Source organism: Hirundo rustica, chromosome W, assembly GCF_015227805.2.
Source record: "Hirundo rustica isolate bHirRus1 chromosome W, bHirRus1.pri.v3, whole genome shotgun sequence".
NCBI lineage: Eukaryota > Metazoa > Chordata > Aves > Passeriformes > Hirundinidae > Hirundo > Hirundo rustica.
Genome location: NC_053487.1, coordinates 31,626,052 through 31,697,207, shown reverse-complemented (window position 1 = coordinate 31,697,207; position 71,156 = coordinate 31,626,052). Strand labels below are relative to the sequence as shown.

General features: G+C 43.7%; 3 protein-coding genes across 15 annotated transcripts; 1 reads left to right on the top strand and 2 right to left on the bottom strand.

Annotated features, from left to right (window-relative positions):
• Positions 1-11,155: 11,155 nt before the first annotated feature.
• LOC120764915 (heterogeneous nuclear ribonucleoprotein K) lies at positions 11,156-32,559 on the bottom strand. Of its 13 annotated transcripts, none has more exons than XM_058423927.1 (16): positions 32,413-32,556; positions 29,683-29,754; positions 29,496-29,574; positions 28,547-28,657; positions 26,879-26,935; positions 25,392-25,435; positions 24,372-24,444; positions 23,668-23,781; positions 22,508-22,636; positions 21,699-22,006; positions 21,335-21,389; positions 15,701-15,751; positions 13,839-13,860; positions 13,682-13,764; positions 13,071-13,240; positions 11,156-12,296 (listed from the first exon to the last, which is right to left on the bottom strand). In XM_058423927.1, the coding sequence occupies exons 3-16, from the start codon at positions 29,541-29,543 to the stop codon at positions 12,263-12,265; spliced, it is 1,299 nt and encodes a 432-aa protein (XP_058279910.1). In that variant the 5' UTR covers positions 29,544-29,574; positions 29,683-29,754; positions 32,413-32,556; the 3' UTR covers positions 11,156-12,262. The 13 variants fall into 13 exon arrangements, with proteins under 13 accessions (XP_058279910.1, XP_039944993.1, XP_039944992.1 ...); XM_040089059.2 differs by having other exon boundaries at positions 28,547-28,644; positions 29,495-29,574; positions 32,413-32,555; XM_040089058.2 differs by lacking the exon at positions 32,413-32,556 and adding an exon at positions 32,133-32,217 and having other exon boundaries at positions 28,547-28,644; positions 29,495-29,574.
• Positions 32,560-47,688: 15,129 nt separating this feature from the next.
• On the bottom strand, positions 47,689-52,782 carry LOC120764867 (transcription initiation factor TFIID subunit 9-like). Its single transcript, XM_040088985.2, has 7 exons — positions 52,709-52,782; positions 52,550-52,631; positions 51,285-51,421; positions 51,036-51,170; positions 50,303-50,384; positions 49,613-49,726; positions 47,689-49,145 (listed from the first exon to the last, which is right to left on the bottom strand). The coding sequence occupies exons 2-7, from the start codon at positions 52,605-52,607 to the stop codon at positions 48,985-48,987; spliced, it is 687 nt and encodes a 228-aa protein (XP_039944919.1). The 5' UTR covers positions 52,608-52,631; positions 52,709-52,782; the 3' UTR covers positions 47,689-48,984.
• Positions 52,783-57,556: 4,774 nt separating this feature from the next.
• Positions 57,557-64,224, top strand: LOC131378746 (uncharacterized). Its single transcript, XM_058423917.1, has 2 exons — positions 57,557-57,839; positions 62,870-64,224. Exon 2 carries the CDS (start codon positions 63,103-63,105, stop codon positions 64,048-64,050), a length of 948 nt encoding a protein of 315 aa, XP_058279900.1. The 5' UTR covers positions 57,557-57,839; positions 62,870-63,102; the 3' UTR covers positions 64,051-64,224.
• The last annotated feature ends 6,932 nt before the right edge of the window (positions 64,225-71,156 follow it).

Sequence of the window (71,156 nt, the reverse complement as noted above, 5' to 3'; positions counted from 1 at the left end):
TTTGTTTTGAGAAAACTGCCCGACTCCTCCACATTCTTCTCCGGACGGGGTGTTCAGCGGAGGCTTGGAGAGACTGCAGGACAGAGATTTTTTTTCCTTTGCTTTTAGTTAGTTTCAGCTAGCTAGGGCAGAGAATTTCCCTGGACTGTTTTTTTTCCTTTTTCTGGGAACTGTTTAAACCTGCTCTGGACTGAAAACCCAGGGGAGCACTGGGGGCTGCACCTGCGGCCCACTGGGGCCTGGACCTCGGCATTTTCCAGCAGCGCCGGAGGGACTGGGACTGAGGAGACGCTGAGAGAGAGAGCTGAGCTACAGCCACAGCAAGGACTTTCTCAGTTTGCCATCTCACTTCAGAAGGAGAGGTTTTATTGTTTCATACTATTCATTCTTTATACTTGTATGCACTTCATTTGTTTAGTAAAATAGCTTTTTCCACTTTTCTCCAAAGAGGGTTTTGGTTTTTTTTCCGGACCGGTTGGAGGGAGGGGCCACGTGGGTTTGCTTCCTTGGAGGGATCCTATACAGGGGTTTTCTCCCAAATTTGTCCCAAACCAGGACATATTTCTAACTGGCGCCCACTGCGGGGCACGAGAGAGTGGAAAAAACTTGTATTGATTATTATTAACTGCATTTTTTGGTTGTCCTTTGGGTGGGGATTAAACAGTCAGTGGCCATGTTGCTTCTTGAATTCCTAATGTCTCTTAGAATGGAGTCTTTTCTGCATTTCTGTTCCCTAGGCTTTTTTGAGGTTTTAATACCTTTCTGGTCCCTAGGTTTGTTTTCTTACCCAGAAATAGCTCCAATATTGTCCCTAACATACAGCTTTTACACTAGGGATGCACAAATTAGAATAGTTATTTTGCTGGGTTCGGTGATTATGGTTTACAAGAAGCTTATAAAGATACTGGAGTTTGTTCTGGGTATGTTCAGTTTATGGTTTTTTCGTCCTACCCTGCGTCCTAGTTCCAGCAGCATGGTTTGGGGATTTATCAACAATTGCACCCAGTTTGTTAGAGGAGGAGTAGGGGATGAGGCTCTTCAGCCTCTTCTTTCCTTCTTCTCTTTTGAGTCAGTTACATCACTTTTGGAGAAGGTTCAGCATCTCCTGAACGTTAAAGACACCACCTTCCTGGTATTTCACCTGGTGACTTTCCTCTATATGGTTTATAGCTTTTCTAGAATGAGTCACACACCGCTAAACACTGTAGGGCAGCAGATAGAGGCAAGGGAGCAGGGAGATAAATCAGCTATTCAGGCTGCAGCTAAACCAGACAGTGAGGCTAAGACACCGGCAGTTGCTGCAGTAAAGAAGGGAAAGAAGCACACGGACAAAACCGATCGACCAGTAGACGATGATTCAGGTGAAGGATCCTCAATGCCTCCTGACACCCAGTCAGGAGTCAAACCACCTGACACACCATCAGAAGCTGAAGCAACTGATGATACACAGTCAGAAGCCGAACCAACTGATACAAAATCAGAAGCCAAATCAACTGGCACAAGATCGGGAGTCCAACCAACTAGCACACGATCAGGAGCCCAACCAGCTGCTACAACATCAGGAGCCCAACCAACTGCTGCAAGAGCAGGAGCCCGACCAACTGCTGCAAGAGCAGGAGATACTATTGAGTCCTTTTCCCTGAAGGACCTTCGTGGCCTAAGAAAGGATTATACTCAACGACCTGATGAATCTATAATTAGTTGGTTAGTCCGTCTCTGGGATGCTGCAGGCGAGGCTACAATACTGGATGGCACTGAAGCGAGACATCTGGGATCCCTGTCACATGATCCAGTTATTGACCAAGAAATGATGAGGGAGGCTAGTCCTTGCAGTCTCTGGGAACGGGTCCTAAGAAGTGTGGCACAAAGATATCTCTGTGCCGACGATCTCTATATGCAGCAAACCCAGTGGAAAACCATTGAACAAGGGATCCAGCGCTTGAGGGAAATGGCAGTGGCGGAGATTGTCTTCTCAGATGACATAAACACTAGGAACCCCGACTTGGTACCATGTACACCTGTGATGTGGCGAAAACTTGTACGACTTGGGCCACAAGAATACTCCTCTGCTTTAGCAATAATGAAGCGGGATGAGACAGAGGAGACCGTGCTTGATATGGCGAAGAAGCTACGAACATATGCAGATGCTGTGCATGGTCCAACACATGCAAGAATTGCAGCTCTGGAAACACAGGTGCGGGGATTAGCAGACAAGATGGAGGAGAATCACAAAGAACTCAAGCAGGACATTCTCCAGATCTCTGCAGTACAAGTTAGGGGCTCTGGCACCACACGCAAACGTTCCCTAGATAGAGAGGGAAAAGGCATCCCACGGGCTAAGCTGTGGTCCTTCCTGCGTGATTGTGGAGAAAACATGAAAAGATGGGATGGAGAATCTACTGATGCTATGACACAACGGCTGCATGAATTGTTGGATGGCAAAACTATGAGAGGAAGTTCCAGCAAGAAGGAAGCAGCTCCGGTTACCCAGGGAAAAAAGGATAACCAGGCTTAGAGGGGCCCTGCCTCTAGCCAGGTAGAGGCTAGGGAAAACCGTGTTTTTTGGACTGTGTGGATTCGTTGGCCTGGCACATCAGAACCACAAAAATATGAGGCCTTAGTTGACACTGGTGCACAGTGCACATTACTTCCATCAAGACATGTGGGGGAAGAATCTGTTTCCATTGCTGGGGTGACAGGGGGTTCACAAGATTTTACTTTGGTGGAGGCTGATGTGAGCCTGACTGGAAATGAGTGGAAGAGACACCCTATTGTGACTGGCCCAGAAGCTCCATGCATTTTGGGCATAGACTTCCTCCGAAATGGGTATTTCAAAGACCCAAAGGGATTTAGGTGGGCATTCGGGATAGCAGCTGTAGAGACAGAGGGTGTTAAGCAGTTGAATACCTTGCCTGGACTATCAGAGAACCCATCTGCTGTAGGTCTTCTAAGGGTGGAAGAGCAACAAGTGCCAATTGCCACTTCAACAGTGCATCGCCGACAGTACAGAACAACTCGAGATGCTGTGATCCCCATCCACAAGATGATCCGTGAGCTGGAGACACAAGGGGTGGTCAGCAAAACCCACTCACCCTTCAACAGCCCCATCTGGCCTGTGCGCAAGTCTGACGGAGAATGGAGATTGACTGTGGACTACCGTGCCTTGAACGAAGTGACTCCACCATTGAGCGCTGCTGTGCCGGACATGCTGGAACTCCAGTACGAGCTGGAGTCCAAGGCAGCAAAATGGTACGCCACAATTGACATTGCTAATGCCTTTTTCTCCATTCCTCTGGCTGCAGAATGCAGGCCTCAGTTTGCTTTCACCTGGAGGGGCGTGCAGTACACCTGGAACCGACTGCCCCAGGGGTGGAAACACAGCCCCATCTGCCATGGACTGATCCAGGCTGCACTGGAAAAGGGTGAGGCTCCGGAACATCTACAGTACATCGATGACATCATTGTGTGGGGAAACACAGCAATGGAAGTGTTTGAGAAAGGAGAGAAGATCATCCAGATTCTCCTGAAGGCTGGCTTTGCTATCAAGAAGAGCAAAGTTAAGGGACCTGCTCGAGAGATCCAGTTTCTGGGAGTAAAGTGGCACGATGGAAGGCGTCAGATTCCCACTGAAGTCATCAACAAGATCACAGCAATGTGCCCACCAACTAACAAAAAGGAAACACAAGCTTTCCTAGGCGCCATAGGTTTCTGGAGGATGCACATTCCTGAGTACAGCCAGATTGTGAGCCCTCTCTACCTAGTCACCCGCAAGAAGAACGATTTCCACTGGGGCCCTGAACAGCAACAAGCCTTTGCCCAGATCAAGCAGGAGATTGCTCATGCAGTGGCCCTTGGCCCAGTCAGGACAGGACCAGAGGTGAAGAACGTGCTCTACTCAGCAGCCGGGAACAATGGCCTGTCCTGGAGCCTTTGGCAGAAGGTGCCTGGGGAGACTCGAGGCCGACCACTGGGATTCTGGAGCCGAAGCTACAGAGGGTCCGAAGCCAACTACACTCCAACAGAGAAGGAAATCTTGGCTGCCTATGAAGGAGTTCAAGCTGCCTCAGAAGTAGTAGGGACTGAAACACAACTCCTGCTGGCACCTCGACTACCAGTGCTGGGATGGATGTTCAAAGCAGAAGTTCCCTCTACCCACCATGCCACCAATGCTACATGGAGCAAATGGATTGCCCTCATCACTCAGCGCGCCCGCATTGGAAACCCAAATCGCCCTGGGATTTTGGAGATAATTACAAACTGGCCGGAAGGTGAAAACTTTGGTCTCATGGATGAAGAGGAGCAGGAACAAGTGACACGTGCTGAAGAAGCTCCACCATACAACCAACTGCCAGCAGAAGAAACACGCTATGCTCTTTTCACTGACGGTTCCTGCCGCATCATTGGGATGAAACGAAAGTGGAAAGCAGCTGTATGGAGTCCCACAAGACAGGTTGCACAAGCCACTGAAGGAGAAGGTGGGTCAAGCCAACTCGCTGAGCTCAAAGCTGTTCAACTGGCTCTGGACATTGCTGAAAGAGAGAAATGGCCAAAGCTCTACCTCTACACTGATTTGTGGATGGTAGCCAATGCTCTGTGGGGATGGCTGGAGAAGTGGAAAAAGGCCAACTGGCAGCGTAGGGGAAAACCAATCTGGGCTGCAGATGAGTGGAAGGACATTGCCACTCGGGTAGAGAGGCTACCTGTCAAAGTCCGTCATGTAGATGCCCATGTCCCCAAGAGTCGGGCTAATGAGGAGCACCAAAACAACAAGCAGGTAGATCAGGCTGCAAAGGTAGAGGTGTCAAAGATAGACTTAGATTGGCAACACAAGGGAGAGTTGTTTCTAGCTCGATGGGCCCATGATGCCTCAGGCCATCAGGGCAGAGATGCCACCTATAAGTGGGCCCGAGACCGAGGGGTGGATCTAACCATGGACAGTATTTCTCAAGTTATCCATGACTGTGAGACGTGTGCTGCCATCAAGCAGGCCAAGCAGGTGAAGCCCCTGTGGTATGGCGGGCGATGGTCCAAGTATAAGTATGGGGAGGCCTGGCAGGTTGACTACATCACCCTTCCCCAAACCCGCCAGGGCAAGCGCTACGTGCTCACAATGGTAGAGGCCACCACAGGATGGTTGGAGACCTACCCTGTGCCTCACGCTACGGCCCGTAACACCATTCTAGGCCTTGAAAAACAAGTTCTTTGGAGGCATGGTACCCCTGAGAGGATTGAGTCAGACAATGGAACTCATTTCAAGAACAGCCTCATCAACAACTGGGCTAGGGAACATGGCATTGAGTGGGTGTACCATATCCCCTATCATGCACCAGCTTCAAGGAAAATAGAAAGATATAATGGACTGCTAAAAACCACCCTGAAAGCACTGGGTGGGGGATCATTCAAAAACTGGGAGCAGCATCTAGCAAAGGCCACCTGGTTAGTTAACACCCGAGGTTCCACCAACAGAGCAGGCCCTGCCCAATCTGAGTCCCTACATACAGTAGATGGAGAGAAAGTCCCAGTAGTACATGTAAGAGGTTTGTTAGGGAAGACAGTTTGGATCAATTCTGCTTCAAGTTCAGAGGATCCCATCCGTGGGATTGTCTTTGCTCAGGGACCAGGCTGCACATGGTGGGTAATGCAGAAAGATGGAACCACACGATGTGTACCCCAGGGAGATTTGATTGTTGGGTGAGAACCGTGTGTAATTATCACTGTGTGCTGAATGGTACTGCCACTGTATGTAGCTGTATATTGCATATTGTTTTTATATAGATGTATGTGTGTGTAGAGCTGGAATATATATTAGTTTTAGTAAATTGACGATATGGGGATACAAGGGGTGGAATGTCCTAGGGTAACTTTATGATGCCTGTATCCCCAATCGTCTGTTCTGTTTGTGCTGTATATTGAGTCCTGTGCCTTTAAGACTGGTTCTAAGAGCAAGGAGAAGCGCGGAGTTTGTTTTGAGAAAACTGCCCAACTCCTCCACATTCTTCTCCGGACGGGGTGTTCAGCGGAGGCTTGGAGAGACTGCAGGACAGAGATTTTTTTTCCTTTGCTTTTAGTTAGTTTCAGCTAGCTAGGGCAGAGAATTTCCCTGGACTGTTTTTTTTCCTTTTTCTGGGAACTGTTTAAACCTGCTCTGGACTGAAAACCCAGGGGAGCACTGGGGGCTGCACCTGCGGCCCACCGGGGCCTGGACCTCGGCATTTTCCAGCAGCGCCGGAGGGACTGGGACTGAGGAGACGCTGAGAGAGAGAGCTGAGCTACAGCCACGGCAAGGACTTTCTCAGTTTGCCATCTCACTTCAGAAGGAGAGGTTTTATTGTTTCATACTATTCATTCTTTATACTTGTATGCACTTCATTTGTTTAGTAAAATAGCTTTTTCCACTTTTCTCCAAAGAGGGTTTTGGTTTTTTTCCGGACCGGTTGGAGGGAGGGGCCACGTGGGTTTGCTTCCTTGGAGGGATCCTATACAGGGGTTTTCTCCCAAATTTGTCCCAAACCAGGACCAGGACCAGGAAAGACCCATCGGGCTGGATTGCTAATTGAATTGGCAGATTCTTATTATCAACAGCCGTTTCAGGATTTTGCCAAAGCTCCAGAAGCAAATCTTTTGGAAGGTCAAAGGGAACTGTAGTATTCCTTGCTAAATTTGCTTTTAAACGGTTGCAAAAGTATTCTCTTTCATATCCAAATTTGGCCTGAGCTTTGCATAAACTCTGAATCGCTTGTTGGGGGAAGGGGTCCCAATTACTGTGGACAGCACCCCCTCTTTTTGACTGTTGATATGCGAAAGGGGTGGCAGAAAAGCCGGGATCAATTCCTGCTTCCTGGTTCCCAGCTCCGCCCCCTCCCTCTGGGGCGTGGGAACTGGAACTGTGGGTGGGGAACCTGTGGGAACCAGGGGCAGGGAGGGGCTGGTGGCTTGAGTCACACGGGGAGGAGTCGGAGGGTGGAGGTTTGAGGGTAGGGGGCAGAGTCAGAGGAGAGGGCGGTGCCGGGGGCAGCACCGAAGGGAAGGAGGTGTCTGGGGAGAAGAAGGGATTGTGGGAAGGAGGGACAGACAAAGGGAGAGACTCCTCGTGGCTCGGGAGCACATGGCTTTGGCCATTTTCCACAAAGGATTCCCCTCCATCTTGTGACCCCCACACCTGGGGTCCACTGAGATGGGCGGTTTGAGCACTCAGACTGCCTGCAAAGGTACAAGCTGGGGAAAATTCACAAAGAACTGGCTTTTTTTCCTTTTTATTTTGCTTTTGCAATGCAAACTTAATTTTTAAGCTACAAAAGGCAAAATTTGCATCTTCTTTATTATTAGAGGAGCCAGATTCAGCTATATTTTTGTTATAGCCTCCCAAAATTCTGGGGAGCTTATTCGCTCTAATGATAAATGTGGAAACTGAGAAAACAACCAGAGAGTTATTTTTTTCAGCTGTTTCTTTGAACAAGGGGTCTCCCCATCATCCAAGGCACTTAAAATGTGGTAATAGACTCTTTTTTGAGACACAGACAGCCTAGCACCCATTTTTGGCTCAGATTTTGAGTTTCTGTGTCCTCTTTATTGTGACTGAGAAACTGAAAGGAAAAAAAACTTCGCTGGAGAGAAAAAAAAGCCAAAAGGGGAAACAGTTTCCTTTTCCACCCCCCCAGGCTGCTGAAAGAAGCGTGCTATTAAAGCACTTTGAAGGTTCACTCTGAAAGCAAAAACCTTCCCCAAAAGAGAAAAAAACCTTTTCCCTGAGGACCCCCGCCTCTGAAAAAGATTTTCTCTTAGAAAACCGAAAGTGGTACTCACCAAAATTCCAGCGTTCCTTTCCTTTCTTTCCCAATCACTCCTTTTGCCTGAGACTGACCCTTTTTGGTGCAAAAAGAGCTTCCAGTCTCAGTTCCCAGGGTCAGCTTTCCACGAACATGTGGTCACCTTCCCTGGGAGCAGCCTGCCAGTTGGAGGCTTCTTCGCAGCACTCCAATGGGTTCTTTAAGTCCAAAGGAGAAAACTGCAGCCCTGGCCTGTAGAATCCTGTGTTTCGGAGACTCCACAGTGAACGCCAAGCCTGATGGGTCTGTGTCTCTGCGTGGGTGGGCTATGTTTCGTGACTCACGTACCTGCGTGAGATTCTTCGGCCATGTGCTCCCCAAGTGGTTCTTCCAGCTTTTTGGGAACTGTTGGGGGTTAAGTTTTCCTGTGGAATTTTTCCCCCCATAAGTTGCTAGGAGACTAAATACTGATAGTTAAAGGGTGCTCAACCCAGACAAAGGGAGTTGATCACTTAGTTTTTGGGGGAGGGAAAAGGCTCTCGGGAGCTGAGGGTGGTGGGCTTGCTGCTCTCGGGTTTTTTTTTCTGGGGAGGACGGTCGGGTGACTGGTAGCTGTGTGGAATCCACGGTTAACGGAGGAGTCTGGTCCTGGGAATTCTATCATCTGTTAGAGCGCCCAGGAATTCAGAGTTTCTTCGCTGCCCTGCTGGATTTTGGGGCAGCCCGGGTCCAGCCGCTGCGGGTTCTCTGGCACTGCCCACTTTGCCTGCCAGGACACCCCCTGCCTGCCAAGGACAATCCACCGCTTCCAGCCATCAGCGCCGGAGCTTCCACCGTTCACCCTCGGGGTTCTTGGTTCTGTTTTACTATTATTATAATTGCTGTTGTTGTTTGTCTGTCCTGTTATATTTACTAGTAAAGGACTGTTATTCCTTTCCCCATAGCTCTGACTGAAAAGTTTTTTCTTAATCTTCCAAATTATAATAACTTGGAGGGAAGGGATTGGAATTCCCCATTCCTAGAGAAGCCTGCCTCTCCCTAGCAGACACCTGTCTTTTCAAACCAAGACAGGAACCTTTTGTGGCTTCGAGCCGCATGTTGCGTGCCAGTTGTAGTTTTTCCCCATGAGACTAGATGACTGCCGATGGCAAAAGTAAAAGTCTGCTGTCTGGCTTTGGGTGGGATTTTACAGCTTTTATTCTCAAGTCCTGCCCTGCTTGGATGGACTATCCCGATGGTTCGCCGATGCCAGAGAGACCTTGCCCCTCCCCCGTCGTGGCTTTTTCCCCCAGGGGGCAGGGCCCAGAGGCAGGGACAAGACACTACCCAATAAGGGAGAAGCGGCAGGGGAACAGAGTTAGGTTACATTTCAGTGTGGGGGATGGGCACTGCTGGGCAAGGACAGATATATAGAAAAAACATTACAAATCCGATGAAATATAAACCCAATTAATGCATTACAACACCAGATGATCTGCCTTTAACAGGAACTCAGCAACAGGCTACAACCCCTCCTTTCCCTCTATTGAAAGAGGGTATTTCCTTTTAGACACCAGTTGTCCTGGTTGCCTCAGAGTAGTTTGGAGTTTTCCAGTTTTCCACATTCCCCTGAGACTACCCACACTTCTGGGTTCACTTTAGCATAAACTTTATCAGATAATTTACAGTGTCATAACTGCTAGCTTGGTTTGACACTGGCCAAATGCCAGGCACCCACAGGAGTCACTCGCTCACCCTCCCCTGCCACAGCTGAGCAAAGGAGAGGAAAAAAAATTAACGAAGACTTCATGAGTTGAGATAAGGACCAAGAGAAAACACTTCAAGGGCAAAACAGGCTCAACTTAAGTTGCAAAGTGAATTTATTACTAACAGAATCAGAGGAGGATAATAAGAAATAAAATTAGCCCTTAAAACACCTTTTTCCCCCCAGCCCCTCCCTCCTTCCTACCAACAGCACAGGGAGATAGGGTGTTGGGGGTTTTGGTCAGTTCATCACCGAGATTTTCTTCCACTGCTCAGGGAGAGGAGTCCTTCCCATGGGAGACCGTTTTCCATGAAGTTCTCAAGCATGGGTCCACTCTCACAAGCAGCAGCCCTATCACATCTGCTGCAATGTGAGTCCCACGGGCAGACAGTCCTCCCAAAACTGCTGCAGCATGGGTCACTTCCATGGGGTGCAGTCCTCCAAGGACAGGCTACTTCAGCCTGGAAGCAGGGCCCCCCTCTCTCCACTGGGTCTTCCACTTGATCAAAGCCTATTCCAGGCATCCACCCACTCTGGCATAAGGACCTCCCCCATGGGCTGCAGGTGGATCACTGCAGCCCCTGTGTTATAGGTGGGTAATGAGATGGTTGGCTCTCATAATTAAGGGATAAAGATTATATGCATGTTAGAAGAAGTTTTGTAGATGTATAGTTACGTTATTGTGATGTCCTCCCATAGTCCTCTTTCCCCTCCCCCTTGTATTGTTGTCATAGAATAGCCTTGGTATTCTGGGCATTTGGGGAGGGCTGTCTTGTTACTAGGAGACGCAGCATGGCAACACCTGACCTAAAATCAAATTGCAATAAAGTGATCTCCACCAATGGATGGCAAAGAAAAGTTGACTGACAGGCTTTGGGAGGGGGTAAGGTTGGCTGATATAGCACCAGGAGTTTAAAACGCAGTGCAGCCAGTTTGCAGACAAGCATGTGGCTGCTGGTCATGGAGACTCCCAGCGCCGCTCTCTCCTTACTCAGTCTTTTGTTGTATTTTGTTAAGGCTTAAACCTTTTAAATTTTAAAAGTGAGCATCGTTTTTTACAACACAGATTATTAAAAAGAAAAAACAAAACACATTCTCCCATATATTGACTTGTGCAGCTTTTTCTCTGCTAAAATATTTAAAAAACACAAACCATAGATAGTGTAGAAGTGCATAGAAAATAAATCCTGCACCCATATTTTTTTAAAATTTGCATTTTTGTTTGACCCTTTTTACTAGGTTGCTAATTTCTCCATTTAATTTATGTTCAGCCATTCCCAAGGAAATGCCAATTCTACATGTATGTTTATATATTGGGAAAACTGCCATATTTCATTACCCTAGTCAATAGCAGGTTTGGGGTATTTTCTAGGGATTGATTATAGCTAAGTAGGTCACCTCTTAGCTCCTTGCCCTTTCCTATTACATGGTAAGTGTAGCTCCTTATTATGACAGGAATTATCCCATATCGTTCAAAAGATGAGAAAAATAAAATGATCAAGACACAACCCCTCCCAAAGTGAAATAATTCACTTAATCTGGATCAATCACATTAAGATTTACAAAGTTCTTGAATTTCTTTTTTTTGCTTTTATTTAGGAAGTGAAAATAAAACTTGTAAACTATAAATACAAATGCCGGGGTGTTACATGAAATATCCAGGAGTACTTTATTATTTTTTAATTTCTTACAAATATTTCCTATGGAGCTCAAGAAACAGGGAAACCAAATAAATTTTAAGTCTGTAAAAAAATGAAAATCAAGTTAGATACTGCCAATTTGTCAATTCATAAAAGTTTCTATCTGACAATGAAGCTCTGAAAAGTACCAATTCATTCATTACACCAACTGCTATTTTTAACAATATTTGCATTAAGCAAGCTGTGTAGAACCAGGTGTACTCAACCCACTTAATTCAGTGGCATCACAGTTTTAAAATATTTTTTGTCACACATATATATATATATACTGCAGAGGGCCAAAAATATAAAAAAAAGGTCAAATTTCACACGTTAGCATTAATATTTTTTTTACTTTTTTTCCCCAAAATAGCAAAGCCAAGCCAGTTTTCACATTGTTTCTTTAATTTGCCAAAAACATGTAACTCCATCTATATCAAAGCAGAAGAGCAAGCTTACCAGCAACTTTTATTTATGCATTTTCTTGTGGGGGGGGGGGAAAGGGTGTATCCATTTTAGATATTACCTTACATATATAAAAAAAAGTCCACCAATATTAGGTTCACTAAATTTATTTAAAAATCCGTAAAATACATCTTAAAAAAGAACATTACATTCTGCACACTGCCCTCAAAGGATGCCAGGGACATGTGAACAACCAGTCCTTCCCCCCCCCTTCCAAAAAAAATTTTAAAAAATTACAGTGTACATAAAGCAGGGTGTTCACAATAGCTACAGGAAAAAAAACCCACATTACAATTTACCATCACTGAAGAAAAATAAAATCTACTCTGCTGCTGTTTCAAAATTTCAGTGTTATTCTTGTGCAACCTTTTCCTACCCCAAATATTTGTAATGAACTAAAACATTACATCTGGCGAAAAGCAGATTCCACTACACTTCAAATGCAGAACACCTATGAAGCAGAGGAATGTTGTCTATTTAAACAGAAGCAGATATTTAAAAAAAAAAAAAAAAAAAAAAGGTGCAGGACTCCTTCAGTTCTTCACTAGTCTTAGAAAAACTTTCCAGAATACTGCTTCACACTATAAAAAAGAAAAAATAATCTTGCATTAGAATCCTTCAACATCTGCATATTGCTTCACACTATAAAAGAAAAAGAAAAAAGCGTGTATTAGAATGATTGACCATACATCTTTCATCAATATGTACAATGACATTCTTAAAGATTAAACTACAAATTCCCAATACTATTTAAAGTAAATAATTTTAAAAGGTTAATGGCTAATAATTATAGGCATATAATTATTTAAAGCACATTTAAATATTAGTAATCTAAAGCCAACCATTCAAGTAAACATTAAAAAATGCTATGATAGCCAACACATTATTAAAGCAAAACTAAGTAAACTATGTCCAAAACTATTAACATTCAGAAGAAGAGAAAGTAATGCCAGCAAGGTGTGAAATGCTGCATAACAGCACCAATTGATTTCAACTTCTGTAGAGGCATGGCCTGTGCCATATGGCAGACTGTGATTTGTTGTCGATTATCTAAAAACAACAAAATCACTAGTCTTCCACACAGAACTAGACCAATGTCCACTGAAATCTTCTATATTTTCTACAGGTTCTATATAATTAATTACAAGTAATTTTTTTTGCAGCAATTTTCACCAGAGAAATGAGAAGACTGCTTGGCCAAGGTATCTTCCATCTAGATTAGTTTTGAGGGAATTTTCATTTGTGTTAGAACAAAGAAAAGAGAATCAAGGCAGACCTACCACTAGAGAAGTTAGGTTCAACAGTTACTTAAATCCTGTCTTCTAAAAACTATACTGCAGAGAAGAGCTTTAGAATGTAGTAGTAGGAAAGTCAGTTTAAAAATGACAGTAAGGACAGCATTAAGCTTCAACTTGCCTGTTCTGCAGTAAATACTGAGCATTTTGTATCTGGTCCTGCGTTCCTGTAATAGTTATTATTCGATCTTCTGAGCCTTCTAGTGGTTCATCAATTTTGATTGAAGCTCCTGACTCATGACGTATTTGTTTGATTCTCTGGCCTCCCTTTCCAATAATAGAACCTGCCAACTAGGGGAGAAAATAAAGCATTCATTTCTTGATATAACTTTCTCTGCACAGTACTGTTCAAGTAGCTTCCATCCATTTAGTTTGAAGAGTTACAATGGAAGCTTACTCTTTTAGAGCCTCAAAGCAGTCGCTGCAATGTATATTATTAAACACAGGTGGGATAAAGTTGGAAGAATCAAATGTTTGTAAAAACAAGTTATATAGACCATCTCTATTACTGAATGCTAACAATTAAAAAATAGTTCAGTGCAATCTCTAATGTCAAGACAAAACAAATATCCTTAAGAATAAACTTCCAATGATTTAGAAACACTTGCTTTATATGAAAGTACTTGTCAAGCATACCAAATACTTCTGATTTACTTACATAGCCTAAGAAAAGGCTATGATTATTTATTTATTTATTTAAACACAATTGGAAAGCAAGTCAGCTTCACTTACATCTTTGGGAATTGTTACTTGTGTTGTGATGATGGGTCCACCAAGATCTCCATATGAGCCACGGCCCCCTGTGTAAGAATAGTCTGATTTAAACATATGCATCAAGCCTCTTACTGACTAAATGAAGTGCATGTCAAAGTTCTCTATAAAAACTTACCATATCCAGAGCCACCCTCAAACTATAAGAAAAAGAGAAAGAAAAACCTTAAATAGTAAATCTAGCCATGATTCATTAACATGTTTTCATCCCAAGTATCATACTGTTAACTTTGAGCCTATTTTATGCAAAAAATCCTAACCCACAACCTTAATCTAAGTGTCATTAAAGACAAAGTGGGGAAGAGGGCAGACCAGAAACAAGGGGGCAGGGAAGAATATCCCACAAGAACCTTTTAGCTAGCTCTGTTAAAATCTCTAAGAATAAGTCATTAAGATCCAGCCATACCAATTTACCAAGCAACCTTATCAATTCAGTTGGTAAACAGCTCTTAATGTTGATCTACTCCCGACCCTTGAACTAAACTAGCATTCAAATCCAAAGATCAGAGTTCAGCCTTATTACTACTACCTATACAGCTCAGGAGAAATTAAAGTTTCAGTTTGGGACAAGACATTTACCTGGTAACTATCAACCCTCCTACTCCATCTTGAGGAAAAACCAATTCAACTCTAATAACTTTATAACTTGTCTCTCCATTCAGACTATGCAACAATCCTTTGCATCTTAGAAGGGACAATCATGACACTTATTACTACTGTTCTGGTAAAATTATCATATAACAAATCCAAATCAATGAACTGCAGCATTCCTGACTGCTTTTATTTTTAGGACTAGTACTTGATATCAAGTGCTTAATTTGATCTAATGCCTTCTGTATACACACACTCATTTTAATCTTCCTGTAGAAGCAGAAATAGATGTGCACACTTCTCCAGAATTCAACTGATAACATTGATATAAAGGAATCTGTGTGAACTACTTGTTTGCAGAAGTTGTAATGCAATAATTTTTTCCAAAACAGAAACCAAACACCTGTCAGATTTTTAGAGACACATCAAAATGGAAGCTATTCAGAAAAAGTTGTTCATCTGTTTCTAAGCAACCTGTGTTGTGCAATCACATTGCTTAGCAATACAGACCTTAATATAATATAAAAAGAGCTTGTAGTGGAGTGCAAAATACAAAACAGTGAAGGACACTGCTTAGAACGTAATTCAGAGACAGATCAGAGCTGCATATTCCACACATACTTTTCTACCTATTTCTGCTGGTATTTTGCCCAGGGAATCTCTTTTTTGGGCTAACTTGTAATGAACAATCATTTTCTTGATCCTTCCTGCTGCTTCCCCTCCCCAGACTATAAAACAGCAAATTAATTTGACAGCAGATGAGTAATTCTATCTGCAACATTTATGTAAGCTAGGAACTAACATTTAATATTTGGTGGCACTTTGCCATCTTCTACACAGCATAAACACTTGCTGATACCCTTTGAGCTTTCCTCTCTAAACCCTCTAAGAGTAAGAAGTTTGATAAACACAAATCAAATTGAATACTTTCAAATATATGGATAGGTAATGCACAAGTTTATCCAGAACTATAAGTAAAGAACTACTTTTAGCATTCCTCATTTGAAACAGAGGAAAGCACAACATGATGAAGTTAAAATAAAACATATTCCTAAATAGATGCTGACAGAGCAAGAGTTACAGTGAAAGTTACATCAGAAACAATAAAATAGGGTACAAAACAGACAATACAACAGAAAAGCTCCTCCTGGTTGTGCTGCTGCATGCTTCCTTTGGGGAACATTAACTGCCTGTATAGAAGTCACTGTTCAGGACATAAACTGCTAATAACCTAAGTTACAATGACAGCTTTAGGGATTTTTCAAAGGTGCAAGCTGCCACTAGCTACATTCAATCTCAAAAAATTCCAGTTATCACTTAAACAATTCAAAGTATTTTCCTCAAAAATAAACTATTTAACTAGTCTAATAAAAGCATGAGCACACTCACCAACTCTGGTGGCTGCATGTCATCACAGGCATCTACATGACACTGCATCATCTTCCAGGGACAATGTAATAGAAGGAAAAGAAGAAATGAATCCACACTAAGTCCATGTTATGAAGGCTTATAGGTAACTTGGCAAACACACACAGCAATATAGAGAAACATTTTTCTGCACTACTTAAACTACTACAAAGGCTCAAAAGTAAATAACAGACCAGTTACAAGATTTACTCCCTTTTACTTTCACTGCTAGAGAACTGTTACTGGTCACACTTCCTTTTTTCCTTGTTTCTTCAGTCTTCTTTAACAAATGTTGGGGAAAAAAATCATCAAAATTATAAAAATACAATTTGTAGTATCCACTTCAAATTACTATTATGGAAAAGGTCTTTGCTGAGTTAAAACATGCAACATGACATGAATGGCACACTAAAAAAAGGATGACACCACTGATGAATTATTCTTTAAGGAACTAAGGAACACCTCCAAATCAACTGCCCTTGTCATTTTGGGGGCTTCATCTTGCTGGATGTTAACTGGAACATCACACAGCTGGTACAACCAGGGCCAGAAGATTCCTAAAACACCTGGATGACATCATGGTACAGGTACTAGGGGAGCCAACTAGGAAAGGAGCCTTCCTTGATTTGTTGCTCATTAATAGAGAGGAGCTCAAGAGTGAAGTGGCGATTGGTGACCATCTTGGCCACAGTGACCACAAAGCAATGGAGTTTAAAATTAAAATCTCTGGTGAAAGGGAAAAAAGTGCCAGCAAAACTTCAACCCTGGACATGAGGAGAGGGGACTTCAAGCTGCTCAGGGAACAAGTTAGGTCCCCTGGTAAAATGCTTTAGAAGGTGCTGGGGTCCATTAAGTGCCGGTCATTTTTTAAGCACCACCTCCTAAGGGCACAGGCAATTCCCAAATGTCAGAAGTCAAGCAGGTGAGGCAGAAGACCAGCTTGGCTGAGCAGGGATCTTTTTCTGGAGCTAAGACAAAAGAGGAAGGTATATGCCCAGTGGAAGCAAGGTCAGGTGATATGGGAAGAATACAGAGATTCTGCTTGCCCCAGTAGGGAGAAAATTTGGGCAGCCAAAGCTCAACTAGAATTGAAGCTGCCAGAACTGTGGGGGACAATAAAGTTTTTAAAAATATATCAGTAGCAAAAGGGAGACCATTAACAATATAGGCCTGTTACAGGATGAAGATGGCCACCTCACAGAGACAAGGCAAATGTCTTTACAGCATTCTTTGCCTGTCTTCAACTCGGATGACAGACCAAGGAGGTCCCAGTGCCCTGAGCTGGAGGACTGTGACTGCAAGAATGACTGACTCCCAGTTGACCCTGAAGTTGAGCAGGATCTGCTGCTCCAGGTGCATCCCTATAAATCTATGGTGCCTGATGGGATTCATCCAAGAGTACCCAAAGAGCTGGCTGATGCCATTGCGAGACCTCCCTCAGTGATTTTTGAACGATCTTGGGAAACTGGAGAGGTCCCAGTTGACTGGAAGCTGGCAAAGGTTGTCCAAATTTTCAAGGGCAAGAATGACCATGGAAACTATAGGCCTGTCAGTCTCACTTCAGTGCCTGGTAAAGTTATGGAGAAGATTATTCTGGAAGTTACTGAAAAATACCTGATAGATAATGACTGCATTGCAGTCATTGGTCACAGCCAGCACAGCTTCATGAGGTGAAGGTCCTGCTTGACAAACTTGATTTCTTTTTATGACAAGGTAACCCACCCACTTGATCAAGGGAAGCCAGTTGATGTGATCATTTTGGATTTCAGTAAAGCTTTCGATACTGTCTCTCCCAGGATCCTTCTGGACAAAATGTCCAGCACACAGCTGGATAGCCATTACATGCAATGGGCGAACAACTGGCTCATGGGTCAGGCACAAAGGGTTATAGCGAATGGGGTGACATCAGACTGGTGATCTGTCACTAGTGGGGTTCCACAGGGCTCCATTTTAGGGCCAGTTCTCTTTAACATCTTCATAAATGACTTGGACACAAGATTCAAAGGTATACTAAGTAACTTTGCCAACAACACTAAACTGGGAGGAGCTATTGACTCCTTTAAAACCAGGGAGGCCCTGCAGAGAGATCTTGACAAATTAGAGGGTGGAGCAATCACCAACCATATTAAGTACAAGGGAAAGTGCTGGATTCTGCACCTGGGATGGGACAACCCTGGATGTACAGACTTGGGAAAGAGATGTTGGAAAGCAGTGCCACATAAAGGGACCTGGGGGTCCTGCTCAATGGCAAGTTTAACATGAGACAGTAGTGCCCTGGCAGCCAGGAGGGCCAATTGTGTCCTGGGGTGCATCAGGCATAGCATCATCACCCAGTCAAGGGAGGTGATTATCTCACTCTGCTCTGCACTGGGGTGGCTTCACCTTGAGTCCTGTGTGCAGTTTTGGGTGCCAGACTAGAAGAAAGATATTAAGCTATCAGAGAGCATCCAAAGGCAGACTATGAAGATGGTGAAGGGCCTTGAGGGGAAGCCGTATGAGGAGCAGGTGAGGTCACAGGAGAAGGGAAGACTGAGGTGGTGATACCTCATTGCAGTCTACATCTTCCTCAAAAGGGGAAGTGGAGGGGCAGCACTGATCTCTTCTCTGGTGACCAGTGACAGGACCCGAGAAAACAGCATGAAGCTATGTCAGGGGAGGATACCAGGAAAAGTTCTTCACCCAGAGGGTGGTTGGGCACTAGAAGCCAGGGCACTGGTCACAGCCCCAAGGCTGCCAGAGCTCAAGGAATGTTTGGACAATGCTCTCAGGCACAGGGTGGGATTGTTGGGGTGTCCTGTGCAGAGCCAGGAGTTGGACTTGATGATCATTGTGGGTCCCTTCCAACTCAGGATATTCTGTGATTCTATGAAAATATAAGTGCTCCTTTAAAAACGGTTCATAAAATATTAGGTGCATACAATTTTCTTCTCTACAGACTCATTTGTGCTAGTTACTACTGATAACCAATGCAAATGAAATCGAAACCAAATACAACACTGACTGGATGACACAAAATGATTAATATGAATAAGAATTTATTGCCTTTTGCATGCAATTGAAAAATACGCATGCAATACTAACTGATGGGAAATTCCTTGGCCCAGAAGAATGAAAATTGAAATGTTGTTAATTTTAGTATTTATGTAGATGTGTCAAGCATATTTTCTTCACTCTTTTATTTTTACATGCTCCTTAACATCAAGCCTCTTAAAACATGAAGTATGTCTAATATTTTTTTAGGGTATGTACCTTAAGTCAAGTGCTAATACACATAATGATTCAGTAGTAGGAATCATTTGAATGAGAAAAACCAGATGAGATGTCTGAGCATACACTACAACAGACACTGATTTAGCTCATTTGACTCCAATTTTAAAATATTTTGAAAGCATTAGGCATCAGCCATTATAACAAAAAAAAAAAAAAAAAAAAAAGGGAAGAGGAGGGTTAAACAGCTTTATATGTACTTCTCCACCTTATTTTTTCCCTGGTATGTTTCTGTGCATTTGTATATCTAAAGCACCCATGGGGATGGGGGTATTAAAAAAGAAATAGCAGAAATGCATTTGTGTTTTCTCAGCTATCAAAATAGCTGTCATGGTCCATAGGCATTTGATTTGGAGTACTTACAGCCTAAAATACATACCACTGTAAATAAGAGAAACAATGCATGTATGCTTTTCAGTAAAATGCTTCAGAATAAATTATATATATACATACACACACTATTATTTTTTCCTCCCATCTTCAAATTTACAAGACTGTCAGTCTTGTTACATCTCAGAAAAGTCAAGTTTCACCATCTTACAAGTCTGAACTTTCTCACTTTTAGAGAAGAGATCTGGCAGAAAATGAGGATTACTCTAGAATCAACATCTCCCAAGATGTTGGTCTGAAGAGACTCAATTCTTGCCTTTTAATGTATTTATGTAAAATGGTAGTCCTGCTCTCTGCAAGTAGCCTTTCCCATGCATTACTTCACAAACCACAATGATGTTGGTTTACTCTAAATGTTTCACTACAGAATGGCTTCTATGTGAAATATATAGTAACTCAAGACCTTATATTTCTGATATGACACTTTCAGCTTTAGCCTCACAATACATGGAAAGACTTCTCATGTGCTTATACAATTAAGGATACTGGGATTATGGCTAGCCAAAGCTAGAAATTAAATAAGATCTGTGTCAGAAAGCAGTCCTCATTGTAGGCTGTCTATGAAACTCATGCATAAAGCAGCGAAAGCCATGAGCAACTCCACTGTGAAGAGGAAATAGAACTGCTTTTCAGAACATGGAAAACAAGCAGAGATTACTCCTATTTATTTGTAGAAACTCATGTCAAGAAAGCCAAGGTCAACCCGATCAAAGTCAGACTAGAGTTCAAATAGATTTTTCTATTCTAGATGGAATGGAACAGAACTAGAACACACTATTGCCCAAGCTGAAGACTGTGCTCAACCACATACCCAAGGAAGGGCAGATTGCTCTGTCCTGACATTGGTTTTACCAGATGCAAATAATAAAACACAAAACCTGAGCTTTGAAAACATGAAAATACAAATAAGTGATCTTAGAGGCCTAGTTCACAATTCCTAGTTTCTTAAGATCCTGAGTAGCATAGACAACTTGCTGGTTTTTATGTTGTGGGTTTGTTATATTGTGTTACTGGAAGTAATTGCCTCTTCCTCCCAGGAGGCACCAATGTGTAAATCTCATTTAGGTAGCCTATTTCATAGCTCCTCTACTTTCTCTTCCATTTATTTAAAATAAAATAATCTCATCTAACCTGTCATCTTAAAGAATGTGCCAAACAGAGCCAGAGGAGGGGAAAAAAAAAAAAAAAAAAGGAGACTGTTAAAACCAGGTTTACCTCCCAGATACCTAGAATTTCTCTTCCCAGGAAAGAGGATACAATAACAGATACAATAAATGACTACCAGGAAGTCATATTTCAGAGTACAACATGGAAGAATATCTTTATGTGTTTTTTAATTCTCCCCACCCTCAACATGACTGAAATCTATCTAATTTAATTTAAAATTCATCTTATCAGTGGTCCTGGCTCTAAAACATTTGAAATGATAGTAATTTTTTTCAGACATAAATTGGCATTAAGAACTGAATTGAAAAAGCAATTATCTGCCAGACCAATTAGAGCCCTTTAAAGATATTATTCATGCTCTCTTAAATTTTGTTAACATTTATTGGAAAACATTGTTCTGACATGCTTTCTTAATCTGAACAGCCTCCCAATTTCTATTTCTGTCATCCTGATTGACAAGAAACAGTCTACAAGGTCTGTGTAACAAAACCTGCAGGGACTGTGCTCTACAAAACTTTCTATTCCATTGTTGATGGTAGGCAGGGAAAAACAACCAACCAAACAAAAAAAAAAATCCCACAAACCAAAACCACACAGCAGATCACATCCCAAATACTCTTTACACCTCAAACAGTTGTATTCTTGGGGACACCATTCATATGGCCAAAACACTTTAGAGATATCAAAGTTTATCACAAGCACACATGTTCCAGACTTAAATGTATGTATTCAAGAAGTTTCCTCAAAGTGCTAACTGTATTTACTAAACAATAAAAAAGATTAACCTCCTACCATTCCATCGTAACGGTCTCCAGGTCTACCTCTTCGGTCATAAGACATAAGATCTCTAAAATGAGAAAAAGCAGCAGCACATGACTCATGTTATGAACTAGTTTATATATTCTAATTCAAGTTTTAATTATGAATTTCTGAATGCTTTAGCCTAGTTCTGAATGACAGTAAGTTACAGAACTACTAGTCCTGATAATACTGCAGAAATAATTAAATTCAAATGCTTTTCAAAATTTTCTGGTGCAATACACACTCAATCCTGCATAATCACTACCAACATGGAATATGAAACAAGTCCTGGAAACATGAGCACAATTCAGTAAATGTTACTCAGCTTGTACAATGCATTTATGCAACAGCTTACCCTCCACGAGGAGGTGGTGGAGGAGGAAGAGGAAGATTACGAGCTCTGCTTCCACCTCTGCCACCACGGCCTGGTGGCGGTGGTGGAGGTCCTCTGCGAGGGCTCATATCATCATAATCTCTTCTTGATGGAGGCATAGGTCGTCCGCCACGACCAGGAGGCATTCGATCAAAGCCTCCTCTTCCACGCATGGGAAAGCCTACTGGACGTCCCCTTCTATCATCGAACATCATTGTGAAGCCACCGTAGTCATATGTTTCATCATAGAAATTTGGATCATAAGGCTGGGCCCGTCCTTTAATTGGAGACTAAGACACACAAAAATAAAAACAACAGCACCCCTCCCACCAGTTAGCACTGATACAACCATATTTGATTAAATTAATATATTAAATATATAAATATGAATCTATACATGCTGAATATGTTCTTTATTTCACAATGCTCATAGGCAAGGCAGGGGTAGTGACATGCTTCCTGTGAGCTTAACTATGATAGAGAAATTGCTGTTATCAATGGGTGGCACATACATTTGTCTCACATCCTCCCCAATTTAAATTTTCTTATTTTATGGATATGTAAAGCATGACTAATTCCCTTGATACCAAAAATGTCTTCTCTCTCCAATAAAGTACACTCCAATTCTAGCAAGCAGGAATAATTTCAAAGGGTGCTAACACTCCAACGTTTATTTTGTTACTGGAGAACAGGCACTGAATTAAAAACAGAATTGGAAAGATACAATTCTCCAGCCAAATGATCCTGACTTTCATGAATACCAATGAAAGAATAAGTTTAAGACACATTACCTCAGAGATAAGATCCAAGATAATCTTGATACATTCCACAACTCTATCAGGTTTTCCACCAATAAGCACCACTCTATCAGTGGAATGAGGACAACATTCTTGAAAGAGCTTAATGGTGGTTTGAGTGTTCTGTTGAATAGAAGAAAAGCAACCCCCAAAATTTTCGAATAGAAGTATTTGAAACAATTTTATAAACTTATTGAAAACAAAATGGGTAAGACAAACACTAAAACATTTTAAAAGAAACAGTCAAACCAAATCATTCAACTTCTAGTCACTTTAGGTGAATGCTTGGCTTCCGAGTACTTACAACAAATTTAATCTTAAAATATTACATTTTTAATACCTGCAATGGCATCAGTTTGTATGAAATGCTAGTGAAAAATTTAGATGCTTGAAATCTTTCAGTTATGGCTCATTTACATGGTTATTTAATCAAATATGAGCAAAAGGACCACATATTCATTATAAGCTTACAGGTTATATAAGCCTTCACATTTCATAAAAACATACTTTGGATGCAAGACAGCAATGTTGCTCGGATTATGTCTATTCACCTTGCCTTCCCCTCATTCCACACAAATAGTAACTTCTGCTTAACTGACCTGGAATTGCTTTTGATGCAATGTGAGGAAAGGACAGAAAAGAACATTCTAAATTGATAGAAACCCCTAGCTTTTTAAAACAAAATCTCATTCCTTCACAAAGGAAAAAGTGGCCTTTAAATTAGTGAAACTTAAAAAAACCCAAAAAACCAACCAAACAAAACCCTAAGAAAACCCCACCATACTTTTTAATAACAATATTCAAACATCTATTAAATTATCATTAAAGAGTTTATGGAGATCCATCCACACTAAATAGTTTTCCATGTCCAACACCGTCGATATAGCTTATTCAGCAGTTCCTTCCAGAAGGTGTGATGAATGGCATTTTAATTTTAAAAAGTATCCTTTATTTATAAAAATTACTCTACTGCTAATACGCTTAAAAGCTTTATAAGTAGTTCTGGGGTCTATCACCAACAGCTACTTCATGTATGAAATATGTTCTTAAGGATCATAGATCACAGATGAAGCTTACACTCACAGCATATGAACACAAAAAATTAATTTTTTTATAGAATAAAAGCAGAATCTGAAAAGAACAGGAAACAGTACCTCTCTGAGTTCTTTGATTTTAGCACCCTTGACACCAATAATTCCTCCTGCTAGACTTTGGTGAATTAGAAGTCTTAATTCACAGTCAAAGTCACTACCTTTGTAGTGCTGGTACTGTAAGATGCATACAAGAATAAAATATTAGTCAGGGGAAAAAAGAATTGAAAAATCCAAATACTAATTATGATTTTCTTTGTTAAGATTTTTCTCCAAACAGCATGGTATGACTTTATTTACTGCTGAACTGTAATACTGCATTTGCTATAAAAAAACCCCAAAAACACATACTTTAAAGTAATTTGCCTTAACACAAGGTGATGTCAAATTAGCTTTCTTTATTTCTTTTATTATTATTGCTGTTGTATAGAATTTTAATATATCCAAAAGTGCAAAACACTTGATTACAAAGCAAAGACAGAATGGAAATTACAATAGAGCTACTTAAAATTGGGAACTAGTCAGGAAACAGGTGGTTTGAAGGGAAGGAAGCTGTTCCAAATAACAATTTTCTAAGAAGAAATTTTCTGTCCCCTATAAAAAAAATGCCAACACATACATTGAGAGCTATAGGTCTTCTTTCAAAAAAAGGCTGGGTTTTACTTTCTAATTTAATATATTAAAAATAGGACACAATCATCTAGAATTGTCTTGTTTTAAAATCTAAATTTATACCTCTGGAAAAGAAACAAACCTAAGAGACATACCTCTTCCAAAGTAGGGATAATCTTCTTCAAGATTTCTCCAATTGTCTCTGTATCTGCACTTATACTCAAGATACTGTTAAGAGGCCATAGAGTCAGAAAACATAGAGAAGGTGGAAAGTAGCAGAAATAAGTTTAGTATTCATAATCATACACAAAATTCTAACAAGACTGACTACACAGAAGACCTTACAATTAATATTCCCCATTTAAAGTAAACGTTCTCTGGATTTACAACACATGCATCTTTGTTTATGTCCAATATATATGCATGATGAATATAAGAATTTAAGGCTAGGTAAGACTTACAGAGAGAGCAAGCGAACTCATGAGAGCTTTTGGAAGGGCTCAGACAGATTAACCAGGCAAGAAATCGATGCAAAACAAAGTATGAGTGAATATTCATTTTCCCCACCACCATTAATTTAGTATACCCTTACCATTACATTGGTAAAACTAGCACACCTTTTTGGTGAAAAGGTGGGGATATGTAAGTAGTCAACATTATATCTGGAGTAAGGTTGAGACACCAGTTAGAAATTAGATTACTAATGGGCTCTGCAAAAAATGGAATATAAATACAAGGGGGAAAACCCCAAAACAAAACAAAAAAACAACTCCACAAACAAACAAAAATGTAACACAAATGAGAAGTGAAGAAAAGTGAACTAGAGTTAGTACTTCAGCAGAAATAATTATGAACAGATAATGCTAGGGGGAGAAAGGTGGGCCACAAAGACCAGAGCAAGAGACCTGAAACAATTTCATTTATAATACAGTAAATATACAACACTTGAAGCTGTGCTCTTTCCATTGAAATAAAATTAGTGGATTGTTTGGGTGGCTAACTCATGTAAAAGTTGAGTGACAAAAAGACTTAATGGGGAAAATAAGACAAATTTAAAAAAAAACAAAAAAACAATACACGGTCTATAAGGGGATACTATTTATATCAAAGGCAGGTAATAAAATACATTTCTCTCTTTCTAATCAGGCAGTGAGGCATAAACTGTTGGGACATACCGCTCGGGGCCACTGCTGTCTGGGACTGAAACACTTGCATTGTACTGCATTGGTCATTGGCGTTCGTGGATGTTGGCATTGGGCATGGGCATTCAATCAGAAGTTGTCAAGTATGGTACCCGTTTGGCAACAAGCACATTTTTGGGCATAGCCAACCAGGGTTTTCACATGGGCGGTCAGGGGCGGATGGGCCAACGTCATGGTGGGCAACGCAGGGGCAAGTCGATCCAGTACATGGGTAACGGAGATATATGGCCAAAAAAAAAAACAAGGAGAGGGAAAAGGGGGAAAAGCAATAAATTTTAATTTAATACAAACTATACTTATTATGCTCAGTTAATGAAGCAAGTGTAACTTGCTTTGAAGAGTAACACAATAATGGCTTGCTACATCAACTGTGGCTTAACAGTATGGATCTTCACAAGTTACATTATCTGACTAAACTACATTTTACTTTTAACAATGATGTTTCGGTAGCAGGCTGGGTCATGAACGTAGACACAAAAACTGTTGAGATTCATATTACTGAAACCTTGGGCAAGTTGGGAGAGTTAGTATTCCAGACCAGTTAAATTATCTGGAGTAAGATGATGTGTTTATTTACTTAAAACAAACAAACAAAAACACAAGCTGCCAAAGTTTCTTTGCACGATTCCTGACGATTTCAGCTTAATCCTCAATTCTAGTTGCAATAGTTTGTGAACTTAGATGGAACTGATTCTGTGATGATATATTAGCAAATGTTGTGTTGAACACAGTCTTGCTTGAAAAGAATTGTAGCTGATCCTAAGTACAGGAATGTAAACAAATGGAATTTAAGAAGCATTGTCAAGTTTTATAAATATATAACATTTACACTGAATGTGTGCCTAATCACAAGTCAACCCACATAAAATATGAATAGGCAAATAAGTCATGACCATTTAAAAATGCTTCCAAGTAAAATAAAATGTTTCATTACTGTTCTATACCTGTATCTAAATCATGCAACCTAACATCAATGTTTTTGTGCTTTATGTCCACACTGTTAAAGCAAAACCAGATGGACCATTATGTTTTGGGGTTTTTTTTAAAGGAAGTTCAAGAATTCTTTTATTGCTGGGTTAAGCCAGCCACCAGAGATAGTTTTCAATAGCACTATAGTGGATTCACATATATGGGAAATGGTATAGTTACAGCTTTTAAGTTTTGCCAATATTTCTAATTAGAGATGTTAACTCATTTAAGTGTGTAATTTAGAGGAACCCTGTTTGAAAGCAAAGAGGTTTAATATAAACCTCTCCTCCCACATAACTTGAGCTGGGCTTCAATTAAAAACACAAATTGAAAAACTAAAAGTTATCTTCTCCAACAATCATTATAAGTGGCTTATTAGATTGCTGTCTAGGTTTGAATTTCTCAATTTCTAGAAATGTATGCAATCAAGTTTTCAGTGCAGTGCCCTGGAAGAATTGGTGTTAAATTAATTCAAACTCATGTATACTCACATCTGTACGAAGTGCCTTAATATTTTTGCCACCTTTTCCAATCACTGCTCCAGCATTCTGGAAAATAGTTTTCAGAAGTTACATTAGGCTAAAAACAGCACAGACTATTTTTTTTGAACTGAAGACTAAGAACAATGTATCTATTTCTGCATTACCTTGTGGGATGCATTTAAGGGTGGGGTGAGGCTTGTTTCCTTTTGAAAGGTTCAAATTAAATCAAAACAAACTGATATGGTTTTACCATGGGGAAAAAAAAGGTTAAAAAAAGGTCAATGCAGAGATAAAAATACTCAGCAATATTTTTTCAATTTCAAATTTAAGTTTCTATGCAATTCTGCCTGTATTCTCATAGAATCATAGGTCTACAAGCAGATAGGTGGACAAGCAGATGAATAAAAAACTGGTTGGATGACTGGCAATAGTTAATGGATCTTATTGCACCTAGAGGCTGGTAAGAAGTGGGGTACCACAGAGGTCTATCCTGGTCTATCCTGGGATCTGTCATGTTTAACACAGAATGATTTGGGTTGGAAGGGACCTTAAAGATGATCTAGTTCCCAACCCCCCCCCCCCCCACAGACAGGGATGCCACTCGCTAGATCAGGTTGCTCAGGGCCCCAACCATCTCATCATTAGAATATGACTGAAAAAATAATTTATGGGATTCCATGCATGTTCTATAGGTCAACAATTTTGCTAGTTTATTTGATCACTTTTTTAATGTTTGCAAATTTCACTTTCCCACTCCAAACATTTGAGCAAATGCTACTTTTGATTGAAGTCTATGTAACTCAACTGACCACTCAGGAACTTATAGTCAGAAGAACGTAAAACCAATATAAACAACTGCTAATCTCCAGTTGCTAAAATCAACAGGAATAAACTCAAGATATTCAAGAGGGGAAACTGTAAAACTAACTTTTTACCAGGCTATTTCAAGAACTACATGCAAAATTATTGCTTTTACTATGCAGTTTCATACATGATGCTAACAGCACCACAAATATTTTGCAGCACTCTACATAACTTGACTATTCATTAGAAATGCCATGTAGAGTTAAGGTAACATTCCCCTACCCTAAGACAAAAGACTGAGTTACTTCAGACAGCACACACATCTGCATCAACTGGAAATACTAAAGAAGATTCATAAAGAGCAGTCTTACTGTGACAATTTATACTAGTCAATGAAACAACTGCAATCCATGAAACTCCTTTATTTCCTACTGTTGATACATATAGATTTATTAAATTTGGAGAAATTACTAAAATCTTGAGGAAATCCTCATCTTGCCTCATATTTAATTTACAATTATAAGCTGATCATTCTCTAAACTGCTTGCTTTCTAAAGACTAATACACAGTCATTCCCCTGGAAGCAATTATGTTCTACTCAAATATGAGAAGTGGCTTATAATTTCTGTCTTTATTTTTTCAATGAGTATATTTTTTTAAAATCAAAGTCTCATAGATCGTTAGACTCATCCTTGGAAAAAACTACTGAAGATTGCAATACACTTGTACTACCGTTCATGCACACTTACAAATATTCTTAAATAAATTTTAAATAAAGCACAAGTTCTTTCTAAACACAGACCACAACATACACTATCACCACTGTCTTAAGCAATGGTATAAAGCAAGAACATAGCGATACTAAAAGCATACTTTGCTTTGAAGCAAAATGCGCAATTCAACCATTTCATCTGTATTCCGAGACCTTTTGAAGGCCTGTTCTTCTTCCATATCTTCTGCAGGACGTTTGCCTGTAGACAGGTCCATAGGGGGGAAAACACAAATATATATTTAACTTTCTAAGTCATGATAAAACTGTATATCAAGTTATGCACTGTATTCCTAGTGAAGTATTTCCTCCCATTAGCCCAATGCTAACTTCTGACATCTACCCTGAGCATCTATAGCACAGCAACAGGTTTTTACTTCATCAGTCTATATATCAATAAATGAAGACTCATTCAAATTTATAAACTACAGTTGAAATGAGAATTTTGCAAACTTTGTGAAAAAAATAACACTGTTTACAACAGTGCTGCATCATCTACTTAGTATTTCTTCTACAACTAGGAAAACCTTAAAGCACAAAAGATTAAAAGTAGCTTGTCTGAAATACTGGTGCAACAGTAGGAAAGTAGTATTTCAAATCACTTTTAAAAACTGGCCTCAATCAATACTAATGCTTCTAACTCTTCTTCACTAATTATGTCCAAAAGGTTTTTCATTTAGCTAATATTTAGAGATATTTCACATGTATATACATTCCTTGAAACTAACAACTGCAATAAATATAGTAATAGATATGCCTAACACTATCTTTACGTGATCACATTGTCCATACAAGTACTGAGCATTTAGCTATCAAATATTTTCAAGTCTTTACTTATAACTTTTAGTTACTTATACCATGACTAAAATACTCCCAAAGAAAAATTATATATTCATGATACAAAAATCATGTAAAACCACATGGGACATTTGAAAATTAAAATAGTAAATGAAGCATTTGATACAGTTAAAGCATTCCAAAATAGTTAGAAACACCATGACTCAAAAAGTTTTCCTCCCCCCAAAATAAAACAGCCCTTTAAAAAAATTTACCATTTGTCTCTGTGTTGGTAAAGGTCTCCTCCTGTTGTTCAGTCTCCATTACCTTTTATTCTTTGGAGTGAAGGTAAAACCTGTTGCAGAATAAAAAAGAGCTAGTACATTATTTTGTGGGGGAAAAGGCTAATTGTATACCATACTAATGGGAAAAGCAAGAAGAAATACCTGCTTTTAGAACTTACCAGTTTTATATATACTTGCAGAGCAAAACTCAAGTGTTCTGGGCAGGATCAAAACCCTACTGCTTCAGAAGCCTATGAAAACAGCATAGATCAGGCTCTGTTCACTTACAGGTCTGATTCTTGCTACAACTGAAAATGGGGTTTTGACCTGAGATTTTGCTGCAAAGCTTTTCTTTATAAATGAAAAAACAAGGCCAAACACGTCACTAAGAGGAGAAATAATAATCAAGTACAAAAGCTTACAGATACAAAATCACACTCTGAATTATTCCAACCTTACTCATTTTCAAGCATTTGCTAGTTTTAAGCAATCACAATTAGTGATAATGATTTTCAGATATTTAAAGTGAATAATTATCTGGTTCCTACTTTTAGGATGTTATATACCATATCTTGAATTTCCTTTTTAGGAGATGCTATGTTTCAATCTGCTAATTGTTTAGTTCTAAATTTAGTCAAAAAGTTATAAAAGTAAGGTTGGTGATTAGAATAAGTTTTCTATCAACTTACTAGCATGCCTTCCATTCGATATAACAGATGAATAAAACATTACACACAAGCCACACTTGAAAAATTATGTTAAAAATAGCACACTATTATGTATAACCTCTGCATACATGTATGAAGAATCTCAAAAGCAGACAAACTTTCTTGACCTTGTGAAACAGGTACCTCTTACAAGATCTATTTTTGCTAAGTCCACATAAGAATACTTGTAAAACAAATTAAAAGTCCAGGCAGAATAATTTTGCACCTTATTAAAAAATTAATTTATACAGATAACAGCCAAATAAAGAATGCTATTTTCCCTCCTTTGGATTTTATTGCTCAACTTTCATAGCCTGAACAAACGGTTGATATACATATCCACGAAGAAAAAGTGAGGTATGCTTAATTTTTTAAAGCATCCTTTTAATCATCCGTTAATTTGTAAGTTACCCTGTTTTTGCAGGCTAACAGGAAGCACTGCCGGTAGGCATGCACTCTTACAGTCGCTGCTGAGACACCACCTTCCCAGTACATATTAATATTTCCAGGCCCCTAATTTGAGCTAATAGAAAAAGCACCGCCTAAAGAATAGCCAAGTCTCAAAACAAACGGTACTAGAACGCAGGGATGGAAGCGGGAAGAGAAATTTCACCAGGTTCAAATAGCTAACCCTTCCAGACCCTATTCTATTTACAACCCTCCCAAAAATTCTAGAGCTGTAGGGGGAAGAAATGTAATATACTGTTCAGGACAAGATGCTCTCGACCAGTTGCTGTGCTCTTTTGTGCAAATCGAGTTTGCAGGATTAATTTAGCTAACACAACATTTTAAAAAACATCTAAATAAAGCAGTCACGAACATGAGTAGAGGGCTGAGAGATACCGGTGTGTCTCTACCTCGCTCCCTCCGGAACTAAGGGCCCTTTCCGCCCGGACGCCTCCCCTTCCGCAGACCCACGCGCCAGTCTGCTCGGGCTGACGTTCACCTTTACCCCTCGCACAGCTTCTAAAACCAGCCAGCCGCCGAGCGCTCGAAATCTCAGCTCACTCCCTAGGTGGGAGGGGGAAAGGCGCCGTTATATAACCCCCACAGTCCGAGACCCACCTCCGCGGTGGCAGGGACCAGCAGAAATGGCGGCCGCTGTGATAGCGCCTACCCACTGCTAGGCGGAACCGTGAGCCGAAAAACCACCACCACGCGGTCACAAGATTCCCCCCACTCTGACCAGAGAGACACAAAGGAGGCACTCAAGAGGCCCTCACCCCAGCTCAAGCAGGGCCAATAGAGTGCAAAAGCCCCGCCACGAGAACTCTGGCATGGCCCCTAAAAGCAGGCTCTGTTGCAGAACGCTCCCCAATCGTTTTGACACGGCTGCTTCCGCACAGGCCAAAGGAGAGTGCTCTCACTCGTCTTCCTCTCCGCCCACCATAATTACCAAAATCTCACCCTATCCAGTTACCCAAAGGTAGGCGCCAGAAAGGGGCGGCGATCGTCCCCCCCGGCCGTAGCACGCACCCGCTAATGCGACCAGCCTCCACCACATTGCCACTCCGGGAGCGGCACCAGTTGGGCCTCCGTGCTCGCACTATGGCCATCGAAGCGCGACTGCTGCCGGCAGAGACACAAATCATCCTTTTCGCCCTTCCCTTAGGGCAGATGGGGCCCCTTGGGTCTGCAAGTTGCGCAAAACCACTCCACATTAGGTAAGGAGTCATCACTCCCGGCCCCCTCTTTCTCCACGCAGTAGTCCCCAGACCTACCCAATTCCGCCGCCCCGCGCTGTCCCTGCGAGAGTCCAAGAAAATCCTGGGGCCCAGCGGTGACAGGGCTCCCGTGTTTTTGTGTCATACAAAAGGGTCGGGAGGGATGCGATCAACAGCTTCATTTCCTTCAACCCGGCTTAACCCATCCCCCTTACCCCACCCCCAGTGCAAGCAACACCCCATCCGAACCACGCTTACCTGCACCCACCACGTACGGGAAAGAAAGGTGAGCAGCTCCTACTACCAACACACACATCCACCAACACCGCCAGATGACTGGCCCAACCACCTACTCTCCTCCCCCCGTAGGGGACCCACTGCGGCCCCGTTGGGTAAGGCAGCTGCCCATCAGGGCAGGGATGGCCTCTAGTTCGCCCCGCCCTCCGTGTAGAGCACGGCGAGACAGGCCTAAGTATCACGAGGAGAGGAGCACTATCTATCCTGCACTGCCGCAGTGTGCCTAGGTTGTTTGTTTTACCTGCCTGACGGGGGGCCACGAGAAGAGCAGCAAGAACAGTGGAGACAACAGAAGGCAGTAAAGGAGAGCGACCTCAGAGGTTTTTTTGAAAAAAAATGGCGTCTGCGAAAACTCCGTCTTGTGCTTGTTCCCTAGCACTAGAGGAGGCGGGGCAGTGTTCTTGCGATGCTTAAAGACGCGCGTGGCGCCACGCCTCCTATTGGCTGTTGAGTTGCGCGGTGTTTTGGGGGGTTGTGAACAGAAAGTAGGTGTATTCTCGTCTTTCATCCCACCTACAACTCAGGTAATGGGAAGTAGGCTGCCCTGCTGGTTCTGCCCGCCCGCTCGTTCGGCACCGCCCCTGCCTCAGATAAGTGTATGGGGTGGCTCGGCTGAGGGTGCGGGGAAAGGGGTTTGGGTTCTGATCGGCCTGTTTGAGCAGTAGGGAGGCATGTGTCGTCCTTAATGTAATTGGTGGGGCGAGCCGTCTCGTCTTAGCATCCATCGCTGTCCACTGCAGCTCGTCGGTGTCCGCAGGGATGTGGGGTGACAGCTGGCTTTACCGCCCTCGGGGGTCTTGGAACAGGGTAGCAGCGCCAAGCAGGTGACAGGCTGTCTAAGGACTGCATGGACGACATGAGAAACTTATCGAAAATGGCGTGACATGCTAGGGATTAGACCCGTTGGTGAGTAAACAAATGGATTATTTCCTGTAAGTAACTGTACCTTTTTTCCCAAGTAGTAGAGTTTTGGGGCAAACTTAAAGGCAGGGTATTTTGTTCTTAGCTGTAGGTTATAATGTCAGAAGACAAAAACTTTGTGGTTTTTTACTCTTCTTATAGTAATTTTTCTTTGGTGTAATTCTGTAGGGAGGTTGAGTTCCTTGGTCATCCCCCTTTAGGGAATAAATGGGTTCGAAGTGCAGTTATACAATTTAAATGTGCATAGATGCTTCCAAAACTATCAAGAAGCTAGAGCTTATTAACCACTGATGTTCTTGAGACAATGACCACCAAAATTTGGTGCTATTGCAGCCAAATCCTGGACTGGGTCTCTAGATAACATTGATAGATCAGGCTAGCCTTCTGTTGTCAGTTCCAAAGCTTTAACATGATTAAAGTGTAAAAATTGCCTCCATGATACAAATATAGACCCCCAGCCTGTTTATATTGTAAATGAGCCTTCTCACTTGTGTTCTTCACAGTACTAATGAGATGGGAGAATAATTTCCAATTCTGAAAGTTAGATGTTTTATTTTAACTCTTAATAGAAACCTCACAAGCAGCAATGAGTCCAGGGGTATAAAGACAAAAAAATTCTGATGGTTCAGTTTATCTCAAAATAGATTTTGCTGATGATGTTCTAACAAGTTTGGATTTTCACTGCCTGGAATGAATATGTTGAAAAAGATACCATTTCACATCCAAAGCTTAAGCGTGGTTTAGAGAAATGTCAAGGATGACTGATAGGTCTCTGTTGATTATAGAGTTGAATCCTTTTTCAGTCTAAAGCCACTGTATTAATTCTATAGGATGCAGATGCAAGGCGTCTAGAACAGTTGAAGAATTGTTTGAATAAATAATATGCACAAACGTGTAGATTATGCATTGGGAAATATTTAAGGCAAAATTTTCCCTGAAAGACTCTTGAAAATGAAATTTTAAAGTTAACTGGTATGATAAACGCCGATCACTTGTTTTAAAATTTTAAAAGTTTAATAGTAAATAAGATGGTTATAAAAATAGAATTAGAGTAAAAAAATGGAACAGTTTTAGAGTTAGGACAATACAAGACAATAAAAACAAAGTTACAGACGTCTGGGTGCCTCTCCCGAGCTACAAGCTCTGAAGAAGGACCCCTGTTAACAAAAAGTTATTTCTTAAAAGCAATAGCCTGTTGAATATTCATACAATTTATACATAATGCATAAATTCCATTCTAACTAAGAATTGTCTCTGGTTAGTATCACTTTTTTCCTTTAATCTCTATGGCATCCACTAGGCTGAGAAAAGCAGGAGGAGCTGGTCTCTTCTGATAAGAAAGTAGTAAATTCTTTCTTCTTTGAAAGATTTATATTTTCCTGTGGTTGGTACATAAAAACTACATTTTAACTACAAAACTACATTTACCATACTATCAAAATATTAATACCGCATTAACAATTAGCACAACATAACACATATAGTAAATATCTTGCGTAGAGCCATATAATATGCACTTTTCACAACTGGTATGCCTTTTTTCTCCCAAACATTAGTGGAAAAGTGAGAGGAGATGTCTTAGCAGGTAGGAATTTATGGGTTTGTTTCTTATGGTGATAATATTGAAATAAACTTTTGAACTTATTTGGCTTAATTTAAAATATTCAAGTATCACTCTTATTCTGCAAAATCCTCTATCTTCTTTGTTGTGTTCCTCTGAGGAATGGTTTTTCCCCTCAGAGTCCCCGTGAAGCCTGTGCTATGTAGTTCAACCCTTTTTCCCTATCATACCTACTCCTGACCCTATTGGCTCAGGGCCAATATCTTTCCTTGGCCCAAAACTAGATATACCCCTGTTTCTTCCTGGTTCGCTCTCTCTCTCCTCGGCCTCCTGGAACATCACATCGAGAATAAAGCTTGGACGGAAGCTGGGGGTGAGAGCCACTCTTTTGAAATCTTTATTCTGTCTCTCTGGAAATATATTTCCCTAAAACCCCTGAATAACTGAGCTAGCGAGAGCCGGGGGGTGGCTAGAGGGAAGTATATTTTCAGTTGGCCCCCAACGTCGGTTTGTTATGAAATATTAATAAGCCCACGCATGAAGAGGGACTCCCTATTTAAGGGGTTAATAATCTCTTTGGGAGGCACAACTACCTGGCCACTATCGGCTGCTTTCGAGCAGCTCGGGGTGCCAGGACAGTGTCGGGAGTTCGCTTTTACTACAAAAGTGAATCGACCTTAGACAGAAAACCCTGACGTTGCAACACGTGCTGCGGGGTCCGCTAGAAGATCCCTATAGTTTAACAGTGGAGGGCTTTAGGACCCTGCGCTGCAGTGTGTTGCGTAACGCGGTTTGAGATTTTTTTTTTTTTTTTTTTTTTTTTTCTCTGCGGAACGGCTGAGTTCTGTGTACTGGGGAGAACCGCGCGTTTTTGGGGTGAGCTAGCTACGGGAGGGCCCCGGGACAGAAGCCGGCACCGGGACACCCCCCTGCCCGTGTCCCCGCAGTCGGGAGAAGCGGCCAGAGACGGCCGCCCCGAGCCGCGACCAGCCCGCCTTGCCCCTGATACCTCGGGAGCGAGCGGGACGCAGCGGCGTCTTTGGTTTTTCACGTCAGGGGTTAAGATTTTTCGAACAGTTTGCTTTTAAAACATCAGAAACATGGGCATACGTTTATCGAGAAATCAAAAGAGTGCTTTTAAACAACTTAAAAACATTACAACAGATCTAAAATTTCCAAATAAGCTCTTAATCAAATTTATTTCCTGGCTGTCAGCTGAGATTCCAGACAGTACTCTACAAGATATAAATTCTGTTTCATTTTGGGATGATGTGGGAAAATTAATAACTTTAAAAGTTGAAAATGGGGAAAACAAAATTTCTTCATTTATTCCAATATTCTTACAAGTACGCAAGAAGCTGTTAGAAGCAGAAAACAGCAGACAGCCATGCAAAACCTCTCAGCAATACCCTGGTCCCGAGAAGCAGGGATTCCCTGATTGCATATTGGATTATGCTCCTCAAACCCACCCATGGTCCTTATACCCTCCTCTCCCACCTGTTTTCCCTCAGCAAGATGCAATTTTTTCCTCTCGGAGCTCTAGCCACGTGGATGAGACCCTCGGGGGTTCGCACCACGCGGTCAGCCCTGATGGCGGACGGCATTGCATTCCTCCTTCCCACTATCCCTTCTTCCCCCCACTTCCCGCCCCGACCCCATATCTCACACCCAATCCCCCACCCCACCCTTCTCCCCAGTGCCTCCCCCTCCCTCCCAGCGGCCGCGTGAAGGGGGAGGGTGCCTTACAACCACTACTCCCAGCGCGGATGGGGAGATGGATAATGCAGCCCGCAGCAGCGGAGTCGGGGGGGGTGGCCCCCCTGTTACAAGGGCTAAGGGGCAGCCTAGCCTGGGGCCCCAGGGGAGGAGGGAGGAACTGCCTGTTGCTGGACCCCAGGGAGGGGGTGGGACAACACCCTCGAGCTGCCTGGGCAATAGAGAAGCAGCAGGATTTTTAGCAACTCAGAATAACGATCAGCAGGGCATTCCATCTGTGGCCCCTGTAGTATATGTAGGTAAAAGACACGTGCGTAGAGAGTATTTGCCTTTTTCATACCAAGATAAAAAAGAGCTGTGTAAAATGCAGAAACAATTTGGGAGATCCAGTGAAATATTTAAGGGCATGATGAAAGCTACCTTCAATTCAAATGAGATGGTACCCAGTGACATTAAAGATTTATTCAGATGCCTATTAACTCCCTCAGAGTATGACCTATGGGAAGGATTATGGAAAAAAGCTTTGAAAACAGTATTGCAGGAAATTCAGCAAACTCCTGATGCTCAGGACAGCGATGACAATGACATCACACATGATCATTTGTGCGGTGAAGGTGATTTATCTAGTGCGAATGAGCAAATTCGGTTGTTATCCAAGTCAGTTTTAGATAAGATCTGTAATGCTGCAGAAAAGACTTTTTATCAGATTCCATCACCTGAGATAAAGACCAGTTATGTTAACATTAAACAGTTTCCTTCAGAGAATTTCTTGCAGTTTGTTGACCGTCTGAGAAGTCAAGTGGAAAGACAAGTGCAAGACCCAGAGGTACAGGCAGAATTGATTAAGGAGATGGCTCAGAGGAATGCTAATGAGACCTGTTGTAGAATCATTCTTAGCCTTCCCCTTGACCCATCGCCTAGTCTCGCACAGATGATAGAAGCCTGTACCAGGAGAGCAGAACTTTTCAGTGCACCTGAAAGGAATCCGGGATTGACACACCCAAAGCCTGTGGCAGCTGCAGCACCAGGAGCAAGGAGGCAACCGATGTCATCAGACCAGCTGCAGCACATCATCTGCCACCACTGCAAAAGGCCAGGACACTTCGCCAAGGCCTGCCCAGAAAACCAGAAACGCAAGTCAAAAAATCAAAAAAACTGAATTCACAGCGCGGCCCAGATTTTATCTCCTTGAAGTGCCAAGAAAGAAATTTACAAGGCCATACCCTGGCAAATGTCTCTCTCTTAACAAAAAAGGGGGAGGGCAGGTCACAGGGTGTGGGGATACAGGAAAATAAAAATGTCAAATGTTCAACTAACAAGGTATGGCAGCCACGAGGCCGATATAGGCTCGTGACTACCAAAGGTTTTCATTTCAGATCTACTGATTGGACAGTAATTACAGTGGACCTGCAAAACATTTCACAGGACATGAAGGCTAACCACATGGAACCGAACAGTGAGTATTTTGTTATTGGGGACACAGCACACACACCCTTGGAGGTGGAGGTAGCTCCCATGACCATTAAGGGAAAGATAACAGGCCTCATGCTGTTGGCACGCTGCATGCACCCACCATTCTACCTGGTAGAGGGGCAAGTCCTTGCCCAGGCCATTCCTGTTCCAGCTGAGGTCCTAGCGGATGGAAAATCACCGGAAGTCTACTGGGCGGAGGTGGTGGGGGAGAACAAACCTTCTCTGGCATGTAACTTAACCTGTGGGTCAGACCGCCTCCATGTGGAGGGGGTGCTCGACTCCGGCGCAGACGTTACCGTGATACCTGAGAGCACGTGGCCGTCACATTGGGAGTTGCAACCTGTGGCAGGCAAACTTCAGGGCATAGGAGGAATCACAATGGCAAAAATCTCAAAAAACATAGTGCAAATTGAGGGACCTGACGGGAAATTGGCAAATGTCCGTCCATTCGTTGCTGATTATAAGGCTCCCTTATGGGGGAGAGACACCATGTCACAGTGGGGAGTCCAATTGGTCATTCCTAAGACACCCCAGGATTTTTAGAAATAGCCACTGTGGAGCGCCCTACCCACAAACTAAAGTGGTTGAACAATAACCCAAGATGGGTAGCACAGTGGCCATTGAGTAAAGAGAAGCTCAAGGCGCTTGAGGAGCTTGTGGAGGAGCAGGTGGCTCAAGGTCACCTAGAAGAGACAACAAGCCCCTGGAATTTCCCAGTCTTTGTAATAAAGAAACCGGGAAAGGACAGATGGAGGTTGCTTCATGACCTCTGAGAAATAAACAAAATTATAGAGGACATGGGACCACTCCAACCAGGGATGCCTTCTCCAACAATGCTCCCTCGAGATTGGCAATTGGCTGTTTTAGATATCAAAGATTGTTTCTTCCAAATTCCTCTACACCCAGAAGATGCCCCACGGTTTGCATTCTCGGTTCCTACCATTAATCGAGAAGCCCCAATGAAGAGATATCACTGGAAAGTACTTCCCCAAGGTCTGAAATCTAGTCCTTTCATATGCCAACAGTACGTAGCCTCACTACTGTCACCGGTACGTGCCAAGAGAAAGGATGCCATCATCCTTCACTACATAGATGATCTACTCGTGTGTGCCCCCAATGACTCTATACTCCAACACACGCTTGACCTAGTGGTTAAGGTTTTAACCTCTGCTGGATTTCAATTGCAGGAAGATAAAGTTCAAAGGATGCCACCTTGGAAGTACCTGGGTCTACAAATAGCTGCAAGGACCATTGGTCCACAGAAATTGGAAATTGAGTGTAATCCCAAAACCCCAGCAGATCTCCACTCCTTGTGTGGGTCTTTGAATTGGGTAAGACCTTGGCTAGGCCTCACAAATGAAGATTTAGACTGTCTCTTCAATTTATTGAAGGGGGAGAGGGAGCTGGTTTCTCCAAGGGAACTGACCCCAGAGGCAAAGACAGCAACTGAAAAGGTACAGAAGGCCTTATCAGAGGGGCAGGCTCATCGATGTGAGCCAAACATACCTTTCCAATTCATTGTTCTAGGGAAACTGCCACATTTGCATGGTTTGATTTTTCAATGGATCGAGGGGCAGAGAGATTCACTCTTGATCATAGAGTGGGTCTTCCTCTCTCACCAAAGATCCAAGACCATCACTGAGCCACAAGAGCTGATAGCTCAACTGATTCGGAAGGCAAGGGTGAGATTGTGTAAACTGGCTGGTTGTGACTTTACATGTATTCACCTTCCGGTCAAACTTTCTAAGGAGGAAAGGAACTCTCCCAAGAGATTGACCAAAGAGATGTTTGAGCATTTGCTCCAGAGCAATGCCAGTCTCCAATTGTCTCTGGACAGCTACAGGGGACAAATATCAGTCCATGCCCCATCTCACAAGTTGCTCAATGAAGAATTCCACCTCATTCCTCGTGAGAAGAGGAGTCGGAGACCACTTAAGGCTCTCACAGTGTTCACGGACGCATCCGGGGCTTCCCACAAGTCGGTGATGACTTGGAGAAATCCTCAGACTCAGCGTTCGGAAGTTGATGTGGAGTTTGTGGAGGGATCCCCCCAAGTGGCTGAACTAGCTGCAGTGGTAAGAGCCTTTGAGAAGTTCTCGGAACCAATTAATTTGGTAACAGACTCTGCTTACATGGCGGGGGTAGTGTCCAGAGCGGAGCAGGCTGTGCTCAAAGAAATTGACAATGAACATCTCTTCAGATTGCTTTCAAAGCTAATTTATTTAATTTCTCATCGAGAACATCCATTCTATGTGATGCATGTAAGATCACACACTGATTGGCCAGGTGAAATTGCAGAGGGGAATTGTCAGGCAGATTCCCTTGCTGCACCAGTTGAAAATGCACGTCTCCCTGATATCTTCCAACAGGCAAAGCTGAGTCACCAACAATACCATCAGAATGTGCCAGGCCTGATCCGTCAGTTCCAGCTAACATGGAGCCAGGCTCGAGCCATTGTGGCCACCTGTCCCAACTGCCAGGTCCAAGCGATGCCATCGATGGGTATGGGAGTTAACCCCCGGGGCCTTGTCAGTTGTGAGGTATGGCAGACAGACATCACGCAGATTCCTAGTTTTGGACACCTCAAATATGTTTATGTAAGCATTGACACACATTCAGGGGCAGTGTATGCCTCTGCCCATGCAGGGGAAAAGACTGAACATGCCAAGAAACACCTAGTGCAAGCTTTTTCAGTGTTGGGGATTCCAAAAGAAATCAAAACTAATAACGGCCCAGCGTACACGTCCAAGGGGTTCCTGGAGTTTGTCCAGCAGTGGGGAGTGGAACATAAAACTGGCATCCCTCACTCCCCCACAGGTCAAGCTGTGGTTGAGCGAGCACATCAGACGCTCAAACAGGTCCTGGCTAGACAGAGTAGTACAACTGTGGGGATGTCTCCACATGAGAAACTCTGTAAAGCCATGTTTACCATCAATTTTCTGAACTGTTCATTTGAAAACATGAGTCCACCAGTGGTACACCATTTTAACAGTGGCAATCAGTTCAAATTGTCTCAGCGTCCACCAGTCATGATTAGGGATCCAGAAACTTGGGAAACCAAAGGTCCCTATGAGCTCGTAACCGGGGGTCGTGGCTATGCATGCGTGGCCACTCCCTCAGGCCCTCGGTGGATTCCCCAGAAGTGGGTGAAACCTTTTGTCCCTAAAAATCCAGCTCCAGCAGAAGGGGATAAGAGGCAAGTAGCTGTTGCATCCAAAAGAAGACGCCACCGGATGGAAGAAAAAGAATCTTCCTAGATGTGGACTCCTTCCGGCAGAAACAGAAGCTTTTAACATGTTTTAAAAATGTTTGTTTTTCTTTTTAGAGAAAGCCTACCTCCCACTCAACCCTGTGATGAACCCCATACAAGTTGTCATCTTGTTGTTGCTGAACAGTCTGGCAGCTGCATGGATCATCCCTCAGCCGCGTCAAAATGTCTGGGTGACCCTGGCACAGACACTTCCGCAGGAAAACATATGTTTGTCCACTGCATCAACAGAGAATCCTATGTCCACCTGTCTGGTAGGAATTCCATTATGGGCAGGAATTCCGTCTTGGCTTTTAGGAGGGCCATGTACCATAGGGCGGTTGTCTGTATTGACACCCAACCAAACTTTAATTGGTGAATGGACTCACAAAAACAAATCGGCAAACAAAATTCAAAAGAGGAGTGCTGACCAATTGGATCCAAATTGTAATTCAGAAATTTTTCATTGGGCCAAGTCAAAAAGAGTCGCTGTGTCCCTGTTCCTTCCGTGGGTTGCAGCAGCCAAAGCTCTAGGTGAATTGGGCCATCTAGAGTGCTGGGTAGTCAAACAGGCAAATTTAACGTCCACCGCCATCAGCTCTCTCCTAGAAGATGAGGAAATTACCAGACAGGCCACTCTCCAGAACCATGCTGCTATAGATCATCTCTTGTTACTTCATGGACATGAATGCCAGGAATTTGAAGGACTGTGTTGCCTAAACCTGACCTCGAAGGCTCCAAACATCCATGCTGCCCTTCAAAGCATGAACAGCTTGATCGGACAAGTGAAGCAAGAATCTGAGGATTGGATCAAAGAACTGTTCAAAGGCTGGGGACTTACAGGATAGTGGACTTCTATAGTTAAAACAATTTTGTTATTTCTTGTTATTCTTTTCCTTGTAACAATAGCATTCGGGATCCTACGCTGTTTGATTTTCAAGGCTATCAATAGTCTCATACCTTCTACCTCAGAAGTCAACCACATAGAGTTGGCAAACCTAAAGCAGGTTGACTCCCCCACCAATTGTAATTGGTGGGAAAACCCACATTCCGTGTAACCTAATGTTCTTCTAATGTTCTTAAAAAAGGGGGAGATATTGTGTTTCTCTGAGGAATGGTTTTTCCCCTCAGAATCCCCCTGAAGCCTGTGCTATGTAGTTTAACCCTTTTTCCCTATCATACTTACTCCTGACCCTATTGGCTCAGGGCCAATATCTTTCCTTGGCCTGTGGCTGGTTCTGTCCCTGCACCAGGTGGGAGCTGACCTCCAGCTAGTTCTGGTCAGCACAGCCACAGAAGTTCCCAGTTCGGATAGGCACGCAGGTTATTTTTACCTGCTGGTTCGGCTTCCCAGCAGCAGCTGGACCAAGTAGTGTTGTGACAGCAACGGCAGTAGAAGAAAAGGCTGGCTCTCAGCTTTGCAGGTTAAAAGATGTTTATTCAGGCCCAGTTGTGGGAAGTCTGCAGCCGGTCCAAACCTCAGGCCAGAGAGACCAGCGAGCGAGTGTGGTGGTGTGCGTTTGTTTTATCTATTTAATGTAATTTATATTGAGTTTTCTGTAATGGTTTGTTCCTTGTACCCCCCTGTTTTTAGTATTGGTTGTAACCTGTCTGCCCGGAGTTAGAGAAAGTCCGTTATATGTCAGTCATCTCTTCCCCCTTTTATACCTAATTGTCAATCTCCTCTCTCTCCCCTTGGGCGCCCTGTCTGTCATCCCAGGACCCTTCCCTGGATTCTAGAAAGCTCCAGGGAGGGGGTCGAGTGATAGGCTGGGGCCCTGGCAATCCGTCTCTTCGTTTTTTGGTTGGCCCCCAGTTATTAGGTTTATACCCCTCATTATTGTAATTGGCTGACCGGTTGTCGCCACCCTGGTCCCCTCCCCTGTTTTTAAGCTCGTGCACACCTGCTCCCGGGGCTCTTCTGGGCAGGGGGTCAGAGAGTGCCAAGCTCCGTGCTCCCCTCCCTGCAATAAACACCGTTATACCCTGCCTAGAGGAGTCGCCCTTTCTTCGGCCGCCGCGGTTGCGTTCTCCATCGATCCGCTCGTCGCCTGCGTGGGGGGAATTGAGAACCCACGGGGAGGAGGTGGCTCGCCCAGCTTGCTGCCCCGACCCATCCACGTTGCTGCAGTGCATAAACTGAGCTGGCCTGCGGCCGCGCTGGCAAGCGCGAGGACGGACACTGCATCAAGCGAGAACAGAGAGCAGAACAGAGAGAGTTTGAATCTCCCTCCTCCACCTTATAAGCGGGGGAGGGGTTCAAGGGAGGTTACAACAAGACAACAAATCAGGGGATTCAGGGGTGTCCTGGTTTGGGACAAATTTGGGAGAAAACCCTAGGATCCCTCCAAGGAAGCAAACCCACGTGGCCCCTCCCTCCAACCGGTCCGGAAAAAAAAACCAAAACCCTCTTTGGAGAAAAGTGGAAAAAACTATTTTACTAAACAAATGAAGTGCATACAAGTATAAAGAATGAATAGTATGAAACAATAAAACCTCTCCTTCTGAAGTGAGATGGCAAACTGAGAAAGTCCTTGCCGTGGGTGTAGCTCAGCTCTCTCTCTCAGCGTCTCCTCAGTCCCAGTCCCTCCGGTGCTGCTGAAAAATGCCGAGGTCCAGGCCCCGGTGGGCCGCAGGTGCAGCCCCCAGTGCTCCCCTGGGTTTTCAGTCCAGAGCAGGTTTAAACAGTTCCAAGAAAAAGGAAAAAAAACAGTCCAGGATCCTTCTCTGCCCTAGCTAGCTGAAACTAACTAAAAGCAAAGAAAAAAAATCTCTGTCCTGCAGTCTCTCCAAGCCTCCGCCAAACACCCCGTCCGGAGAAGAATGTGGAGGAGTCGGGCAGTTTTCTCAAAACAAACTCCGCGCTTCTCCTTGCTCTTAGAACCAGTCTTAAAGGCACAGGACTCAATATACAGCACAAACAGAACAGACGACTGGGGATACGGGCATCATAAAGTTACCCTAGGACAAGGGGGTAACAAGGTGTGCCCACCCCCAAGCCTCGGACCACTAAAATCCAGAGCCAAAGGAATTCCCCCTAGGCTACCTATCACCTGAAGCCCTCTCCCTGTGATTGCTCAATCTTGGGAGGGCTCCTGGAGTGATAGGCTGCCCCAGAGAGCCGGGGGGGGGGGGGGGGGGGGGGGGGGGGGGGCAGAGGGGATATTCCAATTCAGGTGAGGGGTGGGAGGACTGACACAAAACACCTTATTAAACAGAAAACACAAAAGGGTTACAGAATTGGGGATACAGTGAAATGAACCATAACATAAACTTCTTATAAAAACCTAATAAAACAATTCTCGCACCACCACATTGGCCCAAAACTAGATATACCCCTGTTTCTTCCTGGTTCACTCGCTCTCTCCTTGGCCTCCTGGAACATCACATCGAGAATAAAGCTTGGATGGAAGCTGGGGGTGAGAGCCACTCTTTTGAAATCTTTATTCTGTCTCTCTGGAAATATATTTCCCTAAAACCCCTGAATAACTGAGCTAGCGAGAGCCGGGGGGTGGCTAGAGGGAAGTATAGTTTTACCAGGGGAAGAGGGTGGTACAGAAGAAACCATTACAAAGCCCAATATAAAAATGAAATACAATATAAACCCAAAGAATGCACAACAACATCCTTCCCCCTTCAAACCTAGTTTAAAGCCCTCTCAAAGAGGTCTGCCAATTCATGAGCTAAGAACCTTCTGCCATTAACAGAGAGATGTATCCCATTTGGTTCCAACAGAGCAGGTGCCATAAAAGTTGCCCCATGATCAGAGAATCTGAAATTTTGTCGATGACACCAATCCTTAAGCCACTTGTTAATGATGTGAGTTCTCCTATTTATTTTATTATTTTTCTCTGCCACCAAAGGGACTGAGCAGAATACTTCCTGGACCCCTGTCTTATCAACTACTTGACCCAGTGCCCTAAAGTCCCTTTTAATAGCCTTGACACTCCTCTTTTCAATCTCATCACTGCCAGCCTGGAGTATCAGAACTGGGTAATAATCAGAGGGCTGAATCAGCCCAGGAAGTCTCCCAGTGATATTTCATACCCAGGCCCCAGGGAGGCAGCAGACTTCCCTGTGGGATGGGTCCAGGCGACATATGGGGCCCTCTGTTCCCCTCAGAAGGGAGTCACCTGCTACGATTACCCTTCTTTTCTTCTTGATGTTAGAGGTGGAGATCCATCTTACAGATGAATCATAATTGGGAGGCTCACTGGGCAGATAATTTCCCTCTAAATCATCTAAATCCTCTGGCTGGCTCTCTAGACCCAGGGCCTCATACCTATTCTGAAGTGGCACCTGGCCAGGGGATGGGGGTCGGGAGGAGTTTTTATTATTACCTCCCTGAGCAGGGACCCAATTCCACTCCCCTTCATCTACTAGGTGGCCTTCTATTGCCTGGGAGTGGGAGGCAAATGAGTCCACTGAATCTTGATGGGCCTCCCTCAAAGATGGAAGGGCTGAACTCCACCAGTCTAGTTCCCTTTCACTTTCCCTGATACTCCTTAATCTTTCAACTTCCTCCCTAAGTTCGGCCACCAGTGAAAGGAGGTTGTTCACCTGTTCACACCGCAGGCACGCCTCCTCCGCAACACCCCCTTGTTGCGGTGTCTTTTGCGTGGTCTCCATGCTCGCCCGGGCTAGCTCAGGCACCGCTGCGTGGAAAGGTACGGACAGCTGGCCGCGCCAGCTAATCCGATTCTGTGGGGCCTTGGCTCCCATGCGACCTCGGCGGCAGGCACAGGTGCTGCAGGGCAACAACGGCGGAGATAGAAAGGCGGACTCTGCTGAGCGAGTCACAAGTTTATTGGGGCCCCGGCATGGGCCCTCCTGACCTCCAGGTAACTGCCTGGGCAGAGACCCCCAGGCTGCTTGCCAGCAGCTTTTATTTGGGGTGGTACAAGGAGAAGAGGCAGTGGGTGAGCAAATCAGGGATAACCAGGGAGGGGTCACACGGATGAATGATATTTTCATAAACCATACATAACTGATGGGGAGGGACCCCCTCTGGATCTGACCTATCACTCGATGCCCTTGGAAGAACTTTCTAGCTTCAGGAGAAGGCCCTGAGATGACAGGCAGACCCCAGAGGAGGAGGGGAGTAGGGGATTGACATATAACGGTTGGAGGGGAGAAAAGCAGGGAAAGACCATTAGGGGGAATAAACCGGGGTACATAGAACGAACAGTAAATTAACAGCACATAACAATAAAACTAAAAACAAATCCCACACCACTACACCCCCTGAAACCACCGATAAGCTCAAACACTCCGGGCAGGAATGGATCTGTACAGACGCATCCGTTTTGGAGGGTTCTACTTGGTCACATACACTTGTACCAACCACATTTTTCGACCATGTTGAAACCATTATTAACAGAAACCTCAAGACCAACCAGCCAGCAGAAACACTTCAAACAACACACAGCACACCTAACTAGCAAGAGAACTTGCAACCATGCCTGTGTGAACTGCTGCACAAACTGCCATGGTCACGCCCCAGAGATGTGCCATGTCCCTGTTTGCCCACTCCTGTTCGCCACACTCCCGGGTCGCCACATTCCCTAGAGGGCTCTTATAATCAGTCACTCAGCAACTAAGGAAGCTCCACCCCTCGTTCCTGAGGGACTCACAAAGGCAAGCAACTGACCTGTTCAGTGTTCTTATAATCATATGATTATAGATGTATACATTATAACATATAAAATTAAAATATAACTTATATAATATATATAATAAAGTGCTTCTGTGCACTAGTGTGCATTCTCCATATATTTACACTATATTCTACATATTTTATGTTTGTATATGATATAGATGTTCTATGCAAAAGGTATTTATATATTATATAAAATATATAATTATATGCTTTGCATTATATAGCATATGATTGTCATTGTATATGTTAGAATGTGTGCATGATATATAAAATATAATTTATATAGGAAGTGCTTCTGTGCATGCATAATTAACTACTGTGTATTCTCTATATATATATACACACTATTTTCTATATATTTTTGTCTTGGTTTTGAAAGACAGTTGTCTGCCAGGGAAAGCTAGAGCCTCCCTTGGAATGGAGAATGAAAACCCCCTTCCCTCCAAATTATTATAATTTTGCAATTAGGGGATTTCAGGCAAAGATATGGGAATAGGAGTAACAGTTCTTTACTAGGAATATATAAAAAAAAGGAAAATACAAATGTAGTAGTACAAAAAAAACCAGCAAGGTAGCAAACAGAAATCCTGGAAAACCCTGACAGAGTCAGGGATACGACCTGACACCCTGGTGATCAGGGTGCTGGAAGCAGTCCAAATAAGTCCTCCTGGAGTAACAGATGTGGTTCTGTGGAGTAGAGATGGTCCTGTAGAAAGTCTAGTGGTGACAAGATGGGTCCAATCTTCCTCTGGGAATCCAGTGGAAAAACAGGATACCTTGTGTCCTTCAGTCCCAGTTTTTATCTAGCTGGGAACAGCTGGCTCCCCCCCCACTGGGTGCAGCATCTCACAATGGGATGATGGAATGTGTCATGTCATTGGTGGGGCCTAATGGCCCATTATCAGAAGATGTCCCCCTGGAGGATGGAGGGGTGGTGAAAGAGATAAGAAACACTGCCCTACTTGGTTTTAATGGCTGGGCCATTATCAGAAGGCATCAGACCCCCTCCTCCCTGGAGTTACAAGAGAAGGATAAAACATCTCCCAAAAACCAGTTTTCAACAGATGAAATAGAATACACATTTTTAGGTTACATAATCCGATACAATTTTATATATGTGTGTACACAAATATGCATGTATATATAAATAACCATGTATGTGTATAGACAAATGTATATATATTAAAAAAAAGAAGTGTCTGGGTGAGTTTTGAGTGTACAAGGCAATTACATGTGTGTGTGTATATGATAAATATCTAACACACTCTCCTGGTTTATGGCAAATTTGGGAGAAAACCTCTGAATGGTGTCCCTCCAGAATAGCAAATTCAAGTGACCCCTCCCCCAACTGGTTCGGGAATAGATTTCCTTGGAGAAAACTGGAAAAAACTATTTATTTAACAAGCAAAGTATCCACAAGCACGAAAAAAAGAATAATATGAAACAATAAAACCTCTCACTGTTCGAAGAGATGGCAAATTCAAAAAGTCCATAGTAGAGTGTAGCTCAGCTCGCTCAGTCTCTTATCAATCCCTCCAGCGCTGGAAAATGCCGAGGCCCAGGCCCCAGTGGGCCACAGGTGTGAGCTCCCAGTGCTCTTCTGGGTTTTCAGTCCAGAGGAGGTTTGAACAGTTCCAAGAAAAAGGAAAGGAAAAAAAAAAAAATCAAAACAGTCCAAGGAACTCCTCTGCCTCAGCTAGCTAAAACTAACTAAAAGCAAAGGCAATCTCTGTCCCACTGTCTGTCCGTGCTGCAGGCAACACAGTCCAGAAGCAGAATGTGGAGGAGTGAGAGCGGTTTCTGTAAACAAACTTGGCAGTCTCTTTTCCCCCTTCACTCTCAGAAGCAGTCTTAAAGGTACAGAACACAATATCCAACATAAACAAAACATAGAATTGGGGATACAAGCATCATAAAGTCACCCTAGGACACACATATATACACATATATATATATGAAACATAAATATATATATATATACACAATATATGTATATATAGGTGTATATATATAAATTATATATAAATTAATATTAAAATACATTAAAAATATATAGAAAACCCCTGCCCCCTTCCCCAGGTGTTTGCACAAGACACCAAGGCCAGGTTACACTCTCCACTTTATTTCCATACTCCTGAGGCCCAAACAGGGCCTTCCCACCCATTCCCACCCTCTGGAGTCCATGTAAATCCCACAGGAAGCACTCCATGAATTCCATGGGAAGGGCTGTGAGCCCTCACAAGGCATCATAGTCGTCGTCGTCCTCGTGCTTCCTCTTGAGCGGGTTGGAGTCAGCAGCATCGGGCGGGACCATGTTGGTGGTGATCAGGATGTTCTTGGGGCCAATCAGGGATGGGTTGATCAGGACGTTTTGCACTGTGGGAGTGGTGGGAGTGGCTGTGGGAATCATGGAAAGGATTCACTGAAAGCTTGGAGCAATCCCTGCATTATTCCAGGCTCATAAAGCGCTGCATTGCTAGAACCTTCCGGGGGGTTCAAACCAAGAGGGAGGATGGGGAAATGCTGGGGGAGGTGAGGACACAAGGGGGAGAGGGAAACTGGAGCCAGGGTGGGAGGGAGCTGTCCAGCATGGCTATGTTCTGGCTGCCACTGCTGTGCTGGGAACGGGAATTAACACTAGAAGTTCCTGGAATGAGGAGAGGGGAAGAAATTCCCACACCCGCTTGGCCAGAGCAGCTGTGGCTGCCCCATCCCTGGAAGTGTTCCAGGCCAGCCTGGAGCAGCATGGAAGGTGTCTCTGCCCAGTGCAGGGGGTGGGACTGGATGAGCTTCTCCCTCCCAACCCAGGCACCCTGTGGCTGTGTGGTTATCCCTGTTTCCATGCCCAGGAATCCCAGGAATACCTGACTTCCCAGCGGGCTGTGAGGACGGGATCTGGACAGTGAAGCGCTGCCCCGCCAGCGACACCGGCGCTCCCACCTTGGCTGACACCGACACAGTCTGGGCTGAGGGGGTACCTGCACTCAACATAACCCCACCGAAATAAATCAAAATAAATCCATAAACACTCCTAAAACTCCCTCCCAAGTGGAACCTGTTATTAGACAGTGGGAAGGCACAGGAACACAAGGACACCAGATATAAGGAGTCAGATTTCCAGGCAGAGCTGCACATTTCTCATTTCCCCACATTTACCCCAGCCCTACAGAATTCCAGACTATAAACACACACTAATTTTTAGGGCACAGCTCTAAATTTTAAGATACTTTTAAAAATGGATCTTTCCCAGTGCTATTTAATTCAGCATCATACTGACATTGAGGAAAACAACCCTAAATTTAAGTAAAGTTCTTGAATAGTCCCTTAAGTAAAGAATTTATCACAAATACAGAACATCTGTAATGCATTTACATTTAAATGTTAGTGTAATAATAAAGATTAATTTATGAAATTAACTTCCTGATGCTGTCAAACAATATAAGGTCAGGCAGTCCCTGACATTCGCTCAGGGTCTGAAAAGTGCTTTAAATTATTCCTCTTTATTTTTCCTTCCTAAAATAAAGGTGGAAATCCCCTGTGGAGCTGTTTCCTACCCAAAGTGGGAGTGCTGGGCCTGCTGCTCACAGCACCCACGCTCAGGCAAGGGACTGTGATCTTGCCTGCTGTGGAGGAGACCTGTGGAGAGAGAACCAGGGAATGACTTGGAATAAACAGGAAAGTCCCCCCCCTTCCCCACTGAGGCATTCAGGGCTTCCCAGCAAAGGAAATCTTTTCCCTCTAAAGCAGAAACAACTGAGGTGGAAGTAAAAAATACTTTTTAATATCTACAGCAAAGCCTGACTTGTGCCTCTGACAACCTGACATTAAACCTGGCAGTTCTTCCTGGACATCAGGAGGAATTTCTTCATGGAAGGGGTGTTCAGGCATTGGAAGGGGCTGCCCAGGGAGGTGTTGGAGTCTCCATCCCTGACAGTGCCCAGGGAATGACTGGACATGGCACTCAGTGCTCTGGTGGGGATCAGGCACAGGTTGGATTTGATGATCCTAAAGGACTTTTCCAGCCTCAATGATTCTGGGATTCTGCAGTATTTCTTTAACACTACAATATTCCCATACTTTAAATTTCCCCATATTTTAAAATTTCCCATATTTTAAAATTCCCATTTAAAATCAACCAACAACAATTTGCAAATCCAGCCTGGAAACCTCTGAGCTGACGCTCACAGGGCAATATTCACCCTCATGTTTCAGAGGTGTGGAAAACTGCAATTTAACACCACTCCCAACCCCCCAGGGGTGAACTCCTAATCCCTGAGCAATCCTTACCTTCTTCTGCAGGGATCTGAGGCGGTAGTTGGGGGCAGTCAGGCAGTACCTGTCAGGCAGCAGCCGCGGGCCCGAGTACAGCTTGATCAGTGGCAGCGGCGTCTGGTTCTTCTGCCAGGCAATGTCCAGCAGAAACTGCAGAGACACGGGCACATCCCTGTGTCCTGCCCTCATCCCCATGTCCCAGCCTCACCCCCATGTCCCATCTGGCCAGCCCTCTCTGGGATGCCCAGCCCCAGCTGTACTCACATCCCGAGGTGGGGGGGATGTGAAGGACTGGTCAGTCTGGCACTGGATTGCTAGGCGCACGTCATCTGCATCCACACTCGACTTCTTGGCATGGCTCGAGTAGATCTTGGCATCCTCCAGGATCGTGGTCATGTATCCTGGGGAAAACAGGCTCTGGGTTGAGGCTAGGTGTTCTAGGGTAACTTAATGATGCTTGTATCCCCAATCGTCTGTTCTGTTTGTGCTGTATATTGAGTCCTGTGCCTTTAAGACTGGTTCTAAGAGCAAGGAGAAGCGCGGAGTTTGTTTTGAGAAAACTGCCTGACTCCTCCACATCCTTCTGCGGACAGGGTGTTCGGCGGAGGCTTGGAGAGACTGCAGGACAGAGATCTTTTTTTGCTTTTAGTTAGTTTCAGCTAGCTAGGGCAGAGAAGTTCCCTGGACTGTTTTTTTTCCTTTTTCTTGGAACTGTTTAAACCTGCTCTGGACTGAAAACCCAGGGGAGCACTGGGGGCTGCACCTGCGGCCCACCGGGGCCTGGACCTCGGCATTTTCCAGCAGTGCCAGAGGGACTGGGACTGAGGAGAGACTGAGAGAGAGCCGAGCTACATCCACGGCAAGGACTTTCTCAATTTGCCATCTCACTTCAGAAGGAGAGGTTTTATTGTTTCATATTATTCATTCTTTATACTTGTATGCACTTCATTTGTTTAGTAAAATAGTTTTTTCCACTTTTCTCCAAAGAGGTTTTTTTTTTACCGGACCGGTTGGAGGGAGGGGCCACTTGGGTTTGCTTCCTTAGAGGGATCCTATTCAGGGGTTTTCCCCCAAATTTGTCCCAAACCAGGACACTAGGTTAAATGAAATACTCCCTATCCCCATCCTGATCTCACTTTGCTGGCACTGAAAATTCTGTGGCCTCCAGGTACTGCTCAAACTGCCCGAGGGCAGCGTTGGATGGGAAAATGGGAAGCAATTCTTCCCTGTCAGGCCCTGGTACAGCGTGCCCAGAGAAGCTGCGGCTGCCCCTAGATCCCTGGAAGTGTCCAAGGCGAGGCTGGACGCGGCTTGGAGCAACCTGGAACAGTGGAAGGTACTCCTGCCCAAACCATCCTGGGATTTGTGATTCCGTGATTACTTTTAATTTGTCACAGAATTACAGCGGGAAAAGGTCTCCACGGTCACTGAGTCTGACAGGGGAGGCCCCATGGAAACACGGATTCATAGAGCACGTCCCTGCTCCACCCGGGGTTTCCCCGCGCACTTCCCGCCCGGCCCCCGCTTACTGTAGGCGAACTCCAGCATCTGGTTGATGACGTACGGCCCGTACTCGGTGATACCCATGTCCTTGAGGACCTACGCCATCATCTACGGGGGGGACACAGGCACCGCTCAGGCCTTCGAGCCCCCCGGTCCCGTTCTAACCCCCCCAGACGCCGCGGTACCTGCGCGTTTTTAGGGGCGCTCTTGGGAGACGCCATCTGGGCCGCCTCCATCGTTTGCGGTCACGTGACACAAGGGGCGTGGCTACGGCGGCCGGGAGGGAGGCGTTATTATGAAACGCAGCCTAGTGGGGTTGTCATGGAGATGTGGCCGAGCAGGGCAGAAATTCATTTTACTATAAATATTCATGTAGGCCAACGGATGCACAGACTAAATCTGCTGCCTTCAAGTGACTGTTTTCCCCCTCCCCCTGCTGCAGACAGCCCAATGTCCTCCATCTGCCCTGTGGTGATGCAGGAGGGGATGTTTTGTTATTTCATTAACAGCTCTGAAGCCACTTTTTTAATTGCCAGTGTGAAAAGTGCATATTATATGGCTCTACGCAAGATATTTACTATATGTATTATGTTGTATTGATTGGTAATGTTGTATTAATAGTTTGATAGTATGGTAAATGTAGTTTTGTAGTTAAAATGTAGTTTTTATGTACCAACCACAGGAAAACATAAATCTTTCAGAGAAAAAAGAATTTACTACTTCCTTATCAGAAGAGACCAACTCCTCCTGTCTCTCTCAGCCTTGTGGACGCCATAGAGATTAAAGGAAAAAAAGTTATACTAACCAGAGACAATTCTTTGTTTGAATGGAATTTATGCATCATTTATGAAATGTATGAATATTCAACAGGCTATTGCTTTTAAGAGATAATCCTTTGTTAACGGGGGTCCTTCTCCAGAGCTTTTTGTTCAGGGAGGCACCCAGACGTCTCTAACTTTGTTTTTTATTGTCTCGTATTGTCCTAACTCTAATTGTTCAATTTTTTTACTCTAATTCTATTTTTATAACCATCTTATTTACTATTAAACTTTCAAAATTTTAAAAATGAGTGATTGGCATTTTTCACAGCCAGCATTCCCAGGATTAACTAAAAATGACAGTGTATTCCCACTGTTCTGAAAATGACAGGTTCCACTTTAGAAACAAATTTAAAAGCTTTTTAAAGCTGGTTTTTGTGGTAGCTGCCTGGATTTGAAAGCCATTTAAAATACATTCCATGTGGGTTTTTGTTGGAGTCCAGGGCATTCCTTTGGTTGCCCTGGAGGGTCAGGGACCTGGGCAGGGGGGTCTGGGACCCCAGCCCAGAGCTCAGAGAGACACTGGCTTTGATCTCAGTCCATGGGAAAAACTTCCTACACTGAGAGAAGGTTTACAGGCCACAAGAATGTGAGAAATAGTAGTTTAGCTTATCACAGGGTGAGAAAATAGAAATTTTAGGTTCCTAGCACTGAAGTGAATGGGGACAAGATGGAGAATCTGGGGCGTTGTCTCCTTCTTCTTCTCCTTCTCCTTCCCTCACTCCATTGCTGCATTGACGTGGCACAAAGTAGTTAGTGAGGATTGGGTCAAAGTAAAGATGACCTTTTTAGTAATAGTGATAGACATTGGTAAGAAATAGTAAACAAGAAATACGTAGTAATTAGTATAAAAGATAAGGACAGCCCAGCTCGGGGGGAGACGTGAGGAATCCATGCAGCTGTGAACATCTCGTGCAGCACTGAGAAAATTGTAAGATAAGAAACAATAAACGAAGTATGCAACCTTGAAAAATCTAAACCTGAGAACTCCGTCTCTTCCTTCGGCTTGGCTCGGCTCGGAGCTGTGCAGGGGAGCAAAGGACCCTGAAACCACCTGAATGTCGGGGAAAGCCCCCGACAGGTTTTGTAAAAGTTTCTCACTTTCTGAGGCAAAACAGAAGCAAAAATAAAGCTTCGTTGTGATTTTATCAGGCAGGCGATCAGCAATGTTCCAGAAGCAGTTGCAATTGAGACATTAATTTTGAAGAATTAAGGATTTCTAGGAAAGTTAAGATAATAAGGTGTTGAATTAGCTGAAGTAGATAGGTAAGCTTTGTTCACAGTTAACAGAAGCCGGATCTTAGATAAGCTATCCCGGATTTAGTAACTCATTGCTTGTCAGCTTTATGTTTATGTAGCTGTGCTTGTAATGAAAAACAAAATGTGGTAAATAGGACATAAGATAGCTGCAGATTTCCTGCTTAAAGAACCCATTGAACACAGGAAACTGTAAGTTCTACCAAGGATTCATTTGTCACGAATGCATTGAAAAGGTAGAAAGGTCAGGACGAGGAAGACTCATCTTACTTCCTCATTTTAGGTGACCCCTCCCCAGAAGAGACCCCCGACTCATTTTAAGAAACAAACTACACATGCTTAATAGCCTTTTTGCCAATTAGCATACGAAGCAAGGAATGGGAGGTGACAGGGGTATGAATATGTATTTGTATTTGGATATTCAACACTTTTGTAAATAAAAGGCTTTGTAATTACCTGTGAATTTCGCAGTGCGAATTAGGGATATATCCTGCGTGCTGCCCGGCCGTAATAAACATACACTTTCTAACTTTAAACTGTTAGAGAGTTTTTGTCCGTCACAGTTGGGTATCGATACTAGATCAATACCCATATTTCTTTAATAAGTCATTTTGGCGAGCCAGGCAGGAGACTGCTCTCTCTGGCCATGAGGCCAGCGGGGTCCAGGACCCCTCTGGGCACCCACCCAGAATTTTCTGGGAAGAAGGCTCCTGCGGTCCCACTGACCACCCGGGGAAAGAGCAGAACCTGCTGGAACTACGGACAAAAGGTATGTTTATATTTGAAAAGAGGTACCTTGGTATAGGCGGTTGGTAAGACACTGAGAGACGTCTTGTGCGCAACATACGCCTCTTGGTTTTGTTTGTAAAAGTTGTGACAGCTCTGCGGAGCCTGGTGTCAGTGGTTTGGTAGTCCGTGTCCCGTAGTGGGGACAGCGGTAACCGGTTTTTTGTTATGTCATCTTGCAGTTTAAAGATGACTCGGTACTCCGTGTCCCGTGAGGGGGCAGCGGCGGCAGTGAAATAACCGGTTTTGTTGTTGTGTATTAGGAGCAGCGGTGGCTCCGGTTACAGTTTGTGGTTTAAAGGTACCTTGACAATCCATAATCCGAGTGGTTAACCCATTTTGGAACGCGAAGGGTCCTGTTGTGGGTCGCAGAAAATCCCGACTGTGGCCCCGCGCGTGCCGGGAGTGTGTGGTGTGAACAGATCCGTGTTTTGTGGTTTCGTGGTTTTGTGTGTTCAGACTGTGAAAGAATTATTGGTGCACTGTATGTATCATGGTCTGTGAGAATTTGTGTTGTAAGCGTTTTGATTTGTGTGATTTTGGAGTGTGTTAGTAACCTGTTGTAGTGGTTTCACGTTTACTAAATTCTGGTCTTGGTACTTACTCTTTCTGTGGGAGACAGACTAGAAGAAAAACAAAGCAGGCTTAACTTTAAAATTAACAAATAGTTTATTAACATACACTAAAAGAATAGAAAAGAAAAAAAAGTTGGAAAAAAAACCTAAAACAGAATGAAACTTCAAAAACACTCTTCCCTCCCCTTACAAACTCTCCACTTTCCTACAAAACAACATAAAGAGACAAAACTTGTAATTTTCAGTCAGTTTCACTATCTGACAATAGTCTTTCATCAATTCTTTAGGGGAAGAGTATACTTTTGGGTCATGGATCCCACTGACAACTTAGAACAGTTCTCATGTGGGTTTTAAACTGTCACAAAAACAACTGCCCGGAGAAAACCTGCCTTTGTGACCCTCCCAGGAGCAGTTTCCCAAGCTGCTTATGGGTCATGGGTCTTAGACTTTTGCATACTGGGGTGTCACCTTTTAAAGATGAATAACTCCAAAGCAAAGGATTCTTCACCTCAAGGTATAGAGATATCTTCTCACTTCTTCACTGGCACAGGGGGCTTCTCTTCTTTATCTCTGTTTAAGCATCTTATAGAATATTACTTAGTTCATCACAAACACCTTTGCTTAAATCCACACACAAATTAAAACAATCATCTCCCTAAATGCATATCTTTCCTATGATTTAAAGGAATGACTTAAATATAGAGTTCATTTCCATGGCTCAAGTAAGAATAGAACAACCAGCTCTTCAACCCTCTGTCCCAATAGTGTTTTTACTCTTGCTTTATTGACTTCATCTTGTTGTTTTTTATGTTCGCTCTGTCCTTTCTTACTCTCTTAGAGAAGGGCTAAGCTCTGGAAGCTTCATGTTGCTAAGAAAGAGTTAAATCTGCTTGGAGTCTTTGTCTTTCCCTCTGTAGCTCATGGTGTTAGATGTTCAAGGCCGCACTGGTGAGGGAGGAAGAACTCACAGAAACATCAGAGATCGGAGCACTCAGGCAGTCCGGAATCACAAAAAACCAGGCAGGATCATAAATGCCTTCTCAGCCCACCCCTCGGTGTAAATCGGGGTGGCCTCGGCCCAAAAGGTGCCCATAGCTCTTATCAGGGGCCCAGCAGAGATCCCTCCCCGCTCCAGGGAAGTCTGAAGAAAGTAGCTATTGCAAAACAGCAACTTCTCCTTCCCCCTCCTTTCACCTGGGAGCTGATGGAATCCGGCCAGGCCTCAGGCCAGCTCCCCCCCAAAAAGGGAGGAGCAGCAGGCCCAACTCGATGTTACCTGTCTCTCTCTGGCCAAAGGAAAGAAGAAGAAAGGACCCACCTACAGGAAATTCACGGGGTTTTATATGGTACTGTTGGAAATTAGCCATGTTGCTAGGAGAAGTACAAGGAAAGAATGTGCTGACAAACGAAGCATGAGGAACGGACCAAGACGTCGCGGTTAGGTGCTCACGGTGGTCAAAGAAGAATAGAATTTATGGTGGGAGCTTTTGTGTAAATAGAGATAGGGAAGCAGGTGTTGTGGGAACGGGATATAGTCTATAGAAATTAAAAGATTAATGTTAAACTGAAATGTCATGTATAGCACGTACGTTGATGATGTAATCTGTAAGAAATAGTATAAAACCTGTAAGAAAATGAGGGTCGGTGGGATTCTGATTTGGGACGCTAGTCCCCGGGTCCCCGGGCCCGAATAAAGCACCGCATAAACTACTTTGTGGTTTGTGTTTCTCTTCGTTGGGCAACAGTTTTCTGGCGACCGCGGCAGGACTCCGAAGGTTGCTGGGGCGGTTCGCGAGGTGATCTACTCCACGCCGGCACCAGGTGATTTCTGGGGAGACATCAACCCGTGCCCGACCCCGCGCCTGTCGGACAACTACGAGGTAAGCCCAAAAGGTGCTTTATTCTTAAAGGATTTTAGACGCCTGCCGATTAAGACGGACCTACGATCCGCACGGTTGGGCTTGGACGTCCCAGGTTGGTGGAAAAAAAAATTGACCGTAAATCTCGACGAAAGTTGAGTAGGATCAATACCTGCTAGCAGGATATAAGGTGGTAAAGGACATAAAGTGGTAAAAAAAAAAAAAAAAAAAAAAAAAAAAAAAAAAAAAAAATGCCATTTAAAGGGTTTAAAACATCCTCGGCAGGGATTGAAATCCCGGAGGACTCACCACTAGGTTGTTTAATAAGGAAATGGAAAGAAGGGAATTTTGGTCAAGAATTAGCTAAAGATAAGTTGATTGATTTTTGTAATCATGTTTGGCCGCAATATGACACCGCGGGAATGCAGTGGCCTAGGAATGGGACGCTGAATCATGATATTATTACTCCAACGATGCATTATTTACAGGATAATAGTAAATGGGAAGAGATACCATATTTGGATCTGTTTTATTACTTGGGACGGAGAACGGATTAGCAGAAGGAATGTGGAATAATGGTTCTAACTGTGGCAAATGAGAAGTGTCGGGGTTGCGAGAATCGGGATCAAAAGGCGGACTATCTAGTTAAATATAAAGACCCTGAGGAGGATGTGTCCCTACTGGTCTCCCCTAGTGCTCCCCCACCTGAAACCGCTTCGGAAGAAGAGGGAGAAGAGGGTGGGGAAACAAGGGAAAAAGGGGATGGCAAGAGTAAACGGCATACCCCGATATCTAAATGAACAAGGGGTCACCTAGTCTCTAAGAAAGGGGGCCGGGAGGGGGGAACACACGTAATGGCCCCGCTGAGAGAGGCGGTGGGACCCCAGGGAGATCGAGTAATGGTGAAAGTTCCGTTTTCCCCGAATGACCTGATGATTTGGAAGCAATCTGCAGGATCTTATAGGGAGGATCCCGACCGTACGGCCAGGGTAGTAAAAATGGTAATAAAAACTCAGAACCCTGATTGGAATGATTTACAGGTTTTATTAGATACTTTGATGGACTCTACTGAAAAGGAAATGGTGTTGCGGGCTATGACGGAAAAGGCGAGAGAAATGATAAGGTTGCGGGTGGCGGATGGAACTCTGAATGAATTAGTACCAAGGGAAGACCCTGAATGGGACCCCAATACAGCACGGGGACACCAAGCATTGAAGGAATACCAGGAATTGTTAATTGAAGGAGTTAGAACAGGCATTCCAAAGACGGTAAATTGGTCCAAACTTTATTCAGTGAAACAAGAAAAGAATGAATCCCCTTCTGCTTTCTTAGAACGATTGAAGGAAACTGTGAGACGGTATACTAGTCTGGAAGTAGAGGGGGAAGCGGGAAGGTTACAATTGGCATTAATCTTTATGGGGCAGTCCCAGGAGGATATTAGAAAGAAATTGCAGAAGCTAGAAGGTGAGGATACCCGTAATTTAGAAAAATTGTTGGAAGTTGCCTGGAAGGTCTATAACAATCGGGAAAAGGAATCGGTCAGGAAGCAACAAGCTAGTATGTTGGCAGTACTCCAGCAAGCTGCAGGGAGAGGTAATGGGAGGGGGCGTGCTCGAGGCAGAGGAGGATTTGGTAGGGGTCGTGGCGGGGGCCAGGTGAGATTGGGATATGACCAATGCGCCCTTTGTAAAAATAAAGGACATTGGAAAAATGAGTGCCCATTGAATAGTGGGATTGGAATTCCGAGGCAGTTTGGGAATTCGTCAGCAGAGGTCGCCCAGGCGCTGGTAATGGGGGAATATCAGAATCAGAGCTGACTAGACCGGGATCTCAAGGTTATCATGGAAGTAGAGGGAGAACCGTTAGAATTTAGAATAGATACAGGTGCCACATATTCTGCAATTAATACACAGGTAGGGTCATTAAGTGACACAAAGATACAAGTAGTGGGGGTTACTGGAAAAATTGAAGAAAGGGCATTTCTTCGGCCAGTAGATATAAAGTTTGGGGGAAAGGAATTTGATCATCAGTTTTTGTACATGCCAAATAGCCCTGAATCATTGATAGGACGAGACTTATTGTCGATGTTACAGGCCAGAATTATTTTTGAAGGAGGTAGGGTCAAGTTAGAAATTCCGGAAGAAAATATTGGTAAAATGTTCATTATTAAGGAGGTAGAGCCCCAACCCATTACAGAAGAAATTGAGCAAGCTGTAGTTCCCTGGGTATGGGAAACTGGGACCCCCGGAAAGTCAAAGGCAGCACAGCCAGTAGTAGTAGAACTAAAAGAGGGGAAAGAACCAGTACGACTGAAGCAGTATGCAATCAAACCTGAAGTCAGGCGAGAGGTAGCCCCAATTATTGATCAATACCTAAATTTAGGCATTTTGCAGGAGTGTGAGTCCGAATATAATACTCCTATTTTTCCAGTTAAAAAGCCTAATGGGAAGTATAGGTTAGTGCAGGATTTAAGAGCAATAAATGAGATAACCAAAGATATTCATCCCGTAGTTGCTAATCCTTATACCTTGTTGACATCTGTATCAGAGAAATTTGAATGGTTTACCGTGATTGATTTAAAAGATGCCTTTTTCTGCATCCCACTGGCACTTGAAAGTAGGAAATATTTTGCATTCGAATGGGAAAATCCAGACACAGGACGAAGAAGGCAGCTGACTTGGAGCCGACTACCACAGGGATTCAAGAACTCCCCTACCATTTTTGGAAACCAACTAGCTCGGGAACTAGAAGAGTGGAAGACAACCCAGGTAACAGTACCAAGCATGTTCTATGTGGTTCTCCAATATGTGGATGATATTTTCCTAGCAGCTACAGAACGAGACATCTGCTCCCAATTAACCATAAGCCTTCTGAACATGCTGGGACAAGGAGGATATCGAGTTTCGCGAGACAAAGCACAGCTGGTAAGAACAGAGGTTGTCTATTTGGGGTGTGAAATCTCTAAGGGGGTGCGGAAATTGGGGACTAACCGCATAGCGGCTATCTGCGCCATACCCGTCCCCCGAAACCATCAGGAACTCCGATCCTTTCTTGGAATGGTAGGGTGGTGTCGGCTGTGGATTCTGAACTTTAGACTGCTGGCACGGCCCCTATATGAGGCCCTCAAAGAAGTGCATTGGACTTGGGGACGTGCACAGGAAAAAGCCTTCCTAGAACTAAAGCAGGCCTTAAAGGAAGCCCCTGCGCTGGGATTGCCAGATTTGAGCAAAGATTTCCAGCTATATGTTACTGAAAGACACAGATTGACATTAGGGGTACTAACACAGAAAATAGGGCCATGGAAGCGGCCTGTGGGGTATTTCTCTAAACAATTGGACACAGTTAGCTCCGGCTGGCCAGGATGCCTGCGAGCGGTAGCGGCAACGGTGCTGCTAATACAAGAAGCAAGGAAGCTGACTTTGGGAAGGAAGCTGGAAGTATATGTGCCCCATATGGTAATTGCAGTCTTAGAGCAAAAGGGAGGTCACTGGCTCTCGTCCAGTCGTCTGTTGCAATATCAGGCGTTGCTGCGGGAACAAGATGATATAGAACTGAAAATAACACCCCATTTAAACCCAGCAGAATTCCTCAGGTCAGAGCGAGAGGAAGGGGAACTCGTCCATGACTGTGTGGAGATAATTGAGCAGGTCTATGCAAGCAGAGAAGATTTGAAGGATGCACCGATCGATAGCCCAGACTGGGAGTTGTTTACTGACGGGTCCAGCTTCGTCGAGAACGGCACCAGGTATGCGGGTTATGCGGTAGTCACAACTCTTCAAGTAATAGAAGCAAAGGCTCTTCCCCCTGGAACCTCGGCTCAAAAAGCAGAAATTAGAGCCTTAACTCGAGCCCTCGAATTGAGCAAAGGAAAGAGGGTCAATGTTTGGACTGATTCAAAATATGCCTTTGGGGTGGTGCATGTACATGGAGCTCTGTGGAAAGAGCGGGGATTGTTAACGTCTCAAGGGTCAACAATAAAACATAGGGACGAGATCCTACTCCTGTTAGAGGCTGTAAGAGAACCCGAGGCAGTAGCAGTAATGCATGTGCCAGGACACCGAAGAGAAGATGGAAAGATATACCAAGGTAATCGATTGGCAGATAAAACGGCTAAAAGAGTAGCGAAGGAAATAAGGATTCAATCAGCTCTTATTCCAGCTAAGGGAAATCCGGCGGATTCCTACATGAAAGATGAGCCTCCATACCTACCAGATGACGTGAAGTTGGCCCACCTGGTGAAAGCTCAGAAGAATGACAAAGGGTGGTATGTAACAGCAACCGGGCAGGTAGTAGTACCTGCGAAGATAATGCGAGCAATCTTGGAGACTGAACATTGCAAGTGCCACTGGGGAGCGGAGGCCTTGGTAAAATTTTTAAAGAATGAGGTAATCTCTAATCAGATGTTAACAATGGCAAAGCGGGTTAATGCAACCTGTCCCACTTGTGTGAAAAATAATCCCCTAGTGCGAAAACAGGTTCAGATGGGAGGGTTAAAGGTAAGCCCACAGCCCGGAGACTACTGGCAAATAGACTTTTCGGAGCTGCCTAAAGCCCAAGGTAATAAATACCTTTTAGTGTATGTATGTACCTTTTCAGGATGGCCGGAGGCGTTTCCCTGTCGCACGAATCAGGCAAAGGAAGTGGTTAAAACCCTTTTGAAAGAAATAATCCCCCGGTTTGGAATCCCGTTAGGAATGTCATCAGATAGGGGACCGCATTTTGTGGCAGGAATCATTCAAGGTGTAGCCAAGGCGCTAGGGATTAGATGGGATTTACACACTCCGTGGAGACCGCAGTCTAGTGGCCAGGTAGAAAGGATGAATCAAACATTGAAAAATCAGTTGAAAAAGATTTGCCAGGAAGCCAAAGTTCAGTGGCCCCAAGCTCTGCCAATAGCATTATTGCGCATCCGAATAAAACCCAGGGAGAGGATAGGAGTCAGTCCGTATGAAGTATTGTATGGTAAAGCTTATCATGCTGCAACCTATCAGGGGGACCCCCATTTGACAGGAGACCAGGTATTATTAAATTATGTGTTATCTTTGAATAAGACTCTTGCAGCTGTACGGGGAGCCTTGCAGTGGAACCGCCCGCTACCACTAGAGAACCCAGTTCATGACATCTCGCCGGGAGACCATGTGTACGTGAAAAATTGGAGCGTGGAGCCTCTGAAGGAATCATAGAATGGTCCCTACCAAGTGCTGATGACCACGTACACCGCCGTCAAGGTCGCTGGGATTGATAATTGGATACACTACACCAGGGTGAAGAAGGTACCGACGAGATGGGAGGTGCAGCCAATAACGGACACCCGGATGGTATTCCGAACAAAGCCCTGATCATCTTGATACTGATTGTTTGTCAGTTAGTAGCCTCAGCAGTTATAATTCATGTACCAGACCCTTTAGTCTTAGTACCGGAAAGTGGAAATGTTGAATTAACCTGTTTGTTTTCTGACAACCAGAAAGCTGGATCCCATGAAATTAATGTGAGATGGAGAAAAGGCCTTGACATCGTAAGTAAAGGAATAATAACACTTTGGGATGACCATCAGCAATCAGGAAACACTACCTTAAGGATTCCTAAAATCTCAACTTCTGGAGAAGGTAGATACACCTGTGTAGTATGGATAAAAAGTAGTTTTGATTATGGGGATTTTGAGTTGGAAATTATAAATGAAAACTATACCAGTGCAGGTTCGGTAATAGTAGCACCCTTGAAAACAAGCCAGGATATTTGGTTGGGCCCGCCATTGAGAATTAGTTGTCAATACACCTTGAAGAATAGTTGCAAAAGAAGAATAAGGATTAGCTGGTGGAAAGAGAGAGAGATGGAATGGGATCAATTGAAAGAAGGAAGTAGTGAGTGGAAGAAAGAGTCTAAAGGGGTCGGGTGGTATAATATCACATCTTTTGCTTCAACAACTATGGCAGGGAATTATCTGTGTATAGTTAAGTGTGGATTAGATGGAGGATTTGGACTTCGGGAAGTGGTCGCTAGAACAAACCCAGATCAGGGAATAGGAGCAACTGAAAGAACAATCTTAGCAGTAGAAAGAGAAAATATTGCTTTAAATTGTACAATATCCCAAAATTACACTGAGTATGGGTGGTGGCATGAAACAAGGATTAGGCCGGGATCAAAGTATAAAATCACAGCAGGGAGAAAGGAAATAGCATTGCAAATTACTAATGTACAGAAAGGGGATGACGAAGGAGAATATTGGTGTTAGATAGCCCGAGATAATTGGTGGGGTCACAGTCAGGTAACGTTAAGAGTAAGGGACATACGAGTTACCAGACAGGTCCCAGAGAGAAATCAAACCCTAAAAATAAGAGAAGGACAGGAAAATTTAATAGTAGGACTAATTCGAGACTTCGGAAGAATGCAAAATACAACTTCAATAACAGCCTGCCTGCCTCTTCTTCAAGCGGCTGGAGACCCGATCCCGTGGGGAATTATACCCATAAGGGAGATGCCAAGTGCCACCGCGAATGTGACCTGGAACTGTGAAATAGTGTCTAAGGAGATTTTAGACTGGGTAGAGGTTTGTATGTTACGAAGAAAGATTAGTAAGCAAAATTGTCAGCAAATACCAGGATATTATAGATGGATAGAGGATTCAAAATTGTCAGCAGATACCAGGATATTATGGATGGATAGAGGATCCAAGCTTAAGGGAAATTGTTTGGTGATTGGAGAAGTGTCCGAGCCATGCGATAAGATCCGAGTTCGGAATAAGAGAAAGAAGATAGAAGAAGTATGTCAGAATACCACGGAGACAATGACAATGGAGGAGTGGAAAACAATCTGGGGACCTAGTCTGTTAGAAATTTATAGTTACCTAGGGAAAGTGAATTGGTGCATAGAGTGGGAAGGGAAAAAGAATCAAGATTTTGGGCAGAAGTCATTATTCAAAGAACAATATAGGAAAAAGGTGGAGATGATGGAGTTATGGAATAGTACACAGGTACTAACCTGTGACACTCCACCAGTGCAGATTGGACTTGAACCAGTTCGAGTGCTGTTGCAGTGGGGATGTGAATGTAGAGGATATAATCACACCCTTACAAAGAAAGAAAAGGAGCCCTGGGATTGTAAGACGACCACGGTTAGGAGCCCAGGAAATTTAGTTTGGGTTATGGGACACGGATTATGGACTACACACATGCCCATAGATGGTGCAGTTACACAAATTACATTAGGGGTTCCTACCTTATGCCCATTCTGGAAAACTTCTAAGCTGCAAGAAAAGGAATTGGTAAGCAGAAAGAAAAGGGAGATAGAAGATGATGCTTCGATTCAGGAAGATTGGCATGAACCTGATGATGGAGTAAAAGTAGGATGGATGTTAGAATCACTGTTTGCCCCTATATCATCTTACAGAAACAGGGAGATGTTGTACCGATTATTAGGACAGACGGAGAGGCTTGCAGCTACAACTAAAAGAGGTTTTAGAGACTTGAATCTTCAGCTGCAAGCGACTACTAGAATGACATTACAGAATAGAATGGCATTAGATTTGCTGCTACTTAAGGAACATGGGGTTTGTGGATACTTAAGAAACAGAGTAGACCATTGCTGCGTGCACATCCCAAACGTGACGGAGGAAATAGAAAAAGATATAGATCAATTAGAACAAATAGAATCCAAAACAAAGGAAATACAAAAAGATGCTGAGCATAATTGGGTAGGAGCCCTGTTGAGCTCCTTAGGGATCCAGGTTTCCGGTTGGGTATCATCTATAATACAATATGTAATAATGTTTGTAATTGTGATAATTGTAGTGATCATTGTATATAGATGTCTTTTAGGAATGATTCTGAAAGAAGGGGCTCACACCAAAAGGGTAATACAAGCAGTTACCCGAAGAGAAGTGATACAACCTCGTGTAGCTGAGACTCAAACCTAAGAAATTGAGCATCCTTGCAACGGAATTGAAGAATGCTCAAGAGGGGGGACTTGTTGGAAATTAGCCATGTTGCTAGGAGAAGTACAAGGAAAGAATGTGCTGACAAACGAAGCATGAGGAACGGACCAAGACGTCGCGGTTAGGTGCTCACGGTGGTCAAAGAAGAATAGAATTTATGGTGGGAGCTTTTGTGTAAATAGAGATAGGGAAGCAGGTGTTGTGGGAACGGGATATAGTCTATAGAAATTAGAAGATTAATGTTAAACTGAAATGTCATGTATAGCACGTACGTTGATGATGTAATCTGTAAGAAATAGTATAAAACCTGTAAGAAAATGAGGGTCGGTGGGATTCTGATTTGGGACGCTAGTCCCCGGGTCCCCGGGCCCGAATAAAGCACCGCATAAACTATTTTGTGGTTTGTGTTTCTCTTCGTTGGGCAACAGTACTTCCCAAAGTTGCAGCCAACAATTTCAGTGGTCAGAATAAATGTCAATATTCCAAATAACTCTCTGATAGGTCCCTGTTTCTTCTGAAGCAATTCCCAGGTCCTGACCTGGAGAACTATTTTACATTTTTCTATAACTAAAAAACCAAACTGTAACCCATGACACCTGTGTAAATGTTTTTAGGAGTTTTGCAAGCTTGAAGTTGTAAAAGCCTTTTGAATTCCCCGCCTGATCAGTGGAGGGATCCCTCTGTTTGAGAAAGAGGAAGGATTTAAAGTGTTTGTATTGTATCCATATTGTGTGCTGGAGAGGAATTAGACTGTGTGTGAGCTTAGACAGCGTGTGCTTTTGGCAACAAGATTTTGCTGACGTTTTGTTAGGTGAAAAAAGCATTTGTGTAAGTTTAAATTGTTTATTTTTTGAGCTAAAAAGAGCAAGCGGCGTAAGGAGGTTTGAAACCTGAGCCAGCCCCAGGAATTGGGAGGGGGTGATTTGTTTCCCTGGTAACCGCGGGGGAATCCAGGCTCTGCAGCCTCGGGCCGCGTCTCTAAACTCCCAGTAAAACCCTAAGAAGTTTTTTTGGCGAGTGAGTGTTTTAGTTAAAGAAAATGTGATAAACATTAACTATTTTTTGTTCACTGGAGATCAAATAACTCAAGATAACAGGAAGTTACTATGTTACTACCTAAGCTTATAGGCAAACAGACCCTTGCCCATTCCTTCTTTCTCTCTCTACTTGCTTAATCAGCTTTAAGTTTCAGGAATTCCAGCTTACAACTACAGCCTTCATCTCTGCGACCACCGAGGGACAGAAAGAGGCCCTCCCAGCAACACGTCACACATACATCATCGGAGGAAAGAAGCAAGATAAAAGCAAGACTGAAAAACCTGCCAAGGCACGGCAGTTGGTGGAGCGAGACTCCCCCTGCCATCCAGCGCTGTATTTGCCTTTGCTTTGCCTGCTGCAATGTAATAAATTCCTATTGGAACTTTTCTTTGTGTTCATAATCTATTACAATTTGGTGCCATGACTCGGATCCACCTGCAAGATAGGACTTTTGGTTCTGCCTGGGGGGCGCCCCGCCGATCAGTCGGCGGCCCTGGTAGACCCGATTCCTGTCTTGGTTGGACCGACGAACCTAAATTCAAAGCATTAGGCAAAGGAAGCCGGCAGACTCTATAAACTTTGTGCACAAAGGTCCGGACGAAGACGCAAGACGCGTGAGTATCTGTGTGGAAGATTCCGTTCGGTCTGGGTCGGGTATCCTGGAGTGCTGCGAGTGTGTGTGTGTGTGAGAGGAAAACCGGCAGCTCGGATTTTCCAAGCGATTGTGGACCCTCAGTAGTGCGGTTCTCATTGTCCGAGAGGGCGTGAGCCACGAACAAGGGGAAGCGAGTGACTTCTGCACCACACTTGTGTGAGGGCACTCCAGAAGATGGGACAGGGGAAGAGCAGGCCCTCTACTCCCATAAAACAGATAGCCCACTGGGGTTCATATTAGACAATTGGAAACATTACCCTAACACAGGGGGTAAAGATAAAGCTAAAATGATCCATTATTGTGTGGTAGTATGGGGTGGAAAGGAGATTTCCTGGAATATTTTTTAGCCTATTTTTGGATCATCAGAAGATTGGGTGAGGCAAAAACTCAACTTGTGGGTAAACACTAAAATTCCTTTTAGTCAGGAAGAAAGTGAATATGCTAATGTATGGGTTACAAGACCTGGGGGTGAAGTGCTCCTGTTTCCCCTCAAAGAGGGAGGACGAAAGAAAGACAAGAGTAAAGAGGAAGAAGCCTTACTGATCCCACCCCCTTACATACCCCCTCAGAACCCCCAGATTCCGGATGCACCTCCAATGGAGCCTCAGGAAGCAGGAAGTAATCCCGAGCCCCCCGAGGAAGTGCAGGGACCCATAACCCGAGGTCGGGCTAGACAGCATAACCTATATCCCCTAAGAGAAATGCCTGTGGGGGGGGGGCAGGGACCTCACCCAGCGATAGGGTTTGTTTCAGTACCTTTGAGTTCTGGGGATGTTCGGGAATTTAAGAGGGAGATGGGGAGCCTCCTGGAAGATCCTTTGGGGGTGGCCGAGAGACTGGACCAATTTTTGGGACCCAGTATTTATACTTGGGGCGAGTTGCAAGCCATATTGAATATTCTCTTCACGGCCGAGGAAAGAAATATGATTAGACGAGCGGGGATGCGGATATGGGATTCACAACATGCACAAGGACCTTTAGCAGACACCAAGTGGCCTTTGCAGGATCCCAATTGGAATCATCAGCAGCAGGATCACAGAATCAATATGCAGGATCTGAGGGGGATAATAGTACAGGGGATCCGGGAAGCGGTGCCTAGGGGGCAGAACATCAACAAAGCATTTAATGAGAGACAGAAAAAGGAGGAGACACCTACGGATTAGCTAGAATGCTTGAGAAAAAACCTGCAGATGTACTCGGGCTTAGATCCTGAGACACCGTTAGAGCAAGCACTACTAAAAACACAATTTGTGGCTAAATCGTGGGAAGATATCAGAAAGAGGTTAGAAAAATTAGATAATTGGCAAGATAGAGACCTGGATGAGCTATTGAGGGAAGCACAGGAGGTATGTGTGAGAAGAGATGAAGAGAGTCACAAGAGACAAGTAAGAATGATGGTGGCAGCAGTAAGGGAAACTAGGAGAATTGATGCCCCTCCCAAAACAAGTCAAGTGGCCCAGAGAAATGGGGGAGGGGTTCCCCGGGTAGAGAAAAAGGATGGAGGCGTATGTTTCTACTGTGGAAATAAAGGACACTTTCGGAGAAACTGCAGGAAGCGGCTGAGGGATGAGAGAGTCTTCAAAGAGGACTGACGGAGTCAGGGGCTTCATTTGCTGGGGACACGGAAACATCAGGAGCCCTTGATAAAATTAAAAATAGGTCCTCAGCAGCAGGAATTTGAGTTTTTAGTAGATACTGGAGCTGAGCGATCGACAGTCCAGGTACTACCGGAGGGATGTAAGATATCAAAGGAAACTGCTCAAGTGGTAGGGGCGAAGGGGGAGCCCTTTGAAGTCCCTGTTATTAAGAATGTACTGGTGGAATCGAGGTCCAAAATGGGAATAGGGAACCTTCTGCTAGTACCAGAAGCAGATTATAATTTGTTAGGGAGAGACTTAATTATAGAAATGGGTATTAATATAGAAGTAGTAAATGAAGAAATCAAAATAAAACTCTGTCCCTTGAGGGTAGAGGATGAGGAAAAAATTAACTCAGAAGTATGGTACACTCCTGATAGTGTAGGAAGGTTGAATATACCCCCCTTCTCGGTAATCATTAAAGATCCAGAGACACCGATAAGGGTTAAACAGTACCCCATCTCCCCAGAGGGGGGTAGGTTGTTTGTAGATGGCTCATCGCGAGTAATTAATGGAAAAAAGGTCTCTGGCTATGCAATAGTTGGGGGAGAAGGACTTGCAGTTATCAAATCAGGCCCTCTAAGTGGATCTTGGTCGGCGCAGGCCTGTGAACTTTATGCTGTACTGCGGGCATTGCAGTTGTTGAAGGATAAATCAAGTACCATCTATACTGACTCAAAATATGCCTATGGGATTATACACACTTTTGGGAAAATATGGGAAGAACAGGGGTTGATAAACTCCCAGGGAAAAAAAACCTAGTTCACCAGGATCTAATCAGGAAACTGCTGAAGGCCTTGAGGGGACCTAGGAAAATTGCTGTTGTTCACCTGAAAGGGCATCAAAAGGGATTGGATTTTAAAAGCAGGGGAAATAATGCAGCAGATCAGGAAGCAAGAAGAGCTGCTTTGCAGACGTCACAATCTACCCCCCAGGAAAATCCGAAGGCTGAAAGAAAAGAGCGTGAGACTAGCAGAGGGAATTTGCAAAAGATATATAGTTTTACTATGCAGGAAGAAGAAAAGATGAAAGGAATGGGGTTGAGAGAAGACCCAGAAGGGGAATGGCGACTTCCAGAGGATAATAGAACTGTACTGCCTAAATCCATAGCTATGGATATTATGAGGAGAATACATAGCAAAACACATTGGGGGGCACAAGCATTAGTAGATCAATTTGCCACCAAACATATGTGTATTGGGGCAGATGACTTGGCAAAGCAGGTAGTGAGGGGGTGCGTTACCTGCCTGAAGGTAAATAGGGCCAATTTAAGAAAAACCTTAATGGGGAGACGACCTACAGCATACCGGCCATTTGCTAACATCCAACTAGACTTTACTGAGTTACCAAAGACTGGGAGGTATAAATATCTATTGGTAATAGTGGATCACCTAACCCATTATGTAGAGGCATTCCCTACGGCAAAGGCAACAGCATAAACAGTGATCAAGACCCTATTAGAGCAGATTATTCCCAGATATGGGGTCACGGAAACCATTGACTCGGACAGAGGCCCCCACTTTACATCCAAAATAATTAAGGAAACCATGGCAATAATGGGAATACAATGGGATTATCACACCCCCTGGCACCCTCAAAGTTCGGGAAGAGTAGAAAGAATGAATGGGGAAATTAAAAAACAATTGACCAAACTCGTGATTGAGACCAAACTGTCATGGGTAAAATGCCTACCATTAGCATTGCTAAATATCCGGACACAACCTAGATCGGATATGGGAATATCTCCATTTGAAATGTTGTATGGAATGCCCTACAATAGAGAGGAACCGCAAGATCATCCAAAGTTGAGGGATCAAAATATGAATGTATACATTACCAGCCTAATGAAATATAGGGAAAATCTATAGAATAAGGGAAGGTTAGCTCAGAGACCCCCACTAGATTTGAAACTGCACCAGGTGCAACCAGGAGATTGGGTAATGATAAAGTCCTGGAAAGAAGCAACCTTGGCCCCACAATGGGAGGGCCCTTACCTTGTATTGCTTACTACAGATATTGCAGTCAGAACAGCAGAAAAGGGAGGGACCCATGCTAGCAGAATTAAAGGGCCAGTGAGC

What these genes read in the sequence shown, in the direction of transcription:
- LOC120764915 (XM_058423929.1), bottom strand. Translation starts at nt 29,543, where the DNA reads ATGGAGACTGAACAACAGGAGGAGACCTTTACCAACACAGAGACAAAT. An exon ending in GCATTTTGCTTCAAAGCAAA is followed by an intron (nt 26,936 to 28,546) that starts GTATGCTTTTAG and finishes ACTATTTTCCAG; the next exon opens with AATGCTGGAGCAGTGATTGG. An exon ending in AAGTAACAATTCCCAAAGAT is followed by an intron (nt 13,241 to 13,681) that starts GTAAGTGAAGCT and finishes TTTCTCCCCTAG; the next exon opens with TTGGCAGGTTCTATTATTGG.
- LOC131378746 (XM_058423917.1), top strand. Translation starts at nt 63,103, where the DNA reads ATGGGAGGTGCAGCCAATAACGGACACCCGGATGGTATTCCGAACAAA.
- LOC120764867 (XM_040088985.2), bottom strand. Translation starts at nt 52,607, where the DNA reads ATGGGTATCACCGAGTACGGGCCGTACGTCATCAACCAGATGCTGGAG. An exon ending in GATGCTGGAGTTCGCCTACA is followed by an intron (nt 51,422 to 52,549) that starts GTAAGCGGGGGC and finishes TGTTTTCCCCAG; the next exon opens with GATACATGACCACGATCCTG. An exon ending in GCCCAGCACTCCCACTTTGG is followed by an intron (nt 49,727 to 50,302) that starts GTAGGAAACAGC and finishes TGTTGAGTGCAG; the next exon opens with GTACCCCCTCAGCCCAGACT.